The sequence below is a fragment of the Typha latifolia genome, chromosome 1 (genome assembly GCF_019914945.1).
Source record: "Typha latifolia isolate L0001 chromosome 1, TyphaL0001v2, whole genome shotgun sequence".
In the NCBI taxonomy this organism is placed as follows: domain Eukaryota; kingdom Viridiplantae; phylum Streptophyta; class Magnoliopsida; order Poales; family Typhaceae; genus Typha; species Typha latifolia.
In genome coordinates, this window is record NC_133086.1 from 7,414,735 (window position 1) to 7,482,897 (window position 68,163).

Genomic DNA, 68,163 nt, shown 5'->3' on the forward strand with positions numbered 1-68,163 from the left:
TGGCGGGGAAAAGCTCGAGAAAGAAAATACTGATCACAGTTGACAGAGCAAAAACTCCTCCCCTCCACCTAGCCTTAAAGCTAGGAGATGGGGGAGAGAGGCCGACAGGGAAGAAATTTGGCGAAGAAAAAAGAGGGGAGGATATCGCCAAACCTTAGCAGAGAACTATATCTAGCTGAATCTCGTACATCTTATATTTTTGTATAAGATAGGGTCAAGATGGGCATTAATCATCCGAGTTTGATCAAATAAAAACAAAAGCAAAATTAACAAGATTATGTGGTGCAAACACAGTATTATCATGTGAAAAGAAAACCCATGATAAACAATTTTATACAAGAAAATGATACAGTTCTGGGAGAGACTCTAATTTCCAACATTACAACACTCAAGAAATGATTTCAAGCAAACATAAGATGTAAGAAATCTACAGTGTATGACAATGAGATCTGCATTCTGGCATATGGCCGGAATGAAGAAAGAGTAGTCCTGGGATTACACACGAACAATTTCAGCTAAATAGAATGAAAGAATTAAAAATGAGCATGCATAGAAGATGCTGCAGATGAAGTCAGGCTATGGACAATGAAAGCAAGGAAAATCATTGGCTGTTGGGTAGGCCAGGTTAGAAGTTGCTGCTGCTTTCAGTGGCAGAGATCGATGGAATCTCTGACTTCACTGCGAAAGAACCTTTACTTATGTCCAACGCCTGTAGCCTCCCAATCTGATCATGATGTGCTGCCGTATCTGGAATGGTCATGGAATGAGGGAATTGGTTATTTGGCACATTTGGCTGAGACTGGTTGAATTGGGGTTGCATCTGAAAGCCTTGGTGCTGGACTGGCTGTTGCTGGGCAAGCATGAAGAACGAAGGATTATAGGGCATGTTTTGCAGCTCAGCATCACATGTCTCGCCAGGGTTTGTGATTTCCCCTGTTGCGATCTTGAGCCTCTCAACTTCCTGCTTTAGGGCCTCATTTAGTGCTGCAGACACATCACAAATTTACAATTGTTAGCAATCATTAAATGCCATCTCAAAGAATGAGCACCAATAATAACAAGTCTAATTAAATTATATACGAGACTGAATGCAATCAAAAGTAATAATGGTGCCGGATACTCTCGCATATGAAAAATACTTGGATCGTCTTATATGAAACAATACTCTTATTGAAAATGGAAGATATACTACATCCCTCAAGTTAAAAGTTCCATCTTGGCTTTTCAAGATCTTGCACGCAGCAAGATTTTTGACATTGATTATACAGAGACAATGGTAGCAGTGCCTTGTGGCAAGGCTCATTAAATTTTCTTAAAAACTCTCTCTACCTGCTTTTTCCTCACAGATCACAAGTTAATAGTTAACGAAGTTTTTTCTATATAAAAAAAGATCTTGGCCCTTTCATGTACGTTAAGACAAACAAGAAGAGCATGAGATGAATAGCTTGAACATAAAGCATTTTCAGCTAGTTGCAAATTTTCATTTAAATCCACGAAACATCCAAGTATAGCCAAAAAAATCAGGCTTTAAGTTAACCCACTTAGAAGGCAATTTCCTTGAACAAGACACATCACAAGTCACAACTCATATTTTTCTCTGGAAAAACTCAAAATTTTCCATGTGCAAAGTAAATAAGTGTTGGTGAATGTAAGTGCACCCTGTTTCTCGTCTTGGGAGTAGACAAGCTCCTTTTTACAATAGTAATGAGAAAAATGACTAACATAAGCTAGCTGCCTAGGCATCATGTCCAATCAGTAACATTTCACATAAAATAGCATGTAAATGGGAGCAATACTCCGAGGAGCATTAGAGTATTAACAGTTACAAACACAAATATGCTTACCATCACACAGTTGAGCTTGTTGTTCCATAGCTTGTAACCTTAGCTTAAGCTCAGCATTCTCTGCAGAAAGCCCAGTTGTATCCCTCTGAAAATAAAGCCAACGGTAAGAGGATGTTCATGAATATAACACCACACATTAAAGTCAAAATTCACAAGAAGAACATCTAAGAGCTGAAACGACTACTTGGAAATCTGACAGTCAATTTCAAGTCTTCAACTCTATTAGTCCCTCAAATATGCCAGCAGGTTTATCAAGGTATATGCAGTAGGCAAAAACTAGTGATAAGTTACCTACTAGACCTGTATTTACGCAAAACGTGAAGGGGGAAAAAAATAAAGAAATGAGAAGTAATTGTGATGGTATTGCTTAGACAGAAGTCACAGAACATTGTCAGGACCAAAGGAAGGAGCAATAAAACAGGCTAAAGCAGATCATGTACTGAAAATTTCATTTGATTAATGCTAGTGCGAAAGCAATTAATGGAGAATTTCTAGCGAGTTAGAATGAGATCATAATAAATCTGGTGAGATACAAATACATGAAATACCAGATTTTTTTATAGAAAACTAGATCAGCAAGGACCTGGAATAATGTTAGCTGAGCAGACAGGGTTGTAGCTTCAATTTGAAGGTTTTGAACTTTCCGCTCAAGTTCTGACATGTAACGGGCCTTTCTTTCTTTTGACCGAGCTGCAGACTGTCGATTTGCTAGAATTCTGTTTTATTTAAATCAGTTGGCAAAACTTCAAGGACAATAGAGCAATACAAAAAATGTCAACCTTGCCAATTAGATATCATCTATATGAGAGCATGCAGAATATTTGATACAAAACAAGAATGCTGACATAAAGAGGATCTTGAGAGTAAAAGCCACAAGGAAGTTTCTAATTTTCTTGTAGCTAGTGAGAAGAAATCCAGAATTCTGACAAACTTTTGCATGGTAATACTTGCATATAATAACTCATTAAAACTTGGATAAAACTTGAATCCCTTTGGTTACAATTATTCGAAATTTTCCATCAGCAAACAGCCTGAATGCATGATTGAGTCACACAACAGTGTTAAAATAGTTGGCCACATTATATAATGCTCAGAGACCAAGAGCTTCTACGTCAGCCAAGAGATGAAGTCTCCAAATGAATGGAATGATTCACCTTCACCTTTAACTAAAAATTAAAACCAACATACCTTGCTAATCTCGATCTTCATAAAGATCCTTAGTAAGTCAGTGCAAGGACCATAAAGTTGTCCTTGTTCATATGTTCAAAGTAGTACATTAATTTGATACTTGTCCATAGGGAACTTCTTCAAGTTCTATACAAACCTAGTTTCGGCATCAAAAGCATTTGCAGCTGTTTTATAACTTCTTATTCTGACAAGTTCCCCACACGAATTTTTACTAAAATATATGCAGCCTCAACATATTACCAGTCTAGGTGGCTTTACACCAAATAAGCTGATGTTGTTGAATATCAGACATCACTAAAAGAATCACTGAGCTTGACAGTGGCTGTATACAGTGTTGTAAACACTGAACAAGTCAGCGGTGGTGGGGACACCACTTTTCATCATGTTTATTCTCGTAAGTACAAAAGGGTTGTACCCGTGGCTCTTTGGCTTAACGAGGGTTATGACTAGTCACCTTTTAGGGCTATTTAGTTTTTTGTCTTTTACTTTATTTTGCCTATATAAAGGCTTATAATCATCTTTTATAGGTTAATGAATATTTTAAGAGCTTTTGCTTATTGAGTATTTGTTGGTGGATTCCAACGTCGATGGATTCCGACACCCCGATTGATGGATTCTACGGGTTTGATTATTTCTCCCTACTTTTTCTTCTCAACTCTACAATCAAAATGTTGTCCTGCATCAGCTTTGGTATCAGAGCAGATCGTTTCCTAGTTTATAGACGCTCCACCGCCTGGATTCTATGCAGCGCCTCATCTTTTCTTCGTCAGATCAATCGCTCCACGAAGCTCTTTGATTCCTAAATTCTCAGAAAAAACTAAATTCGAGACATGCTCGTTGGATCGAGTTCTTACAGGAGTACACTTTTGTACTCAAACATAGAGCTGGGGTTGGGAATAAGGCGGCTGATGCGTTTAGCCGAAAGATTAACCTTCGTTTTGCTGTTAGCATCAAAGTCACTGGGTTTGACAAAATGAAGGAAGATTATACAACTTGTCTGGACTTTGGCGTAATCGTTCTCACTTTGCTGACTGATCCGAACTTAGCTTTGGATAGTTATTCCCTCCAAGACGGTTACCTGTTTAAGGCTAACAAGTTTTGTGTTCCCCGTACGTTCGTGCGTGGCTTCCTTGTTTGGGTGATCCATGCCAGTGGCCTATCGGGTTATTTTGGACGTGATAAAACCATTGAAAAAGTGGAGCGCCAATTCTACTGACCAAGTCTTAAACGTGACGTCGCAAAATTAGTTGGTCAATGCACGACTTGTTAGTTAGCAAAGCACAGAAAACAAAATACTGGACTTTACACTCCGTTATATGTGCCTGATCACTCGTGGCAGGACATTAGTATGGATTTTGTCCTGGGATTGCCTCACACATTTAAAAAACATGATTCAATCCTCGTGGTTGTGGATCGCTTCTCTAAGATGGACCATTTTATTCCTTGTGCTAAGACCTCTGATGTGTCATAAATGACCAAATTGTACTTTGCTCATATCGTCAAATTATATGGTCTTCCAAAAACTATTATTTTCGACTGGAATGTTCGCTTTATGAGCTATTTTTGAAAAACCTTATGGCACATGGTTGACACAAAATTAAAATTTTCTATTGCCTATCATCCTCAAACCAATAGTTAAATCGAAGTCGTTAATCGTAGTCTTGGAAATCTTTTGCGTTGTCTCGTGGGTAATTATAACAAAAACTGGGATGCCATTCTTCCTATAACCCAATTTGTATATAATAACTCCATTAATAGGTCTATTGGCATGAGCCCATTTGAAGTTGTTCATGGTTTTAAAGCTCGCAAACCTCTAGATCTGTTGCCTATGTCATCTCATTCTAGAGTTTCGAGTCCTGTCGAAGCATTTGCATATCATATTCATTCTTTGCATCAAGAGATCACTAAGCGAATTGAGACGAGTAATCACCAGTATAAAATACATATCGACGTGCACAAACGTGCCAAGGAGTTCAATGTTGAAGATCATGTTATGATTCGTCTTAGACCCGAACGATTCCCTTTGGGAGCTATTCGGAAGTTGCATGCCCGTAGTGCAGAACCTTTCCAAGTTCTGAAACGTGTCGGTGCTAATGCTTATGTCATTAATATTTTCCCTGATTATGACATTAGTTGTACTTTTAATATTGAAGATCTAGCAGCCTACCATCCACTTATGCATATCCCTACCGAACCTTATGCTACATCTACTACCCTTCCAGACATCCCTGTTGTGCCATCTACCACTTCTCCTTTCCCATCCACATCACAAGAAAAGATAGACGCTATTTTAGATGATCAAATAACATCTACTGCAGAAGGAGGGGTTCACCGTTTTCTCGTTCGATGGCACAGGCGACCAGAGTCTGATTGTACGTGGATCACTCGCGAGGAGTTACAGCAGCTTGACCCTGACATTTTGAAGTACTATCAGAGCCACTCGACTGGGTCGAGTTTCTTCCACCCCGGGAGAGTTGGTGGGGACACCACTTTTCGTCACGCTTATTCTCGTAAGCACAAAAAGGCTACACCCGTGGCCCCTTGGCTTAATGAGGGTTATGACTAGTGACCTTTTAGGGCTATTTTTATTTTGTCTTTTATTTTATTTTGCCTATATAAAAGTTTGTAATCATCTTTTATGAGTTAATGAATATTTAGAGAGCTTTTGACTATTGATCGTTTGTTGGTGGATTCCAACGTCGGTAGATTCCGACACCCGGATTGGTAGATTCCACGGGTTTGATTATTTCTCTTTACTTTTTCTTCTCAACTCTACAATCAAGACGTTGTCCTGCATGAAGCAGTTTATTACAGCAGCAAATGGCTGAAATATTCAGCAATTTCTTTTCAATTCTAAGAAAGAGAGGTATCTGTTGCAGGGAGTAATTTACAGAAAACTGCTGAAACATTTCATTTGAATTTTCATGTGCTTTACTGCCTAGCTGTCGTAGAGGAATCTAGGAGGATTCATCAATTTATCAACAAGTTTTCAAGTGAAACCCAATATTTTTTGCAAAATTCTATCGTGCCTTTCCAATGTATAACAGCCCTTTCATTCTAATCCCAAAGAAGTAAAAAAGAAGCATGAAAATTAAGGAGGCACAATGCCATAAAAGCAGAAAGAGGCAACCAAACAAATTTTGAACTCCAAAAAGCATGAAAAGCCACCTTTTTGCTCGTTTCGGATCAATTGCAGCAAGCTCCTTAAGCTGCTCCGCCGTCATCGCCTTCTTCGCCTCCATCACCTCCCCAAACACTCCTTCCCCCTTTCCGCTCCGCGAAGACATTATTGAACACCAATCAACCGAGTTGCTATGCCGATGCTTGGGCTTCGACGCCGCAGCTGCTTCACCCTCCGCCATCCGATCCCGGCAAACACCGCCATCCGACCCCGATCCACTTCCCTCCGGTCTACTATCGAGCTTATCCATGTCCATGAAGGTGGAGAAGAGGTCGTCCTCCGATGCAATCTCGTCGGAGACGGGGTCGCCGGAACTCTGGTCGAGATCCTCCGGGATCCGGAACGCGAACTCGGATCTGGCCCTCCGGTGATGGCCCCCGCGGATTGAAGTTGGATGGCCAGTGTTGGGAGTCTGGAACATGAACGGAGCTCCGGCGGGCGGCACCGGCGCCGGCGCCGTCGAAGCATTGTGGGCAATGGGGTAGATAAGGTTGGAATTAGGGTTAAGGTTCGAGTTAGGGTTCGAGTTCGCGCTGAGGTTTGTAGCTTTGGGTGGATCTGGGGGTTTGGGTTGCATCGCAAGCCTTCTCCTCTTCCCTCGGAGCTTTCACGGGGTGAGCAAAGAGAGATATAGAGAGAGAGAGAGAGAGAGAGAGAGAGAGAGAGAGAGGGCCTTTTTACATAAGCACCGTTAAAAAGAAAGTTTCAAATATAGCACTTGCTCTTAAGTCCAACAAAATATCATATTTTCCTTTTTACACCCTCGGGCCTACCATTAACTGATGAGATGTACGTACTTCTCCGTAGTCCAAGATCTAGATCCGGATCCAAATGCGCCGAATCCGGATCCGCTACCGGGATTCCATTGCAGATGAGGAAGGTAAGTACACTGGCGGTGACGGGATCTCAGCACTACCTTCCCTCCCAGAGGCGCCCTTTGTTCCATTTAAATCTACCAAAATCTCCCACTTCCAGCTCCTATGGAATCCTCCAACGCGAAGCATCGATCGTGGCGGATCACCGTCAAAGCCAGATCCAAGGGCTTGGATCTCCGCTTCAGCGCCGCCAACGTCTTCCCGAGCTGGGGGAAGGGCGGCGAGAGGATCTCCGTCTTCCTCCTCCTCCGCCGCTTCTTCTTCCTCATCCTCTCCGTGGAGTGCGAGAACCGAGAAGCTGTGCCAGCCGCGAAGCCAAGAGCAAGGTTCTTTCGGTTCTTGGGGAAGTTATTTGGATCCCGTAAAGGCGTCAGTAGGAGATCGAAGAATGCTAGTCCCCCGCAGATTAGTGATGGTCGCCGTCATTGGCAGGTATATATCTCAAATAAGCGTAGTATCATAAGAAGGAAGCTTGGATAAGGGAAAAGAAAGTTTACTTAAATTTTTGGGAAAATAAAATATATATAGCACAATGTATTTTGTGATTATTATGTAATACATCCTACATTTTCAATCTGTCTACGTTGGGCACTATAATTTCAATTTATTTTATAAGAAAATGAACCTCCCATGTCTTAGCGTTACTTAATATTGCAGGTAACTACGTTAATATTCTTAAGGTGAACTTATATAAACCTATTTGCATGATTGTGTCACGTCAAATTGGGGTTATTTTAGGGATTCCATAATCTCACTTTTGATTGAATGTAGGAAAAGGATCCATAAAACTGGCTGTGTATAGTTGGTAAGTTGGAACTAAATCGTTGGTGATGGTGGAGGTGGTTGGTGTTGTCGTCGTTATTTCACTTTTGAACCTGATGGAGAATTCTTCCATCAAATTCTATCATCTTAGTTGTTCTCGAAGTGATCATAACGAAGGATGTTTGTTGGTAAATAAAATGACAATTTAGGCTCAAAGTGGACATGCTAATTACTTAATTATGTAGGATGTGAAACATAATAAATGAGAAAGTCACCAATTTAAGTAACGCTTTTCCTGTTTTTATTATTAAGTTTTGGTAAATGGATCAGTGGAAATGTATGAAATTTTGAGGCTTTTCCCTTTTATTCCACTAATTGGACATTGAATGGCTTGTGCAGTTGGTAGCACGGGATAAATGGTAATTATAGTATGCATATGTATATTATGATAATGCGGCATGTGGCCTATCCATGTCAATGTACACACCAGATTAAGCTTTGTTAAAGCCAAGGTCTAATAATCATATCTAGGATTTGATTAGAACCTCTAAGTTAATAAGACAGTCATGCTTACAGCTTGCTTTTCATTTGAAATAAACTAGCAATTTAATTATATCCAAGTAATACAAATTTTTGGTTAGAAGAAACATCAATATTAACATATCTTCAATGTGCAGGGTCCAGTGGCAGTAATAATGGGAAATCTTTATCTTCTATCTCATTCAGCAGCTGAGAAGGATAGCAGAGGAATTACAATTTATGCCTTGTCTTATATCTTTTACCTAATTTTACTATTTAGAACAAGGAAAACCCATTTTTCTTCAATTTTACTCACGAACTTGGTTTCCTTAATTGGTTTTTCTTTGAGTTATTTGAGTTACACAGATCTTGTCTCAAAAGCTGCTTGGTTGGTTTGGACCAAACTTGTATTTTTTGGATGCTCACTTGCGCTTTCTCAAGTCAGTAAATTCTCAAAACCTTTGCCTTTCTGTCAAGTAACTCTTGGCAATAGATGGAAGTGGTCATATGAATAGCCAATATTTGATGCTTGAACTTGTTCAAAGACTCAACTAAATCAATATATGTTCTGCATGCTTTTCTCCATATCTTGAAATCATATGGTAGTGTACTTCACACATAATAGCTATCTTACATTACAGAGTAAGCCTGCAAGCACATTCTTTTCATAACATTAGACACTGAAAGTTCGTTGAATATGGTACTTCTGTGATTGGACAATAAAGAAAAGGTAATTTGATGATTCATGTTCAGTAAGAAAATCCTTATGTTGACCAAAGTTCTTGGGGAAAGAGAAGAGCATGAATGGGCATTTTTCAAATAATAAGGTTCTCAGAGATGGAGTAGAGCTTAGTGGGATGTACATTAGGAGCTTCACAGAGGAAAATATGATGTCGAGCATCAAAAGATATGTCAAAGTTGTTTGCTACACAAATTACTCAATTTAACTTGGATTTCCATTTCTTAAGTGACTTCAACATTTTTCCGTGTAGATGATACATTAGAATCATGCTATCTTAACGGAGTTTGATATATTGCCACTAGTGATGGATGATTATCCTCTCACATTCCAGTTAGATAATATTCCTTAGCTTCCACATGATGATTTTGTTTGCAAGTTAGACTGAGCGTGTAATCCACAAATTTATATGCATCTCAGTTTTCTCCATCTAAGCAACTAGGACTCGAACTTCAGGTCTTGGAGCTCAATCCATAACTGACGGAAATAAAAAATACATTGCATATTATAGAAATATTATTTATAATTGATTAGCTCTCTGTATTGATCCAATGATGTGAACTTTGCCGTTAGATCGCTTGAAAAGTTTGCATTGTGATTTTCTGAGTAGTTACTATTGGGTTGGGCAGGGTATCAAGATTGCATCTAGAAAGTAGTGCTGAAAATAAGAGCCTCTCTTATATGTCTTGGTATTTAGTAATCCCTTCTGAGGAGCTTATAGTGTGATGGTGAAATCTGTAGCCAGCAATTTCTCGACACTTCCTGATAAATTTTCTTTGGCACATGGATTAGATCAAATGCCCTAAACTGAAACAGGGAGAACTTTTCTCCATCTCAGGAGCTATATCAATTTGTGTAGACACAATCAATATGACTTTGGTCTCACCAAGTTTTACTGGACAGAATACTATTGACTGATCGACTCATCTGGGATTCTGAATGCTTGTTTTGTATATGGATGCTATTTTCATAATAAAAATTTGATGTTATATTTTGCATGTTGGAATTCAGGTTGTATTGTCAAGGAACCATCTTGCTCTTGAGAGGGGATGGATAATGTTATTCATATTTTTTACTTCAATTCTCCTTATCCTATTCAAGGTAAGCAATTACTTGTAACTTATAATGCTCATTCTCTTACATTACCTAGATTGGACAAGAAAAGTTTGTCTTGGAATTCTTATTAGCTAATTGTAAATTGTCCAATGCGATACCAGTAATGTGGCCTGGGAGCATGAGCTGCTGTGCCTTATCCTTCCAATCACATTTAGCATAACCACAAAGTGGAATGCTCAGAAGAGAGGAAAACTAGGTATTTAGCATTTCGGGTGGTCCTGAGAGGAGCTGTAAATTTTGTTTGCGCTCAAATACTTTTTGGTATCAACTGACTGATTTTGTGCTGTTAAGACTTAAAAAGAATTTATTCTGAATATCAACAACATTATTAGTTGATTGGGCCTTTTGTGTCCTCTGCCGATTGGTTTACCGTTATCTTTACATTTTGGAGGCTGATGAAGTAGGCATGTCCTCCAAGCTCATCTCTTACAATTAGTTTGTTGTATCTTTTGTGTCACATGTATCAGGAGACAATTTGTGTAGTCCCAATTCATGCTCGTTTAATGTTGTATGTATTAGATGAATGCCTTTAATATTTGCAAAACGGGAATCAATTACCAATCTGATCAATTATGAGTTTCTGCATCCAATTAGTACATGTTAAATTGTTTCTTACATATCCTTTTTATACAGATGAATGGTGCTATTATTTTTCAAAGCATAGGAATTATGATATATGCTGCTACAGCATGGATACCGAACATCCTCTTCACCAGCCAAGTTTTCTCCTACATTGTAAGTTAATTTAACTTAATATAAATAGCTCTTTATTTGCTTTTTCAATAAGAAAACAAATTGAGGATTTGAATGTACCGGGGTGGATTTGATAGATAATAACTTATTATATATCATATCGTGAGTTATGACAATGTTTATCTGTTCCGTTCACTTGATCTAGTAAGATCTGAGCTTTGATCTAAAGTTTTACATAAACGGGAAATGTGGAGCATATTTTCTATCCTATTGAGCGTAAAGGAAACTAAATAAATCTTCTGATTTCCTAAATATGCTCCTACATGTCATCTTCTATTATTTTCTGTTAGGTATAATTGTATTATTGGATAGATCCTGATAACTATTACTCTCCACCTTTGTATTTGGCAGCTTGGTAAGCCAAAAGCAATGGATGCACTGGGTGTCTATGTATCATCCGCATACTTCTGGGGAAAGGAGATTAGCAAATATTTCATGCCTTTTCTACAAGAATGGATGCCAAAGATAAACTTATTGAAATTTTATAGCCATTAGCACTTTCTTGCAAGTTGTATTTCATGCCTTTTCTAATACCAAAGATAAATTTATTGAAATTTTGTAGCCATTATCACTTTTTTGCAACGTAAGCTACTTCGAAGTTTAAAAAGATTACTAGCTGGAAACATCTGATGAGACTAAAAGTTCAGCTACAGCTTAAAATGAATTATGAGCTAGAACAGAGAACACCATTTACGTTTCTCATACAGGTGGACACCATTTACGTTTCTCATACAGATTATTGTTACCTATTCTTGCACCGTCTGTCAGATAAATCACTTCGTTCATGCTAATATGATGTCTGCGTACAGAGACTAATTTCTTTCCTTCTGATGTACTGCTTAAATATGAGACATACAAGATAAGTTTTGGTCGTTTTAGTGAGGCTGATTTCCCTTTTATTTTTAGTAGTAACAAAGTATTGATTGAGAGGTGTTAAAGAACTGGGAGTATCTCTCCATCACATTTAGAATTGTCTACACACACATTGTCACATACATCCACACATGCACAGCATATCTGCAAATCGACTAACTTCTTAAGACAACTAATATATTCGTAATACGTATATGCATCTGACAAGAAGAAGCAAAGAACTGGTATTCCACATATATTCAGAAAGCAATGGCAGGCTCCAAACATGTATAGTTCTTTGTTTCATCCATTTGTCCACAAGAAAATTACTACTTAATATACCAGGGAAATGAGACAACCATTATGTTCATCAATGGCAAACCATAATATTTGGTGGTCATCGATGCCCTTTTTGTTATGCTTCTTTCTTACAATCATCTTTGTCTGTTGTTTCCATGAGTACTTTCTGGACACAGAGAAGTTGAAGAACATAGCTTTCAAGCATCACCTGATATTCTGCATCGCAGCTATTCTTTCCCATGCTTGCATTATTCATACTTTCAGATCCCAACTTTCCTTTCAAGGGGTCTTGAAATCACAAGGAAAATAAAATATTGTATAAGAGTTTAATTTGCAAGTTTGTTTGCACATTTCCGAATGATATATGAAGAACAAAATGGGATACAGAATAGATTAAAGAATCTTACTGCTAAGTTGAGATGGAAGTGGAGAAGTGCTGTCATTATGATCTCTCTTGCTTACTTGAGATTCAACTGGAGAAGTGCTAGGAAATTTTTTCCTGGTAATATTATGGGAGAAAAGTTAAGGTGCCTTGAATCCAATAGCTCATAGAACTTCCATGTGAGAAAAGAAACAGAGAAGAGTCCGGAAATCTAATTATAACACTCACAGTGCATCACTAATGCAGCCCTGAAGTTGTGAGGGAATTCCCTTCATACCAGTTGCAATTTCTTTACCTACTTCATGATGATTTCTTGTTTCTGACCCATCAGATAGGTTTTGCTCTTCCATTTTTACCTCCTCATGCTCACTGGACTTGTCCCTGTAATTTTTAGCAATTGTAGGTCCACAAGTTACAAAGTTTATAGAATTTGTTGCCAATGTCATCTTGTTCTCTGGTGTCTCATAAGTTTCATCCTTTACTTCATCATTCTTTCTAACATTCTTCTTTCCTGACAAATCATACACTTCAATATCTTTTGTAGAAGCTCCAGCACAAAATGAATATGGAATATAACTATCTGACATAGATGGATGAGTGACAGGCCTTTGTAAACGAATGCCAGATCCCGATCTTTGTCTCAATAAATCACCATTGCAATTGATATTGCTAGAAGGTTCATGATTCGCAGCAAGCTTCAGTTTTGATCTCTTGTTGGACAAATCTATAGTTGGATATATTTTCAGATCAGGAAATAGGTTGAACAGTTTGTTTTCAGAGATAATCTTGTAGTCTGAGGATATGGTATCTCTTCCATTAGATCCCTTGGAACAGGAACTGGGTGAGGCCTGAATTCCAGAATTTTCCTTCAACGAGGAGAGACACTCTGGTTCTAGAATTCCTGCAGGACCAGAAGCCTTTTGGCTGCAATAACCTGCTTTTGAATTCAACTGATTGGTCATGTTTCTACAGTTAAGTGCACCTGCAGGACCCCCACCTTGGAGTTTTTCATCTAGGTTAATCACTTCATCTGCAGCAATTTTATGCAAATTGTACTTCCTATCTATGCTCATTTGGAGGTCATCTATTTGGTTTATCTTGTTCTTTTCCATTTTTACAGACTGTGATCCTAAGTTGTAACTTCGTTCTTCTCTCACTGCAAAAGGAAGAGAAGTGACATAAAAGTCAAGAAGTGCTTCTTCAAACAATATAGTCTTGCAAAATCAGATTTTGTATTTAAAATCATTAAGGAACCTCCAGTGGATGAGCATGACTCTTCGCTGTAATATACACCAGAAGGTAGATAGTGAGGATGATAGTACTTTTAATTGTAAGGGAAAGGCAAAGGAGTGAAGCATTAACCTTAACAAACTCATGCCATCCTGTGGGTCTTCTGGTTCCATAAAAGACCAAGTAGATGGACTTAAAATGAAGTCCAGATTGGATCTCTTTTTGCTTGTAGGAGACCTGATCATAAGTTGTATGACAGTACTAAAACCAGCATTTGATATAAAGTAGTGTTAACTCAAGTTAGCTACCTTTCCCAGTCAAAAGTTGCAATGTGGGGCTTTCTTTCTGATGGTGAATGACTGAAACAAGGGGTAGATATTGCTGGTAACAGTGAGTAAAAAGGTAGGAGTTCCGGTGTTAGATATAAGCTTGGACAAATGGCCTAGCTATTAGTAATGAATACTTGTAGTAAAATCAGGTATTCCAATGTACAGAATTTTTTTTTTAATGTATGAGAATTCTTATACAAGAGTTCCAACATTAGAGCAATCCAGTATTCATTCTTCTAGCTGTTATAGAGGAACTAGAAAAAGAATTAAGAAGGAAATTGAGACTTAACCTATGAGCGTATGAAGCTTTAGTCCTTTAGTATAAACACTGTTTTTTGGTCTTACTATAAAAACATAATAACCTGCATTTCTAAAAGTTATGTAGCTCTTGGATATCATATACAGGAAAGGGTTAGACAAATAGCCTAAAGGAGCACTACAATTAGAATAATAAAATAATTTCAGATGGATATTGTATACATTTAAGTTAACTAATTTGACAGTCAAGATTGGAGTTCTTTTGAATTCCGTTTGGTGCTGTAGGCATTTCTCTTACATAACAATGAGAAGTCAGAACCCATGGTTAGGCATTTCTACCATGGTAAGACAACCCTTGATAAACATTAAGAATATGTGGAGTATGCAAGTTAAGTTGCAACTGATCAATATTTCGCTAATATGGTCACAGCAAGAATACTTTGCAACAATACTCATGACACCCAACCAACACATTAGGAAACAAATCAGTTAAAAAATTTAGACTATTCTCACTCAGAAAAATAAACTAGGATAAAGATTATATTGGAAACATCTTTTTCCTGTCAATATTGGACTACAATAAAGTTGCATCTATCACCATTGCCATAAATTGGATGCATTTAAATTCAGAAAAGTATAAAATATGAGACATGAATAAAGAACCTGAAATATCAAATCGTCTGTTAGCAACTTCTGCAGTCCTACAAGAGAAACATCTCATTATGGTCCTTTGCTCCCAATCTTCATAAACAGATATGCAGGATAGCAACCTTATTTTCAGAAAATCCTGATCTTTGAAGCTGAAGTCATGCATATTGGAATCTTCAGCATGTGAGGAAGTAGAAAAAAAGCCCTCCACAGGAAATGGTTTAGCCTTCCATAATCCATCACAATTCTTATCAAGTAAATTGCCATCTAAAGGGCTGCCCTTTGCTAGAAGTATATAGAAAGGGTAAGAATTTAATTTTCTCGCTTGCATACATTACATTAAGAAAAGGTAACAGTAGAAAGTTTAAAGGGCAAGGTCATAATGTCATATATAAGTTACTCCATGCAAAGGAGAAGATTCAAAAGTAAATATCTTTGTAGTATCTTGATGTCCTACACAAAATACTAGCTCTCTTGCAGGATTTATAGGCCATGTAATATGTTAGAATTCCACCAAGCTTAGGATAACTTATTCTCTTAAAGGTTTTATAGGTCTTAGTAATTGAGAGGTTTTCCAAATAACTTTAGTTTAGGAGATATGAAAGAAATCGTTGTATCAACTTTATTTATTTCCTCTAAATATCTCTCTTCTTTTGTGTTCAGAAGCCTCAATGTGATTTTGCCTGGGTCATAAATAGAGGCCCATTCTCAAGGGCAGTGATGGCTGTGCCAGTGGCACACATTTATAATATTTTTAATAAATTTTTTAGGATATTAAGAGATATTTTTTAGTCTTTGATATGTCAATATTTAATTTTTTATCTAAATATATGTATTAAAATTTAAAATCTACATTACAATATTTTATCTTTAGATTATTTTTATAAATAACCTATTTTATTAAAGATAAAACAACAGTTGAATATAAATATTATTCAACACATAATATGATTGAATACATTCATTAAAATTAATATTAATGATTAAACACTCCATAATATGATTGAATACTCCATAATATAATTGAACACATAATAACATTCAATACATCATTGATCATTCAACATATAATTGATAATAGTTCAATAATTAAAACTAATATCTAGTTGAACGTAGAATGGCGAGGAGGATCAAAGACTTCATTTGCTGGCACAAAAATAACACCGGAATGTTGCGTTAAATACTGTCGATATTATTCAAAATTTATCCACTGATAATATTACTCGTTATAACATCTTATATAGTCTTCATACAAATAAGAATTTTATAATTTTTCGATGATATGATATGAATATTGAATATGCACGGGAACGACCGGCACCGGCACAGGCACAAACACACAATAAGCATATACAGATTATGGATATGAAGTATAATAAGGGTGTTGCGGCTCTAGTAGATGTGATTGATATGATGGTAATGATGATGAAATCATATCATCCTATGGGCGCACCTCTCCTAATGTCCTACTATCTATAGACTCAAGTCCTTCCCTCATCTGACTGTAATTATATTGAGCTTGAGATCGTCCTTTTTTTTTCTTTTGTCTCTGATAAATTCGATTTTGTGGTTGTTTAGGTCTGGCAAATGAGTTGTCATTCCAATTTTAAAAAATGACAAATAAGTTGTCATTTCAAAAATGACAAATGACAAAAGTTAACTGATGGAAATAAGAAAAAGTTAAAAAAATAGGTTTCACCATGTCATATCATGGTTGTTAAGAAAATAAGTAAAGTTGATTTGATAAAAATTGATGGAAATAAAAAAATTTAAAAAAAAAAAAATCTCTACATTGGCACATCACCGGCACGAGGCCGTGCCGGACGGGCACGGCACACGTGCCGGTCGGCACGACTCGGCACAGCTCGGCACAGGGGTGTGCCACTGGCACACCTCGTGCCAAGTGCCGTGCCTTTACTGGCACGGCAAGTGCCGACTGGCACGGCCATCCTTGCTCAAGGGCATAACCCTGTTTTTTGAACAAGATCATCTTCTAAAGGGAAGTGTTTCTTTCCTTGTCTTGCCCCAAGTCAAGAGTTTCTCATTGTTTTAATCTTTTAGATATAGATGGCTCTTTCCTTTTCTAGGTCTTGTAAGATTAAAAAGTTCAGTTTGCTTTAATCTTATGCTCCTAAGGCAATAAATAACTCAAGCTAGCCAAGATAGGCAAAATCTGAGATGTAGATTATACAAGAGGGCACTTGATTATAGCTTTTGCTATATGTCCTCTTACTTCTTCAGCTTTTGAAAAATAAGCAAGTCCAAGGCAATTAAACTAATTCAGTAATTCTCGACGCCTTTATCCATTTGCTCTTTGGATTACCTTTAATCTCTTTCAAGGAATGAAATATGGCTCTCTAGAACATCTAGTATCCACTGTCTCCTATACCAGTTAACTTTTAGATGATGCTCCCTTCAGCCCTTGCACACTTAATTATCACACATGAATCACATCCACTTTTCATATTAACTGAAATCCTCCAGAACCTGAAATCTCCTTAAGCATTTTGAAGAAACAACTTAAATTGAAATTATACTTCTTTTGTCAAATTAAACTCTTTCATCCTATCAATTTCGCAAGATACAAGGTTAAACTGGTAAACCATCAAAGGTAGTTTGTCAATCTCTTCTTTTATTGTTCTATCAAAGAACCTCTAACATCAGTCGATGGCTTTCTAAAATCTGATATGAGACAGCTATAATTATACTACAAAATATAATTCTCTCAAAGCATGTTTGGAATAATAAACCACCTTGACAAACCATGGAAGAACTAATTTAGCACAGAGAGACTCAACTAGTTTTCCATATGATGACTTTTAGGTCTAGGTATTAACACAATGCTCATTTAAGTAACATACTATTTATTGACACAGGTAATATATTGCTCATCAACATAATATATAGAGCTTTATTTCATTATAGCAACTTATTCTCAGTCAAGTCTCAAAATCCTCTAAAGTGTAAATAAATAGAGCTTAAGAGCAAATCAGTTTCAGGAAAACAATGTTATGCAAAACTTACATTGCCACCTTCCTTCATATCTAAGTCCATTGTACTTGTCTTCATCCTCGTCATCAAAGTTATTGTTGCAACCCTCATATGAATCTGGAGAATATGATTCCATGAATGGTGATCTTTTTCTATAGTCTGATTCGTCTAAAATGCTTCTTAGATTGTCCATTCTTTCAACTGGTTTTCCATCTGAGATCATACTAATATCATGCATTACGGAGTTCTGAAAAGAAAATTCACAAATCATATTTATGTACAAGTCTCTTGGGCCAATAGCTGAAAGAAGCATTGTTATTTTCATATTAGTAATGTCCACACGGGCAAAAACTCATCATCATTCAGGTCTTTACCCAACAGTATGGGGAGGTTAAAGAAGTCCCGAGGATGGTCATGCCATTAGGCACGGCGTGGCACGGTATGTACCACGGCAGTAGTGCAAGAGAGAGAGAAAAAAAAGAGGGGGACTACTCACCTTCACCCTTTGGCCTCGCCATCGGTGGTGACGAGATCGTCAGTGATGGCGAGCGGATCGTTACTAGGAGGAGTGTCATGCAACACCCCTCAGCCACGAGTCGGTACACCGACGCATGGTAAGTGTCGACCGACATTACCATTGTTGAAAGAACAATTCAAAGTTGGAAAATTTTCACAAAAGAATCAATTTTCAATAGAAGCTACCACTACAGTTTTTCCCTTAATTCTCGACAAAAAGGAAATCTGATATGCTCTGATACCACTTTGTTAAGATCTGGACCCAAAGATAGGCTACGCAACGATTCCTTCAAGATCTGGATGTATTATAGGAATCAGTCCCCGCAACTGTGGGAAAATATTCGTCAGATATTCTCCGGTAGTCAGAAAATTACGAAACCAATTGGATTAGATTCGTAACTTCCTGATCTACAACTTTCGTATTTACGCCCTTCACAGATTCGAATTGTAGCAGGGACGAAAACACGGAATAACGTGGGTGATGGTGGTGGTGACGAGTGGAGTGGATGTTAGGGTTATGAATGAATATGGAGATGAAGGTGAATGGTGGATGTGATTAAGGGATATAGACGAAGGGAGCGAAGTGGTAAAGATCCCAAAGAAAAGGGGTGGCTCGACAGTCGAGCAAAATTAGAAGTTAGGAGAAACCTTACCAATGGTAGAGATAGAAGGATGGTGAAAAGGGAGGAGGGAGAAGTTTAGAGAGAAGATAGGAGGCAAGAAATCAATAATCTAATTCCAATATGAAGTTGGCTGCCATCTACATATATATAGAGACTAGCCAACAAGTCCTGAAATAATATGAAACCTTAAAACTAAAACTTTTTCGTCGATTGCGTTCGAACGCGCCCGATCGCGTTCGAACGCACCAAAAGACGTTTTCTGTATGTGCGAACGCGATGCAGGTGTTCAAACGTAGACGTTCGAACTCTCCCGACCGCATTCGAATGCACAATTTGCGTTCTCTGTATTTGCGAACCTGATACAGACGTTCACAAGGGCGTTCGAATGCGACCTACAAGAATTTTATTTTAATGAAAATAAACACTTAATGCAATAAGAAAATATCTTAACTAAGTGTATCAAAATCAAGCAAGAGAAAAAAATATTAGTGTACTAACAGTAATTATCTACTCATTAAAAAAAAGAATGGCCAACACAGGAAAGCAAGTTAGCAAACCACAAAATTTTAGGAAAAATATAATCAAACTTAGTTAATTTGAATGCCTTTTTGTTCTTATAGCAATTCAAACTTGAACAGTGTACAACTTATGCTAAAAGGACCAGCTGACTGTACAAACTATTCAATAGAATTAATTTTGCAAAATGCTTAGTAGGTACATGACAGCTGAGAGGGCTTATGCTGTTTAACCTTAAAGGGTGGTGATTGTCTGAGCCTAAAGCAGGCTACTAGAATACATTAAATATCTAAGAGTCATATTTGTGGAAATTCAATCACAAGCTAATAGGCATATATGATCTAGAACTTAACCAATGATAGTATGAAAAGAAGTTTGAAGAAAATTAGAGAAAAGCACAAGCAAAATCTTTATATATAGTTCAAGGAAGAACATTACCGTCAAAACATATGCATGGCATAACCCACCAATGATAAAGACCAAGAAACTGGCTAGATGACAGGTCTGACAACACAACTCTAGTCCACAAAAGTAGTTCTATAATGGACCTCAGCTCACTACGACACCTGTCACGAGCTTGGATGCCATTTAGGCAACCAGAGAACAGAAACCAGGCAGAAGAGCCTAAAACTAACATGGTAGTTGAAATAAGTCAAATGAACTCTTTTAGGTAAATAGTAAAACATAGATTAATCAACATGTTAAAACCCCAAAAGAAGTTAAATCAAGGAGACAAAGACAGGAAATATATTCAGTCCATACCCATTATCTAATAAAGACCATTATAAAATGTATACTTTTACTACTTTTGCCAGCTTGGTGCTGATAAAACATATCTTTAGCTGTCAAACTCTTTCCATTTCGTTCTTATGGCACTGCCATCTGTTAGGAGCAAAGTGTTTCACACATGTTGAGAGTTAGATTAATGCAATTATGTAATAAGCCAAGGGGCTATTTGAAAGATGTACACCACTATATAGACCCTGTTAAGCAATAGAGAAGAGGTCGAATTTCTGACCTAAATTATTCACAACACAACTGGAAAGACTTGAATTAACTTTCATCACATTAGTTCTTTTATTTCCACAAAACATGTGAAGGCATGACAAAGCATCCATAGCAGAAAGAAGTGCACAAGGATTTGCAAACAGTATATCTATGCTTTTACCCAGGAAATTGAGTAACAAACTTAATTTATGATCCATCATAACTTGTTCAATCAAACTGAATTTAATTGCACGAAATGAGAGTGAATGAGAAAGGCTTTTTATATTGGTTATTCTCACTTTTATAAAGAAGTAAGTTTGCTTACTAGTTGGAGTTTGCTTGAGCAATTATTAGACTATCTGAGTTGAAGTGTTAGTGAGGCAAAGAAAAGTGTCTATACATTCATTGAGTACCATATCACTGGTATTAGAGGTTCAGTTATCTCACTCTAAAGCAAGATAATAATGAAATCTCATGGACTGGGACATTATAAGCTGCTTGTTCTCAATAGGGATAGCAAAAAATTGAACTCGTGAAGCAATACATCCTCAAAGATCAGAATAATTTGAAGCATCTAATTTAGTTGAAGGATAAAATATATATTGGAGTTAACTGACAAATTCAGGGATAAGGTGGTTTTCGTTGAATTGGCAGTTGGCACTACAGCACTCAATACATCACAGCAAATGATTAGTCAAACTCGGAGAATATCAAGTAATTGCACTATACCTATAACCATTCTTCAACCGTCAAGTGTTGTAATATAACTAACACATTTATGACTCGCACTAATTACTAGGACATTTTTATTTGGTGGTCTACATTTTCGATGGCATGTGATGATGCTTATGTCTCATAAACTCGTATTTTTGCGAAACAATTCAATACCCTGTAGTATTGTACATGACCATCATGTATGACCATATGTTCAATGTGCATTGCTCAATTTTTTCATCGATAAAAGTCTCTTAATAATTAAAATGATCAAAAGGCTCAAAACCTTGTGCTAAGGGATAATCGTGGAACTTATTAAGCCAATGAATGTCCTGCTGCAACCATTAAAAGATTGAGCAAGAAACTTTGATATTTCCTCCATATCATATCCAATTTTCTAGGATTATTTTATCACCAGATCCATGTTACTAGACATTCATGTCCCCTATTAAACACATCATGCATTGATGGCAAACTAAGAAGATTGATGGAATGGGAAAGTACTAGATGCCTAACCAGTTCCATTGCAACATCAAATGCCACAGATCTGCTTATGTCAGTTTGAAAACACCTTGAGGCCTTTGGAGGTGAAAGAAAAATCCTGCAACAGAAAATTACTGGCGAATTTCAGGTGGAAAACTGCCAATTTAGGTGCCTATGGGAAAATGCACACAAGTTTCCATTATTTGGATTTCAGCTAAAATTATACCTCCTTAATTCAGAAAATCACATTTCATTGCAGGAAACATAAAGCACTAAAGAAGACGGAACATACAAAGCTATGGAGGATACTTTAATATATAGTACAAAAAATAGACAAGTAATCAAAACATAGAGAATCCTGATAACGAAATTACCCTGAAGTAGAAATATGTCTAGGAACTCGAGAAATATTTTGCAGAACAGACTTTGTAAGAAATAGAGAAATAATGAGCTATATCAAGCTTGGACATCTTAGAGCACCATATCTACAATTATTATCATGTAAGAATTGCCAATCAATTATAATTCACTTTCTTAGCAAAGGAGTAGGGAAAAATGATTTAGCTCGATCTTCTCAGACACAATTCAATAATTCATCCTAGGTCGCCAATTACTTTATAAAAAGTAATTTAATCTTTATTTGCATAGTCAAGAAGATTAACTTGTTCTTTGTTGCAAAAATCTCGTACGTCTTTTTAGACTTTCACAGACAAGAACTCTTCATAAGATTCATACATCTTTCAGAAGAAGATGACAAACTAATTCTTTGTCAAATCGCTCATTTGATTTATAGGATACATGTTAAGACTTAAGAGTTAGAAAGATCAAGATATTTAAACCAATCAGCTCAATGTTCGCATATATCAAACTCAAGAAGTGAGTTTTGGCAAGTTCCAAAGAAGATCAAAACCCAAGAACATTTTGAAATTAATTACCTATCAACAACAACAACAACAACAGTCCCAACTATTTGGATCAGCTATCTGGATTCTTCTTCTCCATTCTTCGATGACTACAGGGTAGATCTAGGGTTCAACATGAGCCAATCCCCCTAGTTCGAGCTGTGGGTTAGATTCAAGTCAGATGGGTCCGATGAGGTCCAAGCCGAATCCAATTTGTTGTCTTATGGGCTAACAACCTAGTTCACCCTTTTGGGTATTGGGCTAAGGGCTGGCCACAGCCCAACCCACAAATGGATAGGGTTTTGGGCTATGAGCCCATCCCATAATTTTGGTTTGGGTTGGGTCTTGGCCCAACAAATTGTTTAATGTTGTGGGTTGTGAGCTAGCCCAAGTATTAGGTTTTTATGTTAGCTCAACTAAAGGGATTTAAGTTATTTTAAATTTTGAAAATACTATTAAAGTGTGGAATTATTTAAGAATAAATATGGAGATTTATACTTGTACCTAAACTAAGGATTTGAGCTATCCCATGTGGAGTTCGAGTGAATTCGCTCACATAATTATCGTCTCGTATTTTATATTTTGATTCCTTAGTATTATTATTCGTGCAGTATTATACTCCATACATTATCATCTTTTTATGCTATATCGTATTTCGTGTCATACTTTACTTTGTGTAATACTTTAGTTCATGAAATGTTGATCTTCGTGAATTACTATTCTTCGTGCAAATAGTAAAATTATTAGATACGGATAGGTGGGGCTTTGAGAACAGACAAATACTAGACATTCATCATACAATTTTCTATAGTGATTCAAGTCTACTTTAAAGGCTAGGGGACAAACCTATTCCTGATCAGCTTATGATCTATTTAGATGACTCTAATGAGATTAGTCTTAGACTAGACTAAAAATTTCACTGAGGTAATCCTAATTTCTCTCTAGCTAGTAGAAAAAACAGGTTGCGTTTATCATATAGTGACACATCCTAGTGACCCTAAACGGATTAACTGCGAGAAAAATATTTGAGCACCATCTCAAAGTAATTTTTAGTTGTTGTAGATTCACAAACACAGTCCCAAGCTGAGACAGTTGACATGATTGATATTGAGAAGGTTTGCATAATAAAATATAGCATGATATTAGCTTGTTAATTGCATATTGTGGCTTATAATTAATATTATGAGCTTATTAGCTATTATTATTAATTATTGATAGATAATATCTTATATTAGAAAAAGAATTATTCTCTAGCTTTTGGATGGATTCCCTCATTAAGCTAAAGTTATTAGCTCATTAATTTTTTTTATATTTCAAATGCTAGTCAGTGTGGCAAATGAATGGAAGTGTCGGACTCTACCTCAACTTAGGATTTTGGCCTTTATACTTCAAATATAATAGTAGTTTTTTTAGTTTCAAATTGAAAAGCCAAATGTTGCCTTAGTGATATTTTGAAGATATCGATTGTATAATTTAGGTATTTTATGTCTTTGAAGGTTTTTATATTGGAGTTATTAAATAAATATTTTGAGTTTCATTATATTATAGAGTTAGACAATTAGTTAAGACTTTGTGCATCTCAAGCCTATTGGGATACATGGCTGACCATGATTCTTATTTCGGATCGTGACACTTTTGTAATGAAATCATACTGACAAATAATTGATTTTGTTCTTCAGAATCTTATCAACATGCAACTACAAGATAATATTAGAAGGCTATAAGAACTTAAGCATAAATGCCATGGTGGAACCTTTGGTATTGTCTTGGTGAATGTGTTGGTGTTTCCATCCCCACTTTACCAAGACCTGCAAAAAGAAAAAAAAGGGATGCATAGAAGTCATGCAAATAAATGTACCATTCTAAAAACTATGTCAATTGATACTCTGAGCCAGATAGCTCAAACCTTTTGAAAGAAGTATATATAGAACATTGCTTTTCACTTATAACACATGCTCTCCTCTTTTTCTGAAATGTTCTACTTTCCACTTCAATAAGATACTTTGCAAAATGGTGTTTCGATAAGATCTTAATGCCAAAATGTGTCTAATCAACCAGAGTAGCAAAGATGATAGTTTACAGGAATAACAACTAAAAATTCTCTTGAACCTTTATCAGTGTATGTAGTTTGCCTACAAATAGCTCATTCTTCTGATAAACTCACTTTATTGGTGTAGCAATGCAAGGAAGATAATTCTAGCATAGATTATTGTATATCAACATTACAGGAGAACAATCAGAAAAACAAATAAGGTGAAAAACATACTGAATATTTTGATTTAGGCTCATACCTTTCACTGAAAAAGCAACATGAGCTTCAGGGAGCGACCTTCCACTAGAGATGCATTTTGACTCATCATCACTTAGCAAATCCAGAAGTGAAACCTCTGAAAATAAGATTTAAAGCCAAAAAAAAAATAGTGGTACAAAATTTGACCACATAAAAAATAAAACTCTATTTGAAAAGGAAAAAATAATGGAATTAGCCCTCAAGCCTAAAACCCAAATACTCAATACAAATCAATCTCACTCTAATAATTGTAAGAACCAGAAAAAAAAATGGGTTGAGAGAGGAGGGTGCACGTGCTCTGCACGTGCAACCCCCTTCCCTCTCCCTCTCCGGCACGCGACGAGGGGCAAAGAAAATCTCATCTAATCCGAATCAGATTAGATTTGATTTTTTTAATCTATAAATTAAACCCTAATTCTCTCTTTGATGTGGGCATCATCTTCAATTTGACCAAAATAGAATTACTCGAGTCCAATTTTGGTCTAATTGTTGATTTTTATTTCAAATAATCAATTGGATTAGTCAATTGACAGATATGGTAGCCTATATACGGAGGATATCCGTATTGAGTTATTACCTAAATTGGGTTAGTCAAGTTAGGTAAAGCTTAATCAATTAGGATCCTATTAGAAAATGAATTCCTATTAGAATCTCAATTGATAATTATGGTAAACTTATATGTGGGGGATATCCACATTGATTTATTACCTAAATTGGGTCAATCAGTTTAGGTAATATGATCAATTAGAGTCCTATTAGGAAATAAGTTTCTATTAGAATCAGTTAGAATTAAAGTTGTTAACCTATTTAAGGGTTATTTGAGATCTCTCACTTTCTCTCCTGTGGTCTTCTTCTTCTTCTCTCTCTCTCTTTCTTTCTTTCTCTCCTTTCTCCTACTCTTGTCTTAAGATTCTTCTCTAATCTCTTCTACTTCCTCTCTAAACCTCTCTTCTTCTTCAATCTCTACTTTTTTTTTGTTGGTTACTGCTGCTATCCAGAAGATTCCAGTAGTGAAAGAGAATCTTTGGGTGCCCGAACGTGAAGAGAAGGACATGGTTTCAAAGTAAAAGTACTACTATTCCATTTATTGGTAAACCTAAACTCAATTCTTTCCTTACACCATATTTTAGGCTTTTCTACTATCAACGTACCTATTTGAGAGTTGAGGAAGCTACTCCCTTACCTGAGTGGTTTTCTCTTCTTTCATCTAGTAGTGATCCTTTTTAATCAATTAGCTTCTTATCAGTTATTGCTTACTATATTTTACTTTAGTTACTTGTTTGGGTCGATTGTTCTCCAAAACATTGCATTCATACTAGATTTGCATCACTCTCTCTCTGCTTAACCACCTCAGCCCCCTTCTCTCTTCTTCCTCCCCTCTTTCGCTTTCTTCTTTCTCACCATCGGAGTCACGCCGTGGAATCGGCCTGCTGGAGTGCCGTCAAAGCCATCGAAGACTACCACGTGACTCTTTGGTAAGCCCTCTCCTACCCCTCAAATTTAATTAAAGTTTAATAAGGTAAATTAGAAATACCTAAATTTGGGTTTCTCGGCTTCATCGGCAAATCAGGCCGGCCAGCGGCTTCGGATCGCAACCGCTTCATCACCGGAAGCTTTGTGCTCTAAGCCCGGTGTCGATGATATCTTCTAGGAGGCCCTCGTGGCTCGGGTTGTGGTTGGCCATGGGTCGGTAAGTCTTCCACTGTTGGTCGCCGTGTTCGACCTTCCCTCCAGTGCAGGTCGTCGAGGTCGCTAGGGAAGCTTCGACGAGGTCGATAGGCTGCCGGTGACAACGATCGTCGGCGATGCTCTCTCTCCCCTTTCCCTTTTCTCCTCTCTTCTTTCTCCCTCACCGATCTCTTTGGGGAAGAAAAAGGTTGGGCTCGGGTTCAACTCGAGCCAACCTTTTTCCTTCTCTCGGGTTCGGGTTTGGGTTGCGGATCCGACCTGACCTCTAGCCTTAAGTCATGGGCTGCAGGCCGACCTGGAGCCCAGTTCCTTGTTGGCTTTGGGTTGGGCCTTGGCCCAGCCCAACTAGCATGAGGTGGAAGGGTGGGTTGCGGGCCAGTTGCAGCCCAATCCAATCCATTATCTTGCCGATTAGTTCCATTTTTGGAATGGGTCGGGCCAGCAGCAGCCCAGCCCAATCCAATGGGTAACTAAACTCATTTTAGTTCTTTTTAGTTTTTTTTTTAATTTTAAAAATATTGATATTATTCAAATTAAAAATTTTACTATTATTTCTAATTAAAGGTGGTGATTTTTAGTACGTGAGCTAGAGATTTGAGATTTCAGTTGTCTTGCTTAGACTCAGGTGAGTGGGTTCACTCACATATTTATTTTTATTATATTTCATACCTTTGTCAGACTATGTAAATTTTCTGTGTGCAAATTTATTTATTTCATCCTTACGTGAAAAATTTTAATTGTTATATTTTCTGTGTGCATTTAATCATTATATTTAGTGCATCACCATACTTTGTACAAATATTAAATTTAGTGAAAAAAAAATGAGACTAGTATTAGTACGACTTAGAGAACGTCCCAAGTATAAATCACTTGCGATTTTCCGTGGTGACTCAAGTATATCTGGAAGTCCAGCAGAAAGCCCTAAATCAGATCAACTTTCTTAGGTGACTCTGGCAGGGTTAGGGAATAGTCCTATGATGAATAAGAAATTTCCTAGGTGACTCTAACTTTTCTCAACGGTTAGAGGAAAAGACAGAGTGTGTTGATCATATAGTGATACCATCTGATGACTCTAACCGGTTCAACTATAAAAAAAAGTTCTGAGCGTCATCTCGAGGTTAGAAGTTAAATTTGTTTCGTTCAGATACTCAAAAACAATGACATTGTTTCATAATTATTACAATTGGTTTAAATTTAATAAAGCAGATCTTCTTTATTTATTTTATTTTTTTTGTCATCGTACACGTAAAAAGTATTAATAAGGCTTCGTGTATCTCAAGCATATTGAGATGCATGGCCGGTCATGATTCCTATTTCGGGTCGTGACAATAATAACGAGTAGTTTCCAAAATAGTAAACTAAATCTTTTCAGATGAAGTATTTGATCAAATTAGGCCTCTTCACAAAGTTATTTGCCCAAACAATCCACATTCCAAACTTATTACCTAAAGGGAAATATTTTGGATACGTCATCTACTAGCATATAAGTTTGCTAGAAAACTGATAAACTTATCAACTTTTTATGTAAGATGTAAAATACTAATCTCATTGGCGGTTTACATAAGATATAAAACATCGATCTCATCAATGCTTTATATTGGACTTACGTACAAATATAAGAATATACTAGAAGAGCGAGAAGATTTTATTTGATTTGTACTTATCTTCTCAAAATCTCAATTCAATATTTTTCTCTAATTTATCCAATTGTGACATGACAACCTCTCTAGTTTATCCAATTAACGGGCAAATACAAATCAAGGAATAATTTTCTCATTCTCTACGCGTATAAAGCGCTGATGATATCAGTATTTTATGTTTAGAATAAAACTGTGAACTCTTTAGCAATTTATAATTTACATAAAAAGCTAATAAGTTCAGTATTTTTTTGCTGGGAGGCGGACCACTATACAGAAATTAGTAAGACTTAGTAGTGTGGGTGCATGATTACAGCATTCAGTAAGTAATGGTACCTGAATGACAGTTAGAGAAGTTGCCACCTTGAACTTCTTCCTTTTGTTCCTTCTTCTTAAAATCAATATTACTGGAAATAGATGCGCTTGAAGAAGCTGACATCCTAGAATCAGCTAATTTGTTACGGGCATTACAAGCAGCTGTTTCATCTTGATAATCGATGGCTACAGAAATCCTGTCAAGAAGTATGCAAGTATGCAACTTTGCCTTTTTCATGGAGAGGTAAGGTAAGTATTTACACAAAAATCATTAGAATTTTATCAAAACTTACTCAGGTGATGAAATCCCTGGTTCAGAACCTGTAATATAACATAAGACCAACATAATGCCACATCTTGGCATCCAGTACTACAAGAGATGCTTGATGTATTAGAGTTGCTCAGTTACAATTACTGATGCATCTCTGTACATTATTTAGAATATATTACTTCCTGTCTTGTATGCACATATTTATACATGTAAATATTAATTTAATATATATTTCTGCATTTAGAGGGAATCACTTGGTGTGACACATAACTGAATAAGATTTGCCTCACACTCTGCTGGTGGGTTTCAAGATATGGTAACAGCCTCCCTAGTGAAGAGGATAACTTGCTAACTTGATACCTTGCCCTTCCCAACCCTCAGAGTAGTAGGAGCATTATCCACTTCTACACCCATTATAGTTATGTATGACGACAGTGAGAAATATGTGCCTTAATGCCTTACATTTTTCATTGAGATCGTTAGTATATCCCGTGGTGATTTTCCTCAACACTGCTGCAGGGGAAAGCTTTGAGACATCAGGATCCGCTTCTGAATATTTATCCTCTGAATATGCAGAAACTGGTTATTAAATGAAACAAAAAAAGACAGATGAGTTTGAAACAAAAATAAAATGAATAGGGCACAAGATAGAGTGTCCTTTCTGAGTTTTTCCTGCATATAACTCCATTTATGCCATTACACAGTTATGAATATGTTCTGATCTTAATTAATGATGTCAATCAGGTATATGAGCAACCTTTATATATTCTCGCAGGAACTAGGAACGAGGAAACAGAAAATGAGAAAACGAATTTGGTTCCACTTATCACCACTTTTTCTTTGTAACAACTATAAGAGATCAGCCTTATGCCTCTCAGATGATTCATCAGCTTGATTTCAGATAACAAATAGATACTCCACACTACAGAAAGCCTCAGTGCCCAATGCCTTTTGAATATTGATATTGTAGTTCCACCATACATGCCATCTGAAATTGTATACTCTGGATTCCTCCCACTTGTAGTGCTCAAATCTATTTGGCTATTTGAACTAATTATATGGTCAAGAAAATAATATAATTAGTTTCATTGCATTCCAAGACTTTTAGTATGTCATCATTTATATTATACCCAGTTAGTCAGATTGCAGCTCAATTCAATCCAGAGAGAAGTACCCCTAAGTTTTCAAACTAAACAACCCATAATACTACACGTCTTTAAGCTATGATCATGAAAAAAAAACTGCCCTTTACTAGTCTGAGCCTTCTAAAATCTATATAAATCTCTATTCCGTACCTCTCGAGATGCTCCAAGGTAAACGATGAATACTAAAACCTGACTAGAAAGTAGAAACTACTTAGCTAATAAGAAATTCATGTGAAGATTGATCATGCCACAGTATCTTAGTCCATTTATGAACATGTACTCAGCTAAAGGGGTCTAATCTAATCTATCCCTTAATAATACATCATACATGCAGGTTTCATGGTGTGCCATCGATTTGCTCAGTTATTGGTTCATGATGCTTAAGATCTCAAAATAGGAGTTACAACCTATTGGCAGGAGCAACAGTTATCAATTCAATAACAAAAAATCTAGTGAGATTGCACATGCATGTCTAAGGAAGATATAAGAGACATGTTAAAAGAGGACAATTTAGAGTGAAAAAGAAAAGATATAGACTAAATGAATCATAGATACAAGAAGGTTATAGTTAATACACTCATCGAGTATGTATACTATAAGTTTGACTGGGGCCAGAATAAATACCAAGCAAAATGCTTAGTGTCATTAAGGTTTTTCTAATGGAAGACCTACTGACAGGTAAAGGAAGGACCACAGACAAAATAAAGCATGGTTACAGATGTCTATTGCAAGACTTTCCAAGATTGATACATGATAATGATTATATACTCCTATAAAAAAGGTATGGCAGTAAATCAAGCCGACCTGACTATCTGGGTGACGTGAAAAGATAAATTAAGGTTGTCAAGTTTCTCTAGAAGGTACCAAATTAACCTCATCTGTTGGTACTCAAAGGAACAAAGACTTTACATCTAGTTGTCCTTTTGTTAATGCAGAGAAAAAATTAATAACTCCCTAAGATAGACAGAGAAAGGACAGACATAGAACATGGGACAAGAGAAATGAATTTCAAGTTCAAAAGAAAAGAGAAACTTACCGTTGGTAAAATTACAATAACCATGCTGAGCAATTGTTGCCAAGTTTGTCAGGCTTACAATATCAAGTGATCGAGGCTCCTCATGGTAATGAACCCGCTTGTTTCTGATGTCAATTTGACTTTCTAATCCTGGTGCCTGCTGTTGACGTTTCCTTTGCTCAAAGTACTGCTTTTGCCTGCAGCAACATATAGACTGAAGTAGATTAGAATGGATTGTCTTTTCACTTCACTTAAACAAATACTACCATCGATACTGTGGAATTACATCAAAAGGACATGATCTGTAAGCTACCTTTTATGTGCTGATTTCCTGGACTGTCATTTCCTCATTCCATCAATATTCAGGAGTCAGGACATACCATATAGACAGAATATATTAGAATACACAAAGGACATACCATATAGACAGAATATATTACCCAAAACTATACAAAATATTCATGTATTCAAAATATGCAGACGCTATCGAGCACATAGTGAATCCAGAATCCTCCAATACAGAGGTAACATAATGTAGGCACCTCACTAGAAATGTGAGAAGAAATACCAAGTCAAGTGAAAGATTTAAAATCAAAACAACACTCTTCTAAATATCAAAATCTTCAAATATGAAGGTAAGAGACATGAATTTAAGCTAAAAAAGTTTGACAAGGTCTTATGTTAGCAAGTTATTAACAATACGAAAAATTGCACCAATTTACAGGAAAAGCAAGATTGAAAATATTATCCTGGAGAACCAGAAGCAAAATGACTGCTTAAACCATTGATGCTAGACATAAAACAGAAGATCTTTGGGATGTCAAAGGATATGAATAATAAATGGTTAGCAAAATTGTCACTGCAGAAAATAGTAAAGGAAACTTGTTTCATGGGGGGGCACAAAATACAGTATACACCTAATCTCTGATCTCAAAAGAAGTAAAGGGCTACTATAATAAGATATAATGGACAACCACTAGATTTTTTTTTATTCCGGTAGTGCTTTGCTGGATTTCTAAGCTGGCATCGAAGTGACAAAATTAGATGTTTAAATATTGATTGATAATGCATGGTTGATTAAAAGAAATTTCAACAAAATTTGTTCCATATCTTCAAAATATCACCTACAAATAGTGAGGTAATGCACTACATTTCTAGTGAGTAGCGTACTTACAGCAATCACCTTCCTCCTGGAACCCCCCATCCATTGCAACATTATGGACGATGAAATCTATCCAGATATCTATTAGTTAATGCAGGGTAGTGGGTACCCTCTGGCTTCTGCCACAAGAAAAGCTCCAGTTTTAGAACTAATATATGTCCACATGTCATCACAAATGAAATGCTTCATGAAGGACAGAATAAAACCATAAATTGTTAGTAGAGGAAAAAAGACACATAAGCTAATCTCATGTAGTTAAAAGAGGGGAACGAAGAACCTTTTGAATGCAATATAAATCATGTAGGATTTGCTGAATAGAAATTGCAAAATTGATGTCAAACCAAAAATTCTTATAAAGTAAAGATAAATGTCCAGTACAACCGCTTTGCATGATAAATGACCGTGAACATGTAAAAACAAATTCAAGTTTAAATCTGTAAAGATGACACCTAGAGGACAAGAATTTAGAATTGCTAGAAATAAACACTAGAAAGGCTAATACATCCATCTCAGTCCTCAGGTATAATACAAGATGGACTATCACAGTTATGCATCAAAATCTAAAACCAGAATACCATTTCTCTACAGATAGAAACACTCATAGGAAGCTGAATCAAGAAAATCTACTTCAACAAAGTAAATTTCTTTAAAAAAAACAGCTGCAAATAAGTGAAAATCTCGGAAAAAAGCCCTAATATACCTATTTTAAAGTCCAAATATAGCAAAAGGCTTTCAAATCTAAAACTTCTTTCATCTTTCAAGCAGCAGAGACAGATCAAGAAGCTCCAGTCATCTATGCCTTAGTTTTTCTTCTACACGACCTGGATATATCTCAAACTTCGAATTAACTCTATCAAGATATATCCAAGTTATCAGAAAGATCCGATCGAAACAGTCGAAAACCTCGATTGACCTAAGAGATGAGTGAGGACAAATGAAAGGAAGAGAAATCGCACCTTGAAAGATTGACGCGGTCGTAGATTTCTAGAGAAGGGACTCGATTTCGAATATAAGAGAGGGAGTGATGGAGGGAAATGGTTCTCAGACGGTTGCTATGACGAGGCTTTTATAGGCGACGAGAACGATGCTATTTTTTGGAGAAAAAAACCGAGAAGTTTGAAAACTATGAGAATTTGCTCTAAATTTTTTTATTTATTCTTATAACGTAAAGTTTTCTTTGAAGGGTCTAGAAATAGTGGTGGCATTCGGGTCAAGGTCAAAATAGTACCAACAAGAACACGATTTCTTTATTAAACGGGTCAATTTTTTTAAACATGAATACGATCTATATATTAAATGGGTAACACGACATGACTCGCTTTACCCATTTAATAAACAGATTGTATTTTTTATACAACACATTTAACCAATTTATATGACACACGATACGATTAATATGTTTACACACACAATATTTACATACATAATTAACCACCGATTTACGCAGCACGAATCACCCATTAACACCAAGATCACTAACCAAACTAATAAAAAAAATATCACACAATTACACAAATTCAAATCCAGAAGATTTACAATATTACAACAATATTAGTAAAAAAAAATTTAACTGGCTTGGCATCTGGGAATAAAATCATCATCAAATTGGCGAAGCAAAAGAGGAGCTCAAAGTATCAATAATGGTGAGGCTCCAACAGCATACCTCCATGGAGTCCCAACTCTGACTCCTGTAACGACAAGCTTCAAATCTACCGAGGAAGATGAGACAAGCGAGACAGTCGGTGCAGCCAGAGATGGATAAGTGGGGAAGGCATGGATGACGTCGGAGAGGAGGTTGCTCCTCCGGTGTCCCCTTGAATTTGCCAAGGAAGACAAGGCTGGAGAGATAGGGACGGACCTAGTTGGTGAAAGGTAGCGGATGGAGGAGGGGACGACGGGGATGTTGCCAAAGAGGAGGTTTTTGGAGAAGGGAAGGCATGGATGTCATCGAAGATAAGCTTTTTCTCTTATGAACTGCTGGAGAGGAGAGTAAGAGGTAGCGAAGGGGAGGGAGAAGTGAGAGGTAGCGAAGGGGAAGGAGGAGGAGAGTGTGAGGTAGCTAAGGGAGGAAGGGAGAAAGGGGATGTCACCGGAGAGAAGGGCCAAAGAGGAGAGTGAGAGGAAGCGTTAGGAAATGCAGTTGGCGGCTGTGGAGAGTGAGAGGTAGACAATGGAGGGGAGAGGATGATGGTGGACTGTGATTTGGTGGAGGCTGTTATGTGAGATGGTGAGAGTGTGAGATAGAGTAGGTTAGGTTAGAAGTTTTGTCTCTATATATTAACGGATTATGAGTTGGTGGGTTGACTCAACTCGTATACTTAAACGAGTCAAATAGGTTAAAACAGTCATTGGTATAAACCCGAACACGATCCAATTATTAATCGGGTTAGGCAAATTGTCCGGTTTACCACCCGAACTCAATTAGACTAAACCCAAACCCGAAGTTGGGTTATCGAGATGGGTCGGGTCGGGTCAATGTTCGTCACCCCTATCTAGAGACCAAATTCATTGAATAATAGGGGTTTATTCTAAACTTAAAAGATGGATCAGTCCAATCTATATAGACACACTCTCAAATGGCTAGACTAGCTAAAGAGTGGGTATTAGTGTTATTTATTACACATATCCTAAAACCTATCTAATGAAGGGGTAAGAGGCAATCTGCCTATTAGATTCTTAGACTATTAGTCAAATAGTCCAGTTAATACATACTTGTAATTATTCATCATTTTAACTATCTTTTGTGAGTCTGAATAGATCCAACAGTTCTCCGTCACAAATGCCTGCAAAAAGAGCACTCTCACAAACATCCAAAAAGACTATTGTGCCCATGATCCAGTGATCGGGAAAGGAATTGACAAATATCCCAATATCACCCTTATGACCTCCATGCCAAGCAACATTTAACCAGCATACAACGTCACCCGATTTTGGACTGCACGTTGGTATCTCCACCTACATTCACTCAAGAAGTTCATAGGAAAGATGGTCCAATTGATGGGATCACTACTTTAGAACCTCCACTCTTATGCTAACCTCTTTAGGGTTAGGCTTAATATCCCTAAAGATGACATCTTTTCTTATTTTCCAATAATGCCCAAGAGGAAGCAAATAAAGCATACTTGAGATGTTCATCGGTGAGTTGGGCCTTTAGTGAGAGTATCCAAGCATCAAGTTTTTGCTCGAAGCTTCCTCCAGCTTCAGCCTAAGTTTTGAATGAAACCAGACTGCCCTAACAAGTGATCCACTGTTTTCACTTTTGAAAAAGCAAAATGTGCAATTGGGATCTAACTCTGGGATACATTTGTGAATTGCTGCTTTGACAGGAAGAGTGCGAATTAAAGCCCTCCATAAAAAGGTTTCCACGTGAGGGAGCGGATCATTAGAGTTCCAAGCCAATTTCTATATGCACTTATGATCAAGCGAGGAAGAACCGAGCCAACTTTCTCTAGATAGCGAGCAGTACGCCGATATATCCTTTTTACTATCACAACTATTTATCCTTATTGTATTCTATCCATCATGAGTAGATAGAGAATTCGTTGAAATAGAAAATTTTCCAATAAATTAGGAATAATAACTAACTTAAATTGAATAGGTTTAGCGAATATGAGATAGTGTGCTACTTAATGGATGGGTGAATTAGTTAGTATATTATCTCTTAACAAATGAGATTCTCTAATGGATACGTAGATTAATTAGTATGTTATCTCCCAACAAATAAGATTTTCTCGACTAATAGAATGTTGTGTACAAGTTCAATCCCACTTGACATGGACTCGACGTCAAATATGAAAATTGACGTCCAACATTATCCCAGTTTGCCTATGATTACATGTTATTTAGAATTTCAAAAACATATATATATATATATATATATATATATATGGTCCTTTTAACTTAACTTAGAGAATTCAATGATAAGAACTATAGTTATTCAATAAAACTAAGATCGCTGTTAATAAACGGGCACATCTGACAAGGAAATTGACTGAGGATAAGAGTACTCTTCGTTGCAATTAGATCAACAAAGTAAGCTCTCAGCATGCCAAGCTTATTTTATCCGGCATAACTTGAGAGAGAGAGGGAGAGAAAGAGAGATGAGCAATTAAAAGCTCAACAGTGAGCTTGTGAATGAACCATCCTGGAATCAACAACTTACCAACCATTTGATGCTCCTTTGGTTGGTACACCTAAAGTCTGGTGTTCTCCCCCACATTGGGACCATATATCATAAAGAAATTTAGACAGCATTGGGCCCAAATTGTTCTCCACTATTCACGGTGCTTCTTTCCCTGCTTCTCCCTAACTTACGCCACCTAATTTTTTTTTAAACGTAAAGGTGGCATTTGGTGCGCACATTAAAAATATTTATTCAACTCTTTTAAATATATTTTATAATTAAGCATTCACTCATGTATATTTTGATCAAACCTTGTATAAGATAAGTCACGTGATAAATTATGCATAAAATCTTATCATAAATAAAATGTGTGATAAAAATATATACGTTTTTTAAGCAAGATTTTTAATAAAATTAGCATACATATTCATAGTTAGTAATCAAATATAAATTATTGCATAAACTTATTCGAGATAATGATTACATTTTATAATCAAATAATAAAATATGAGTAAAATTATAAATGTATCTAATTTATATTTAAGAGATGTGTATAAAGTTATCTTTAAAAATCTTTATGCACAGAATAAATGAGGCTAAAAACTCAACACCGTTCAAATTCTCCTTTTATTTTTTATTTTTTCATAATACATGATAGTTATAGTGGTTGATTCAAATTTATAATTATAGTTAATTATATTTTAACTTTTATTTTCTTAAGAGAAGAAAGGTAGACACATACACATCTCAATTATCTAATTATATCCCTAAGTCCCCTTTGTTAAAAAATTTGTTAGAAAAAATATTACAAAATTAACTAACTAACTAGATTGGTAAAAGTACTCTTATTTATTCTTTTCCTCTCTTTTTAGAATAGATTTTAAAGAAATTAGAGAAAATAGATTTATAGTTTAATATTTGCAGAAGTTACCGCAAAGGCCACTAAAAAAGAATATTAATAAAAAAATTTGAATTATTTTTATCAGAATTTTAATAAAATAGTAATGAAGGGGGCTTGACACATTTAAATAATTTAGGGAGTATACCTCTAATTTATTTTTTCGGACGGTAAAAATAATACTAAGCAATAATTGAGATAATCAAACTATAATTAACTCTTATAATTATTAAAATTGTTGATCAATATTTTTATACTACTTAATTAAGAGGAGAAAATTGAGGGGATAATTACCTCTAGACTCTTGAATTATGGCTCATTTTCACATATAGATTCCTCATTCATATTTAGTGACATATTGACCCTCTCTTAACATAGATAGAACAACAAAATATGAAACTCTCAATTTAAATAGGCCGGAGTGGTAGGCCAGAGATTTTATATCTTCACGTGATTAGCACATGAGATTTAATTGATAGAAAACCTAACAAGCAACTAACAATAGAGACATTCCAGAGATTATACGTAGTTAAAGGGTCAATAATAATGAAATAAATTCTGGGTCTAAGTGAAATTGGGCAATAGGCATATTTATCCAAAATAATAAATGCCAAAAAATATTTCATACTTTTTGGTTGTTGTGAAATTATTAATAAATATTTAAACCTATATCATGGTGTGAATTTTAATTACACCAAAACACTATTTTTAAATCTCAACTCTCTCTCTCTCTCTCTCTCTCTCTCTCTCTCTCTCTCTCTCTCTCTCTCTCTCTCTCTCTCTCTCTCTACACACCACCCATAAAATTTAAGCACGTTTATTTAACCTTATGCAGCAACCCAACGGAAACTTAGAGTGAAATATTAGGAGCAAATATTTATTTATTGCAAAAGAAGACACCCGGAATGCCAAAGAATCAAAGTGGTGGGGGCTCCTTTAGTCCTTCTTTACAATAATTTATTTAAAAATAACATTTCAATTGACTTGGGTGCTAAAATAAAAAATTACAAGGACAAAACAACCAAGTAATTATATATTTATTAGAAAATCTTATAAAGAACACATTTTAACGAAATTATAATTTAAATACTATATATTTATTATTTATAAATTGAGCTATATAATTTCGCAAGTACGTGTATAAAATACTCTAATTAAAATTAAACTAACATAGTAAAAATATTTTACTTTTAGAAGAACTAAAATACTCTTAGTATAAATTAAGAGTATTTTTGTAATTTTCTTAGTATAGTTAATTTAATTAATAGATTTACAGTATTGTGTTTTCTGTAAATATTTACTAAATTATAAACTAGATTTGTAAATAGTGGCGTAAATCACAATTTTATTAAAATACATGATATTATATGCAAATTTGCCTATTTATTATCAGAGAGAGAGAGAGAGAGAGAGAGAGAGAGAGAGAGAGAGAGAGAGAGAGCATATAATGAAGTCATCTTCTTTCTCTCGAAGAAGAAATAGAAGGCTTTAAGTAGTCTTCTCGCTTCTTCTCCTCCTCTGCCTACCTTTGTTCAGATCTAAAGCGAAGAAATGAAAAGTTGAATTGTCCCTCGATTCGTCTTGCTCGGGCTACGAATCCTCCTCCAATCTCGATCTCTTTGGAGCTGAGGTAGGTTTCATTCCGTCGGCTTTATTTGTTATTTTTCTCCTTTTCTTTAGGTGCTTTAGGTGTTCAGATCGAAATGATGAGCGCCAATTGATTAGCTTTAGATCACGGTGGTGAAAGCGGAATCGAATCGGGCGGTGAAGATGGGCGAAGGCGAGCGATTCCAATTGGGCACAGTTGGCGCGCTGAGCTTGTCGGTGGTGTCGTCCGTGTCGATCGTCATTTGCAACAAGGCGCTTATCAGTTCGTTGGGATTTACATTCGGTGAGAGTTCTGATTGATTTATTTTGTTGGGTTTTGATCCTTTCTTGCTGCTGCTATCTGAAATTTAATGACTTGCTTGGATATTTGTTGCTTTAAGGTGAGATGTTACTGGCTATTGGATCCGTTTGTCCTGTAGCATATAAACAATGGGGGAGATCTGTTGGTAGCTGTATTTTGTTTGTTTTGTTTCAATTGTCGTTTGGGTTCTAATCTTCGGTACTATTGTAGATTGGACTTTAGGGAACACTCAACGGATGGATCTAATGGAGGTTATTGATACTTCTAGAGATGGTCATGAAATGTTTAGAATGGTTTGGTATGTAAAGAGAATGAATTCTTCTCATTTGCACATCCGTTAAAGCTGATAGGTTATCAGTATCTTTTTTTTTTGACAAACAGGCCGCAGCCCCTGTTTCTATTGAAACTTAATTAGTGACATGTGGTTATCAAGTCCTCCAAAACCAGGTTATCAGTATCTAAATAAGGATTAGTGAAGGAGATATCAAAGGATCAGCATCTCTCAACTCAGCTATTTGGTGGCACTATTTGAACATAGATTTTTTTTCTTCTTTATCTTCAAGTTTCTCCATCGTTTCATTATGATCTGGCATAACGACAACTCCTCAATCCCATGAAGACTAGTATGATTATTGTGTATACACTATAAATAAAAATTCTATCTTGGGTGGCGGCAACTGGGCGCAGGGTTGCTGTATGTAGACAACTGATATATGAGCAGACTTCCGGAGAAAAAGCTGCTGGGTGCTCATAACTTCCACCCTTGAAATTCTGACTTCTAACAGAGATATGAATGCACAGTATGAATGACACAATTAAGATTAGCAGTTATGCATCATTTAATTAATAACCAGCAAAAGATGGAAAGATATGATTCTTGTTTAGTTGAGGTTGCCATAATAGCTTTTCATATGGTCCCATAGTGCTTCTCGCATTGGCCTTTTAACAATTTGAATAGATGACCCGGAGAGTTACCTTACCTTCTCTTGGTAATTATAAAATTCAGAAAATCTTGTATCCATAAATTTGATGCATATGTTAAAAGATAATGGTGAAGGAAGTTTGAAGTCTAGGCAGAAAGATTAACTTGGGGTTAGTAGTACACAACAGTCACGACAAGCCATTGTTGATGATACCAATGGAAGTTGCTAGATTTTGGAACATATCATCTTCGTTCTTAACTATATTTTTGTGAACTTCCTAAAATTTGTGTTACAGACCAGATCTGGACCGATCTGAATGTAAGAAAATTGTGATATTTTATGTAGTGGTAGCCTCGTGAGTTAATGTTTCAATGGTTCTAATTTCATGAAAATCCAACGTCGGGATGAAAAGTTATAAATGAAACAGTAGAGGAAGGTCGAAACAGGCAGAACGGTAAATAACCGACGTTGCGGCGGCCGTTGGAGGATGGCAATGGCGAAGGGTGGTGGAGAACAGTCATAAGGTAGGGTGGCTGTTAATGGAGGAAGATGGCTAGGATTTGAAAGATCGGGATACTTCTACGGATATGATTTACTCCTAGAAAGATAAAGACGATTTAACGGCTACGGTAAAAGATAAAGACGAAAATAAAGATTTGGCTAAACTTAGATTCATTCAATGATTGATTCCCCATAATCAATACATGTCTAGTCCTATTTATAGAAGTAAAAATTCTAGTGGATCGGATCCACATATGGATTATCCGATTTATTTAAAATTCAAAACAATAAGTAAAGCTAATTAACTAACTCAAGTTGACTCGACTCGACTCAACCGACTCGACTAATCTAACACACGTGATTGGATCATATCTCATAACAATTTGCACTAGTGCTTGAAAGAAATATACCTTTTTATGCCAAGACCTCTCTTTTATTTCCTTTGATAAATTAGTACAATGGTTATTTGGTCTTATCCACACACACATGCACACACAAACACACATAAGGAGGAGAGGAAAAACTTGCATGGATTGATATTCTGTTGGCAAGCATATTCTATCTTGAACTTATAGTGATATAGTTTAGCTCTAGATTATGGGGTTCAGTCATCAAGGGTTGTAACATGTGCCTAGATGATGTCAACATGTTATATCTTAAGGAATATTAAGTTCTCAGACCCTGATGGTTGGATTCCCAATTCAGCTTCTCAATTGCCATGGGTAGTCATGATTTATGTTCTAATAAGGTCGACTTTATTGTAATTCTTGCCTCATAAGGTGTTAAATTTTGTCATCCATAAGACTGATACAATAAGATGGCTCCATGTGTTCCATATGTTTGTAATTTAAGATATATCATTTCTCTGCATGTGTCAGACAATGATATGCAATCATAGCCCCAACGCATGGGGAGAAGATCATATTAACAATTTTACATTGTTTGGTTTATCTAATAGATGCCAAAGTTGTGATTACTTTCCTATTTGGTATTTTGCAGCCACTACTTTGACAAGTTGGCATCTCCTGGTTACATTCTGTTCTCTTCATGTGGCATTATGGATGAAATTATTTGAACACAAGCCTTTTGATGCAAGGACAGTTATGGGATTTGGAATACTTAATGGAATCTCTATTGGGCTATTGAACTTGAGCCTTGGGTTCAATTCTGTTGGGTTTTATCAGGTCTGCGTCATTTATGGTTCCTCTTTTTTACTGCATTACTTGTAAGTTGTAGTAGGAAAATTCGTTGCTCAATTTGTACTGTTCATTTTTTTCTTTATTTTGTAGTGGTGATATTAAATTATTAATTAGACTTAGTGAATGCTGAATCAGATCATATATCACCAATCTCAACGAGAACCAGTTATCTATCCAACTTTTATTTCTGCTTGTCTGTTATGGTTGGAGTTCCAATATTTGGACATGGTGTCCTTCATCTTGTTTCATCCCTTTTGTCTATGTTAATAAGCCAATCATATTGGAGAACAATATTCCTGTTCTTTATTGGAATGTAACCTTTTGTTATATGTGAGGAACAAAATTATTTGTGTATCTTTATTATATTAACACTCTGGTGATCATGAATTTTTTTTACTATTGATCCTTTAAATGGTTGTTCATAAGTTGCATAAGCATGAGTTGCTAATAGTTGATAAAATAGCTTGCCAACTAACAAGACTTGTAGCTTCCATGGGAAGCCCTATCGTGTTTCTTTTTTTCCCTATTTTTTACTAGGAAATTCTACAAATTTGATGTCAGGGCAGCAGACATTTGTAACATTTATAATAGGCTTCTCAACATGAGTTATGATCTCTTTGGTGAAAAAGGAGTTTGATGATAACGATGAGCTATTTTGTGCTACTGTAGTATAAATGTTACCACTTTGCAGTATAAAGTTTCTGAAATTGGACTTCATCCTACTACTAGGATGCAATTCTAATATACCATTTTCTTACAGATGACGAAACTGGCTATTATTCCTTGCACTGTGCTGTTGGAGACCCTTTTCTTCTTGAAGAAGTTCAGGTTAGTCTATTCATCTTGACATTTCTCTTGAAGTTCACATCATAACTGATAGAAAGTAATGGTTCTTTCTTATTGCCATAACCTCATAAAGCTTCTTAAATTTAGTTTATTACACCACATTGTTTCCTTCTGTTAAGTATAATGATACATTAAGACCTTCGAAAAATGGAGAGTTCATATCTGTTATGCCATGCGAAGACTAAAGAGAATGTGAACAAAAGTCTGAAAGTCCCTATCTGCATGATAGAGCACTTAAGCTTGTTATAAATAAATAAATATGGATATATACATAGTCTGTGGAGTTGAAAGTTGAAAGAACATATAAGAAGAGAGTTCCTAGAGAATAAATATTATCATTTTCTAAAAGAAAGTCGTGTTCTGTATATGTGTATTTCTTTAGCATATATAATTATGTGTGTATTTGCAATGAAGGAGATGCATGATATAGTTGACTAGTTGAGAACTACTAGAGGCAAATGTTGCGTACAATGGTAGGTTGAGCAATTTATATACCTACGACGATAAGTTTTAGACTGAGGGTCTGCATACATCCGCACTTGTATATGTTGTTATTGGTTAACTAACTAAGCTAAAGCTGTAACATGCTGCACGTTATTTTCCAATGAAATAGTTCTAACTGGCTAGATAAGAGTGTCAATATCTCCATAGTCAAATTTTAGAGAACACTTAAATATAAAGATTTAATTAGTAGGTTAGCTTTGAGCATATTGAATTGCAACTTAAGTAAATTTAGAATAAGTAAACAAAAGTTTGTATTTGGTGATCCTGAGATATTAAGAGGTGATTGCTTCATCATCTCAGATGGGCTGTACAATACAAAAGAGAGATTTAACTGGATACCACACAGATAAGCAAAGCAAATGACTAAAGTTCCTCTGCTTTGTCATTCTGTTTACATCATAATTTAAGAGGAAAGCATAGTTTGGCCTGCAACAAACATGACTTGGTTTATTGTTCAGAATGTGGATTACAAGTTTACAACTTAATTTGAATGAGGTTCTCTTGTTATCATTAATATAGATCAGAAGATGGTTTAATGCACCAATCCTTCTATGGATTTCGAGGAAGAACTCATCTATCAGATCTTTTAGATTTCTTTTGCTCATATCTTCATGGACCATAATTCCTTTGTTAAGCACATTGTATTTCAATGAATCAACAGTGGTATCCATGAATTATTTAGATGGCATCAAATATAATCATTAGAGATGTAGCCTCTGTTATTATGATGTGCACAGTCTGAATGTATTATAAGTATTCATTTTGTCAGGAATACATGAGTTTGACGGTCAGACATAATGAATTAAAGCATTTAGAAGAGATAAATAGAACTTTGTTTTCTTTCCTGTGTCACTAGCATAATCAGCTTTTTAATCTTGAATAGCATAATCTATATCGTCACTATATGTTTTAATCTATCAATATGTTACTATGAGGTCTTCATCAGAATGAGTAGAGGAGCAATGCTTCTAGAAGATCTAACTGGATATTTGTTATTATGGGATGTTTATGATAGTAGGCAAAGGTGTTTCAAATATTTAGGAAATTCTTAGATCTTATTTTATCACAGTAATACTAACATTGCATTGTTGGCCACTGCTTGGATATTAGAAGATATTTTTATCATTTTATAATTTTACGTACTTTCAAAGAGGGAAAAGAAAAGAGAGGTGAAGAAAATAATGGTATTTTGCTTTAAGTACTTGCCCTTTCTCAGGCACATCCACCTTTGCTCTTTACTGCTTCTTTATGCGCACTAAGCACTCTGTGCTTGCATATAATATATACATTTTGTTAGCTAGTGCAGCTATTTTCTGAAACATGATAATAATCCTCTGATATTTTGTCATGCTTGAACCAGATTTAAAACTATTAATTTGTGCATCATTTAGTGAGTGTTTTTTTATGCACCTTGATTTGAGTTCTACCACTTCGTCTGATGTGTTCTCTTTCACCTGTCACTGCAGTAGGACTATTCAGCTCTCACTTACTGTCCTCCTTCTAGGTGTTGGCATAGCAACCGTAACAGATCTGCAACTCAATGTTCTGGGATCTGTATTATCTCTCCTTGCAGTTGTTACAACTTGCATTGCTCAGATTGTATCCTTGAATATGACTTCATTTCACCTATGCAACGGGGTTAACTTGAGCAAAATAATAAAGTATTCACGGTACACCAATTCTTCTTAATTATGCACTCAATATAAGATGCGCATCGGTAAAGGTGCATGAAATTTAATTCCAACTCAAATCTTGCATCAATCTGCTCTTGGAGCATTTTGTTTTGTATCTGAGAACATTCTTCATTTAATATATAGGAATATTGTTGCTGGTTCTAAATATTATATTAAGTGCTTTGCATGATGATACTATCATTAACCCTAAGGATAATCTCATCCGAATGGATCAAATGGCAACATAGCTGAGTGTGGTACGCCGAAATGAGGAGCTTTCAATCTATTTATTCAGCCAACTTGATAATGAATACCTCTCACAGTTGGTAACTGGATTTCCATAACTAATGCTTTTCCACATACTGATTTTAAAAGAAAGCCTGAAGAAGCACTGGAAAGGATAAGGTTTGCTTATTTACAAGTTTGCAGATTCAAGACAGAGTGAAGTATTGAATCTAGCATATGCTCATGCAGGTTTGTTAGGGGTTATCAGCCAAACTTTTCTCTTTTTGTTTTTCGTGTTCAGATGGCATGTCTATCTGATCTAATAACTTGGATTGAAGGTCTAGAGGTGTGATCTATTTTTTGGTCCTTAATCAGTTTCTAGATGACAAATACTATTCAGAAGAAATTTAAGGTATCTTCAACTCAGCTACTCTACCAGTCAAGCCCTTATCAAGCATTAACCCTGTTTGTCAGTGGGCCATTTCTTGATGCTTTTTTGACAAACCAAAATGTCTTCGCTTTCCAGTACACACCTCAAGTTCTGGTGAGCAACAAAGCAATGTTTTGTAGTTTCCTTTCCTTTTTCCCTGTATCTGATTTTAATTATATTTCCCTCTTTTCTTCTGCAGTTTTTCATTGTGCTTTCATGCTTAATAGCAGTTTCTGTCAACTTCAGCACATTTCTTGTGATTGGGAAGACGTCTCCTGTCACTTATCAAGTTTTAGGTCATCTTAAAACATGCCTGGTCCTGGCCTTTGGCTATGTTTTGCTTCATGATCCATTTAGCTGGAGAAATATACTTGGAATTCTAATTGCAATGTTTGGGATGATCTCGTACTCATATTTCTGCACAATTGAGAGCCAGCAAAAAGCTAATGAAGCATCTGCTCAAATATCACAGGTTTCATTCAGTTATCATTAATTTCTGTACTTTTAAGATATATTCCTATAGTTTAACTTTTGATGGATCTTTTTTATAGTTAAATCTCCTTTCCATGTTTTGATATTTCCTGCAAAACTAATCTTTAAAAGTTCATGATTATCATACTTCATTTACTTTCACTTTGAATGCTATAATAAGAGTACAGCAAGATGGATTCTGATAATTGAGAGTTTTGACTATATAACAGTGTGCGCCAATCAGTAATTGTGATAGCATATAAAAGCAGGTGTATCTAGTTTTGTATTGCACATAAGCATGACTAGCAGTGAGATCATATAAGTCTGAATGTGAATTGCATATCCAGCATTCAGATTTCTTTGTTTTGGTGTAGCTTCTAGCTAAGCAATTTTGTCTTGTAGCTTGGAGGTTATCATCTTCCGAGGTCCAACAAGTCTCCAATGGATAAGAGACTATTATTCTATAAATGTGCTTTTCTTACCATATTAAGGCATCTCAATCTGTTAAGTGTTTTTTTATCTGTCCTATAACAACTGCTTTCTTTTGCCAACTTATTCATGATTTTGAATAGCTCTGATCAGCAACTGAGATAAGTTTGTTGGTCATAGCTGTTATTATATTTATACACAATCAACAATGAAGAAGTAGATGCTTGATGTGAGGTTCCTCAAATATGTTTTATGGCTATTTCCAAATGAAATAGCTGAATGGTTGTTACCTATTAGAAATTATTTAAGTTGACAATCATGCAAATTGCAAAGATGATCTGAGCTAACAATGCATTTAGCTACAATACTCTGTTTTCCTGCTAAATATTTTTCTCTTATTCTTTTTGCACTTATGTCACAGGTAAAGGAAAGCGAGTCAGACCCTTTGATCACCGTAGAAAATGGATCTGGTTTAGTTGCCGATGGTGCTGCTGCAAAAGCGCCTGTATGGAGCTCAAACAAAGATTTGCATGCGTGAAATTTGCCGTGGTCAACACTATAATACTCATAGCAGAAGTTTGTAGGCATCAGTATAGGGGTTGGAAGAGAACCCTGTTTGCTTTACGCAATCAGATTAGTTATCAAGCACATTATAACGAGCTCCAATGAACTGCATCATTTGCCTTCTGCATTTTTGGCTGTTCTTTTACAAGTTAATAGTAAAGTAATTAATTCTTATTCAGGGAACGTGGCTCTATATTCTGTATAATTACTTTCTTCCCTCATTTGCAACTTTGTTGCATCCTTGCCCTTCTTTTTGTAATTTTCTTCATTTATTTTCTCTCTACCTATCTTCAAAGGTAAACTATGTACCATTTAAAATATTTGGCAAAGTACTTTCAATATTCTCCTGATTTTTTTCTTTTATCTTTTTTTTTTGGTCAGAGATTTCTCAGTTAGCATTATTCACTGTATTGGCTGTCAAATTTTCGGCATCCCCAAGTGAACTTGTATCTTGATCATTGCATATTAGCATTACCCTGCTTCGACCTCTCTTGAGAAACATTATTACTGCATATCTTCTTCCATATTTTATTGCAGGAACTTTTCTAAAGTCATATACATAGTACTGCTTTTGCTATTATTTCTAGCAGTTACTACTATGCCATTAGTAAAATTATCCCAGCAGGCTAGCTTCCAAGTCATTCTTTTCTCCATCTCCAGCCCTCGTCAGCTCCTCTGCCCTCCCAGCCTGAGCCTCCCAGTCCATGTGCCCCACTATATACATCATTAGGCATGCACATGAGGCCTGGGCCGCCACGAGGCCCATCCATAGCCCGATGAACCCGTACCCAAGTTTGAACCCCGCCACGGCAGCCACCGGAAGCCCGACCAGATAAAACGAGCTGAAGTTAATGTTAGCTCCAATTGTGGGCCTTGCACTCCCTCTGAGCACACCACAGCCTGCCGTCTGGGGGCAGTTACCAAGCTCACAGAAGCCAACGATCGGGAGCACCGCCGCGGTCAGTTCCAAGATTTGCGGTTCATCGCTGAACATCCTCCCCCATGCATCCTTCACTCCCAAGGTGAAAAGAAACGCCAGTAGCCCACAGGTCATGGCGACAGCAAGTCCGACCGTCGACGCAAGATGGGCCCTAGCGGGCCGACAGGCCCCCAACTCATGGCCCACCCGAGTAGAGAGGCCCATACTGAGAGACGACGGCAATACGTAAATGAGGCCGGTGGTTTGTATGAGAATGCCCATGGCAGCCACACTGGGCCGTGGATCAGCTAGTAGGCCACAGAGGATCAGCATCACTTCATACCACCACCACTCCAGGCAGACCGACACGGCGTTCGGCAAGGAGAGCCCGATGAGACGGCCCCAGCCCTTTAGACCCGCCAACGACGATCTGGCCCATGGCTTCAAAGCACTGTTAGATTGGAGTAGAAAGCCCACCAGTCCCAAATTGATATTGATCGTATTCCAAGCTGAGGCCAGAGCCACTCCTCTAACTCCAAACCCCAAGTACGACACAAGAAAGAAGTTGATAGGAATATGGAGCATGAGAGCAAAGGCGGCACAGAAGGTGATGGACCTGGTGAGGTTTTGGGTCCTGAGAAATATCGTCAATGGGTGGAGAAAGGCTTGGGCCAAGAGGTCAGGCAGAGAGAAGAGGATGTAGTCTTGGGCCACACCAGTGATACCTGAATCCTGACCCAAGAACAAGAGGATGGGCTTCAGATTGATCCAGAGGAGGGAGATGGGGATTATGAAGAGGAGTAGGAGGATTAGGGTCATTTGAAAGGTGTGGCTAAGGACGGCCCATCTCTTGGCACCATAGGCCTGGCAACAAATGGGCTCCATGCCCATGGTGAGGCCCTTGAGGAGCGAGTAGCCGGTGATGTTTGCAAAGGCGATGGCGAGGGATCCGCCGGCAAGCGCGGTGTCGCCGAGGTGGCCGAGGAAGAGCATGGAGATGACTGACTTGGAGTAAAGGAGAAAGCTGGTGATCATTATGGGCAACACTATTCGGCCCAGTAGATGTAGCTCCTCAACCACCTGCATAGTATCAATTCATTGGGAAACATCTATGTAAAATAATAAATAGAGGAGGGGGGAGAAAACATCAACGCGAATGTTGCCATAATCCATAATAAATGATGATATTAACGTATAGCAAAAGATACGAACAATGTTACAATGGCCCACCCCACAGGCCATAGCCCATAAAAGTGTAACTATTTCTATGTCGCAAACCTACGTGCATGTTACATGCACGAGAATAACATTGTCCTATCATAACAAAGTTGGTGTACTGACCTAAAGGTACTGGTGTTATAACAAAGGAGGTGAATAAGAGTTGCACAATCATATTTATTAACTATAATCCTTCAATGTGGAGGTTGTTTCTCAATAATTAAGAAGTGTTTTGATGCAAATACTTAGTAGGATGCACTTCGATCTATTCATTACCTACATCTTCTCAGTACTAGCTACTAAAGGAAATACAATAATTATGTCAAAGAATAGACTAAAGTTGACCTAGCGATTTGCAAGTTCAAATGTGTCTATTGTCTAAGTAAACCTTCAAACTTAAAGAAATATGTATCAACGAATATGTCTGAGAACATTCTCAAACTTGAGAAACATGTCAAGGAATATGTCTAACAACACTCTCAAACTCAAGAAAGCATGTCAAAGGCTATATATCTATATCTATATTATTATGCCCCATAAGAAAGGAAATTATTTCACTTCATTTATATTACTATATCTAAAATTGGATATTAATCCTATGAATGGAAACAAACAAGTATAACTAATGAAACTTGCGTTTTTTATATGCACGATTTCAGGTAAGAATCCAACAAATTTTTTGTCTCTCTCTCTCTGCCTCTGCCTCTCGCAGATATGCAGTTACACGTGGTAGTGGCTGGTATAGTTGTAACGCCAACTTTCTAGGCATATCATGAGTGTCTGTGAAAGCACGGCCGCGTGTCGTGTAACGCACACGATGCACGTGTACTGGCTAAAAATAATGAATCAATAAAAGCCCACATGTTTCTAAAATAACACAAAATATAAATGCCATCAACCAAGCCCTTGACCTATCAAAGGCAATATGAAATTAGCAAGATGGGCCCAAAGCTCACTTGCCAATTAGGCCCAATTCCATGGTGGTCAGGTACATGCATGCACCCAGAGCTTCACAAATCTGTGTGTGCGTGTGTGTGTGTTATAAACCTCCTATGACCGTGCTGACGAGGCTGCCACGTATGCAAGATCGTGGGTGCAGCTTCGGGTGTATCGCTAGTCGATGCTTCTAGCACTGGTGGGGGTGCAAAGGAGCACCATCAGAGAAACGAGAGTTGCAACACAAGAGAAGACAAGAGCCAAAAATCCTACGTGAGGAGGCTTCTCTTGGCAGTTGTCACCCCTTGTTATGACTGCCACTTTACCTCTCTCTCTCTCTCTCTCTCTCTCTCTCTCTCTCTCTCTCTCTCTCTCTCTCTCTCTCTCTCTCTCTATCTCCATGCTAAACAACTGGAACTGCAAACTAAAACATGCCATAAAAGTCTAGAAAAAAGATGATAAGAAAAGGCTGGTGAGGGAGTAAGATGGAGAGAAAAAGGAGAAGAGATAACAAATAGAAGAGAAAGACGAGATGAGCATTGGGTTACCTCGTTCACCACCATCTCCTCTTCTCCTGCCTCACTCTTTTCCCGCTCATCCCTTGCTCTCTCAACCAAGGACTCGTCGCATGGGGCTCTTTCGGGCTTCTTGCTGTATATATGGCCCATGGTGATCTCTAGGAAGAAGTGTAGGTGGTTTTTCTCTCCTTTTTGGGGAAGGGAAGAAGAGAACGGGGGAGGGGGAGAGAGAGAGGGATCGAGAGAACAATAAAAGCAAGTGAGAGAAAGGGCTCAGCGTTGGTTTTATAGACTTTGAATAAAGGAGGGGATAGAAGAAGAGATAAAGGAAAGTGGTGGTTTTTAATGTGAGGGATGGTGAGACTTTCCTTTGTAACAAAACTTTAGAGTGAGAGAGGCTCTCTAGGAAATTGTTGAGAGGGGAACAAAAAACTACAGGGGAAAGTTATAAAGGCATGAGAGAGAGAGGGAAGTAAGTACCGTCGCCTTTGGTTCGTGCATAAAAAATATTTATTTAAAAATTATATCTCTTTAAATATATTTTATAACTAAACACTCATTTATGTGTATTTTAGTCAAATATTATAGAGTTAATATTTTCATTGCTGTCAACATACTTATTCACAGTTTAGTAATCAAATACAAATTCTTACATAAACTTATTTGAGTTAATTATTATGTTTTAGATGTTTTAAAACTAAATAATACAATGTAAGTAACGTTTATAGATGTACCTAATTTATATTAAAGAGACGTATAAATGTTATTCTCAAAAACCTTAATGCATGAATCAGGAATTTAGTACTTTTGTTTGAGAGATGAGGGAGTGAGGTGGAGAAGACAAAAAAAAAACTTGTGAGGATAATCCAAGGGCAAAGCTATACATTATTGGGATATCTAAATGGAAGCATGATTGAGCTCGAGTTGCACCAAAGTATTATGGCATATAAAGATTCGAACCCCAAAATACTCATGCAACATGCCTCTTATAACCATTTGAGTATAATTTCGTTGGCAGTAATAGAATATTTCTTTCTTATTCTTTTTCGATTAGATGAGCTTATTGGATAGGTTACAGGCCCCACTAAGTATGCTACATTTCGTGAGAGCTTCATGCTTGGAATATTTTAGAAGAAAAAGGTCAATAAAAGCTTAATTCAGTTCCTGAGAGTTGCATTCCCTTTTGTCAATCCTTATTTGTAAATTTCTTAATATTAATATTTTTAATGACATGTGTGTGTGTATATATATAAACTGCTTAAGCTATGAATCTATTAATTATTTAATATGGTGTTTGAACAAGCTTTTCTATAGTAATACAATGTGAGGTAAGTCGTACATTATGTTATTTATCATCTGCCAACATACCATATTAAGAAGTGTGTTAAAAGTATAATATACATTATTGTTCCATAAAGCTGGTTATTTAACAAATATATCTAGAAAGTTTTTTTTTCCTGTTTTAGGTAATAATTTATATCTCATATTATTCTTCCTATTTTGTTCTATTTTCTTTTTGTTTACTATAAGTTAGAGTATAAAAATAAAGACCACCATTCCTTAAGCTTCAGCCATTAGATTAATTGGTGAGTTAATATTAGAATATAAGTCTTGGATTTGGATCCCGAAAGACTCAGAAAAAGTCCTGGGTTGGAATCCCGGAAGGCCTACTTGTTAAATAATTACATATCCTTACTGATATATATATATATCCAAAGTCTATATGAGAGGTTGGGAGTTAAATATCCCAATATCCCATGGTGGAATTTCCTTGTAAACTTTTCTAAGTTTTGTTATTTGGGTTATTGGACCACAACATCATCATAGGCTTATATATTTAGTAAATGTTTGCATATATTATTTAAACATGACTCTCAAGGTGAACTAATTAAAATGATTACTTAACCAAAACCATCAACAATAGAAAATTTTGGATAATGACAACCGTAGGAGGGCACTGATCGGTGTGCGCGAAAACGGGAAGAAAGAAAAAAGAGAGTGAGAGAGGGAAGAAGAAAATGAAATAAAAGTACGTAATTGGAACTCTTAAGTTAGTTAAACAGCATCAGTGTATAAAATTTGTAGCTAGGTAGACATGCAAAGTACACACATAAGCAAAGGTGAGGGACCTTATTGTAGATATCAAAAGAAAGAGGGCGAATCCTTCATTGGCTCTGGGATCTAAGTCGAATCGTGTTGTTTATACCTTGGAGATTCCGACAGAGTATCTAGTGGTTCACGTTGAATCTGAGATGGGAAAGTACGTGAGATATATTAGGTCAGTTAGGTTGCGATACGTGGAAAAGCAGCAGCCCTCCCTAGAGGTGCTAATTTAGGAGCCACTTGGTCACGATGAGAGGTTATCTTAAGAGGAAGGCTATGTATCTTTGTGCAGAATCCTTAATTTGCTCTAAGGACCACATCAATAATGAACTAGATTTGAGGCCTGTCGTGTTTTAATCTACCAAGTTGTTTCATTATCCCGTGTAGGATGATGAGACTAATTCTTCTGGGGAGGGAGGACCTGACAGTAGGGGTGGGTGGTATGGTATCCGAGGCTGTGAAGACGTGAGGAAATATTGCAGCTTGGAAGCAGTCATTCGTCCGATTCCTTCTTATAATTAGTGTGCTAAAGAGTACTATATATATATATATATTAAAATTGCAAAAGAGGCATATAATGTAAAGAATTATGTGACAAAAATGGGTACTAATGCATCGAAGTATAGGCCTAATGGTATGGCCCAATGGGGCTTTGCATCATGCATGGCCATTATTACAAGAGGCTATAATAAATAACTTGGGATTCGTAGCAGTATGAACTAGCATCGTTGTCATCCTCTGAATTTTTGAGTTTTTAAAAAGAGAACATCTCTCGTATGTCCAGCAGTTAAAGGTACACGAAGAACATACGTTAGATAGATCCCGGAGGAAGCTTTAAACAGCAGTGTAAAACCGAGTAAGAACTTGGCAAAGGCTAAGACCAATCAACTCTAGTAGAGTTGAGAGTTGATAGATATATTCTCTATGACCAAAAAGGTTATGAATTTAACTTTAATTTTAAATAATATTATAAAAAAATTATTTGATAGTTTGACAGTATAATTTAACGACTCAACTTAATTAATAGCTCGACAGTGCGATTAACTTAAAATAACATCACAACAGTACAACAGCTTAAAACAAATCTCGACAGTATTTAATTCAGAGCAATTGTTCGATGACGCATATAGCTTAAAACTTAGACTATACAACTTATAATATTAGCTAAAAACTTAATAAGAGTCTAAGTGTCTATTTCTAGAGAGGGTTAGCCCTTTGTTCAATCTATATCTAGCCATCGAGCTCATAAATGATAAAAAAAACTTTGGCACGGCTAGGAGAACAACAAATTATTTTCTTTTTTAAAAAAAAGCTAGGACTCACTACTCTAGGATTCCTGTCATACTACTGCAGGTACTGCAGTTCTAAACCAAGTAAAAATTCTAAGGGTCCGCGCAAACAGATTTATTTTCAGAGGAATTGACACTTATGGATCAGACAAGTGGAGAGGTTCTTGGCAATGCGTTCTAAATGGTTGCCTCTGTTAGCACATTTCACTTTACTAGTATTACAATGTCTTTTTCTAGGTTATAGATCCTTTGCTAAATGAAAGGTTGATACTCGGGGAAGAACCGACGGAGAGAAACATTCAAGCTGCTATTCGGTAACAGCTATGCTGCTTAGAGTAGTCGGCGAAGCTCAGAATTGGAGATGAAACAGATCTTTTTCTCATTCTTCCCATGTGCCAAAAATTGGAAGTCTTCTCTGCTAACTCCAGGGAAAGATCACTCAACCTTCGCAACTCCTCCCTCTGGCATACTGCTTTCTGCAACAGTTTCCCTGACAAACCTGCAAATATTATGACTCGAAATCAACACTTCTGGGCAAAGACAACCTTGTGCTTGCTGAGGTCAGAGAATTTTTCTTTAGTGCTTTTATGTTCTTCAATTCTTGAAAATTTGGAGAACCATATTGTTGATTCCAACAGCCAAAATGTAATAAATGGAGGAACGAATACCTTGCTAACTTGTCTTGAGATGATTGCAAGACGTAAATTGCCAGAATAAAAGACAAAACAAGCCCTGCATCCAAAGTACAAAAAAGAAAAGACAAATATTTATTACAAAAATAAAGCAAATAAAAGGTGTCAACTCATTATTGGCAGTCACATTTGATCAATTGAAGGAATGCACAACCATGCTAGAAGCCTAGAACATAGAACTACAAGATAACTTAGCATTATTGATAACTGACCTTGTTAAATAGGCTCAACCGCTAGTACAAATGGTTACAATTCAACCTTACTATGACAGCGGTCACGAATTCAAATTCTACCTAGGCATAAGGGGTGATCTATAGTATAAATTCTACATAGGGGCTATGTGCGTATGGTTTAGGTTCATTGTGGCATCTTTAAAGTTGGCTCAATTAACTAACCTACAGGCTCATAATCTATTTAATAGAAAAAAAAATAACCGTGTTAAATTGGTAGGTTTAGAAATGCTATAAGAAGAATCCAATAGAATTTAGTTGCCATGGGAAAGGAAACTATAAGAGTCCTATCTTGAAATGGGTAAAACTATTTAATTCCATGATTAATGTACAGTATACACTATGAATATATAATTTCTTTATATATAACATGGAAAATGTGTTTATACTGTGAATATATAAAACTGGTAGCACAATATTAAATCTAAATTGCATATCAACACCATACAGCTATCCTAGAACATTTAATTTTGTTTGCAATAAATGGGGACTAACTTTTTTGCTTGAAATAAGAGACAGTACATTTGCCTGAACAGTGATGCAAAATAAAACTTTTTTGCCAACAAATGTGAATCTATGTCAAATCCATGATAGTAAAGCTAAGAAATAACATAGCAAAGGAGAGTTGGGCCAAATGATAAGGGCAAACAAAAATTATATAGATAGAGAATATACCTGATCCAAATATCACGTAAAATCCCCCTGCAACATCTATTTCTGACTGCTCCTCCCTGTCATAAAATATATTTCTTAGTATCAACAAACATCCAGACAAGATATGAATACTGTGCATTTACTATGCTCTGAAGATACAATAATTTAAAAGAAAGTAGACGACAATTTAGAGGGAGATGCATTTGGAATACCAAGGGTAACCAGAGAAGACATTTCCATCTATTTGTACTCATGTAACATATCTCTTTTTCCTGCTTATAAAATTCCACTAAAGAGTGGCACCAATGTAACCGCACCAGGATTCAGGAAAAGGTAAAAACTGGAGCCTCTTTATTTTTTTGCTCCACACAAATTCCCACTAAAGGGTGGCATCAATGTAACCGCACAGGATATTTCACATACAATCACACAAATTAGCCACTAAATGCACAATACCTGGCTCTTTACTAAAGTTAAATCATAGACAAAAGATTAAGAATGTAACTACAAAAAATACGAGAATATTCTCAGAAGAATAGAACATAAAAGCAGTATGTGGGCATTCGCAGGAATAAATATTAGGCTGAGAAATCTAGATAATTAGGATATCATAATACTATTGCTTCTATTATTTTTCATAGAATTTTAAGCTGAACAAATATAATCAAAAGGACAGAGACCAATTAATCATTCAAAGATGCCATGTATTTCCTCATATAAGGAAGGAATATCAAGTCAAACATTATAATTTATGGCTATTTATAGTAGGATATCTTAATACACTAAACATAACACAGTATACAAACTTTAGTGACAACTGCTGACAAAATGATTGAAATTTGAGAACATTTTTTAGAAGAAAGAAGATAACCGCACTCACCATGTGTATCTAACAAGTACATACTTCGGCCAATGCTGGGGATTCCAGAAGTTCTTGCGGATGTCTGGATGAACCTCAATATCTGCTCACAACAACAAATGGAAAAGCAAGCAACCAGATCTTACCATCAATGCAGCATAGAATTAATCAGTTTTAACATGGTTTAGCTGGAAAAAAGAAACTGCAAAAGAATTACATCAAGTGTCACAAAAAGATCCTTAATTTTGAAGAAAAAAATGTGTTTCAGTTCCTTGAGCTAGAATATGAAGACAACATTAATTAAGATATCAATGTTCAAAAGATTTGGTCTGAGTTTATCAACTACAAGAAATAATGAATTATCCAGTAAAATTGCATTCCAGTCTTTCATAGAAGAGTTGCAGACTTAAGAAAAGATATATAAAAAGCATGGTCCTGCCAAGCTGCTCTTGAGTAATAATGCAATATCATTTTAAATCTTGAACATCAATTATCAGAACCTTCAGATTGCACAACTCCCAAGACTCCAAAAACTCTCTAGTAAAGGCATTAACAACATATGTTAAAAGCATGGTCCTGCCAAGCTGCTTCAGACCAATAGTTTATTTGAATATCTGTTACCAGAACCTTAACATCTTCCTCACAAAATCCATCACAATTGTCTACCTCAAAGCAATTCCGATATCTCAAAACTCTTTATAGTTATGTCACTGCAATGGATTCTCTGATGCTAACAAAAGGAAGCATCTCGATCTACTTGAAGAGGGAAGTAAACAATCAGCATCAAAATTAATATGAAAAGAGAAGTTAGAAAGCAAATACACTTTTTTTGTCTTAAGAGTTTGTAATGCATGCCTAAGAGTATGCCAAATTTACTGTTCTGAAACCAGAAGCATCCATTAATATATGGCGCCAACACCAATCAACTAGCCTGTTGCCACCTGTCATTTGGTTCGACATATTTATCGACCCTATCTTTGTCGTTATATGCTTTTCTGTAATTGCAAAAAAGCACATCTTCCATCTTATGATTATATCCAATTTCTAATGGTGTATTACAATTTCTACTCCTACTAGTGTAATGGTTCAAGGTTTAAGTGTTGCCATGAAAGCACCAAGCCAGCATGAGCTATGGCTAGCGGTGGCAATCAAGTCGGATTAATCGAGTTCGGATCGGTCAGATTTGAGTCAGATCATGTTTATTAAACGGATAACACAACATGACTCGTTTAACCCGTTTAATAAATGGGATGTATTCTTTATACAACATGGTCAATTCATTTAATAAATGGGTTGTATTCTTTATACAACATGGTCAACTCGTTTACATGACACGATTAACCCGTTTACAGTACTACACTAACCCAATTTATCAATTTACAAGATTAATACAATATTTTTTGACCCAACTAACAAAAAGAATATAGCACACACAAATCTACCAAAATTAGGCAATATTTAGTAACACTAGTTTCCTGTGGTCGAGGTGTCGTCAAAGTTGGCAAAGTGGTGATAGAGATCAAGGTACCGACAACAAGGCTCTGGGAGTGGACCTCCATGGAGGCAAGGTGAGAACATGTCAAGACTAAGCTTTGTCGGGTACTCGACGCCAGATAAGTTGTAGTACACGTGAGGGTTGCTTCTGCCGACGAGCACACGGCCATTGTGGAGCAACACCCCCGAAGAGTGGTAAAACCGGGAAGTCGCCGCTACGCTTCGCACGTCAAAGCGCTCTCCTGCACAATTTCTAACGCGGTAGACTACCGGCGCGAGGGAGAGATTCTTACCAAGCTCCCACCCAGCTGTCCCCATTGTCGCGTCGTTGATGATTAGCAATTCCTCATCGTTAGGGAGCAAGATCATGTTGTCTATCACTCTCGGCGCCAACATTGTCTCCAGCGTCCTTGAGATCTCCGGATCTGAATGAGGCAAGAGGGTAGGGATGTCGTTGGATAGGAGGTTGCTCCTCTAGCATCCCCCAGATCTTCAAATCTGGTGGCAGCAAGTGGCCGAAGAGGCAATTCGTGCTGAGGCTAGAAGAACCGGGTTAGCGCCGCCCGAGAGTTGGTTGGAGGAGAGTGAGAGGTAGCGGAGGGAGGAGGGGAGGGCGGAGGAAGGGGCAAGGGCGCGGCTAGAGAGTCGATTGCCGATTGTGGCCTATGGGAGAGAATGAGCGTGGAGATAGTGATTTGGGAGAGGGATTTTGGAAAGAACCAAAGAGCGACTGGTAGAGAAGTGAGAGAGTGAGGTAGGGTAGGTTATGTTAAAAATTTAGTTTATACATACTAACAGGTTGGCCAATTGACCAGACCAGACCCGACCCATATATTTAAATGGATTAAATGAGTTAAAGCATGCCATTGGTATAAATCCGAATACAACCCGATCATTAACCAAATTAGGCGGGTTGACTCGTTTATGACCCGAACTCAATTAGACTAAACAGAAAACCGGTTAAGAGTCGGGTTATCTTGTCAAATTATCAGATCGGGTCAATATTTGCCACTCCTAGCTATGGCCAGGCACAACATGAGAGTAGACATGATCATTAGGCCCGACTCGCCCAAACCAGCCCGGTTTTAATCAGGCTAAGCTCAGCCTGAGCCCGATTTAGGCTTGGCCTGACTTGAGCCCGAGATGGTAGTGGGCAGCATGGGCTAAGCTTTTGCCTGCTTGGCCCGGCCCGAAAACTCAATCTACTACTCTCATCTATGACCTGACGCATAATGCATGCATATTCCTATAATATCTTTAGTCCCACATTAAATATTTAATAAACTATATATCAATATATAAGTATGTTATTATGAAAGATAACTAAAATTTCTTTATATACGCTCATTAAACTCGGCCCAATAAGATATAATATTTTTTTATATTTAATCCACTATGTTAGACCCATTATATCCAACCTAAGCTCAATATTTAATGGGCTAGTGAGAGATAACGGGCTAAAATATTCTAGCCCGGCCCGGCCCGAGTGATTGGTGGGGGTAGGGCTGTGAATAATTATTTAAATCCGGTTGGCCCAAAAAGCCTGGCCTGAATCTGGCCCAGCCCACCCTATGATCACGTCTACATGAGAGAGAGAGGTGGCAATTAGTAGAATGGCGTGACAGAGGGATTTGTGAGGAAGAAAATGCTTACGAGTCGATTTTAGGCTAGGGGCAACTAAGAATCTGAACAGAGCCCGCTAGCTATGAAAACCTAAGTAAAAAGGTTTTAGGTATGATATGATCCTGAACAAAGCTCCACAACCCCCAAATTAGCCATGACATCATCTCACTCTCAATTTCTCTCCCTCTACCTCCTGCCTATGATTTGGAACAAAGCTCTACAACCCCCAAACCAGCCGTGACGTCATCTAACTCTCAATCTCTCTAAATGCAGGGACCAAGCAGCAAAGACAAACTTAAATCAATTTAAAAAGCATATATTTTGCAATAGTAAGATGGAGAAGAAAGGAAATTTTTAAATTGAGTGGGACAAGAGAGGTGAATATTCTAGCAACTAGTGGCTAGCGAAGTATGTCCATTACAAAAGATACCAGTTGTTCAAAGTGACCTTTCATTCTAGCAGCATATATTTGTATGTAAACAAAGGTCACACAAAGGAACTCATGGACAATCTAACAAATAAGACCTGACATTACTACATGCTGATCACTTTAGTTTAAAAGAAATACAAAAAAAGGAACAAATGCTCCATATTGATTACCTGATAGCTAATTATTGGAATAAAACTCATAGAACCAACTGTCTTAAGTGAAAAGTACTAAAAGAAAAATAAGAGAAGCTGATGATATTGCATACAATGATGAGGCATGTCCACAACTTTAGCTGTGACGCCATGTAAATCGCTTCCAGTGTACCTCTGCAGGAAATATCAAATTGCAGAATTATTTCCTCCACCCAAACAATCTATTTATAATGATTTCCCCTTCTTAGTTTTGTACACTAAAGAAAACACAATTAAATCAGACATTTGGAATGGCTATAAAATAGTGGATAGAAAACTAAGGCATCCTTACCAAATGAAAATCTATCATTGGAACTTCAGAGCTTTTGCGGTTTATTACAAAAAGCCAAGGAACATGAAACTTTTCATGGCCAACTTGAAAAGATCTGCACATTAATGATCAAATAGAACATCTATATTAATGCTTCTTGAGAATGCCAACTTAATGAGCACAAAATAGAGGGACAGAACAAATAATTAATCCCATTAAGTTAATAAATAAGTTTCAGGACATAATTGCATCAAGTCATTCAACATTTGTTTCTATCTGATGATCAAAAACAGAAAATGAAATTTGTTTTGTTGCCATCTTTTAACAGCTTTGTTTATGTTGATGATATTGGACTAGTTAGCACATGTTTCATCTTCTAAACAGATCACTGTCCTATAATGTCTGAGGCCACAACTAGTATTGGATGACTATCAGTCAAACATGGCAAATTACAAGGCCCTCACCAAACAGAGAGTTAGCAAAGATTATTCCTCTATTTATTTACCTCTATGAGTCTGTTATGTTGTCTTATTGTACTAAGCTCCCTACTAAGCAACCAAATCATTCAGGTGTGCGCTCACAGCTCAACCTAAATTGGAAAATCGTGTCTTAGCTGGTCATGTCATTCAAAAGCTAACTAAGAAGCGGATAACTTGTCAGGCTTATTCCTGCATTTTGAAGAATTTTGGATTCTACCCTCCATATAACTAAATGAAATAAGCCTTTATCTTTATTGGTGTAAGAAAAGAAAATTCATGTGCATGAGGTTCTAGCAAATAGAGCGTAGGCAAGACGCGCACACAGCCTTAAGGTAGTAATATTGCAGTCACAGAACAAGAAATAAAGTTATCTCAATTTCCAACTTCTATCTTTGCAACTTTTCTAATTGGATAAAGGAAAATTTTAAGCAAGTAAGGAATAAGATCAAAGGTTAATCAAAGTAGAGTAGAGGTCACTAAGTTCAAAGGATCAAAACAACATGCCAGTGTAAGCGCCATTGCATGTCGTTTTGCATCATCTTGACAAATGAGAGCAGAAATCCAAAAACAAAATCACATGAAGCTTACATCTTATACGGATCCGCACCAGTATAACCCGTAGGTTTGGGTATCGGAATCAACACCTGCACAGAATTCACCAAAAAGAGAAGCAAAAGAATCAAATAAAGAGCACAAGATTTAACAAGATCGAAAGAATTTATGCAAGTTCCACCTCCCGATTGACCGCAAAGACGGGGCAGTGCTTGCCGACGACGTCAAACCACATGGTTCTCGACTGCAATTTGCGCCAAAATAAATCAAATCGGACCAAATCAAATGTCATTGAGGGGGAGATAGGGAGAGGAAAACTAGGGTTTTGGTTGCGGGGTTCTTACTCCGTGGTATTGGCCTGCTTTGCTCATCGAGACGATGTCTCCAGGTCTATACGCGAGAGTAATCGAAGACAGGGATGAGATCAAGACGACGAATGATACGAAGAAGCGAACGATTGCTCTTGCCATGGTTGAGAGAGCGAGACGAAACGAGGAGATCGAAACGGATGGAGTCGGGTATAGATCAATAGATCATTGGCAATGGCAGGTTGTGGTCACCGCCGGTGAAGACTAATCGTACTTCGTATTAATTAATTAATCCATTTCGATGACAAATAACATTGAGAGTTTTTTACCATTTTTTTACGCATTTAATAGATTTTAAAACTCAAATATGAATTAGGTATATATTCTACAACATCAGCTAAACTGTTGACGATATATTTTTTTTAATTATAAATTACTTTTCGGTTTTTAAACATTCAAACTTTAAATTAATTTTCTTAGTAATTTTTAAATTTATATATCAGTCCCTGACTCCAAAGATAGTTTATATATTAGCCTATTTGGTTATAATTCTTCTAGTGAGAAAAAAATTGCAAGTTGATAAACTAACGTAGAGCCACGCCATTTTTCTTTTAGGCCTTTGAAGGCCCGATTTCTACATGGCTGATGGCCATACTGGAGGCCCAATAAAGTGGGCCCTACTGGAGGCCCAATTCAGTGGGCCCTACTGGAGGCCCAATGAAGTTCGTTGGCTCCCTTTTCCATGTGTGTGTGTGTTATGACTTATGCCCCCTTGTACTTATGCCCATTGTATTTCAAAAGGTCTCAAATTAGCCCTTATATTTCCGTTAAACTTGATTAAATAATATCAAAATGACTAAAATACCCCTATCATATTTGTTAGAGAAACATACAGATTTTAATATAATGCAACAAAATTATTAAAATAGTTATGGTTAACAGAATAATTAACCGTCTCACTTTAGTTATAACTATAGGGACTGACTTGAGACTTTTTGAAGTACAAAGGGATAAAATAATTTTGGATATAAATACAAGAGGATAAAATATATTTAACCATTTATATATATATTCATTTCTATGATCTTAATTTCTATTATGTGCATTTGGTATAATTGAGTGAGAGTGCATTGCTAAATGGGCTTCAATCTAAGTGTATCCAGTTTACTCCAATGCACTCCAATTATCTAAACCATAAAAATAAACAAAGATTATGAATTGTGTGTGTAGCCAAATGCATACATTGCAGGCATTATGTTAAACTATGCCTAATATTAGAGACTGAGGACCATCAAAATTAAAGCAAAAAAATGCACAGGATCATAAAATACGAATGTAATCCGAGGTTGAATAAAGAGTTTTTGATCAAACTAGCCCTATCCCTATTCTTATCCCTATCCCTATCCCACACTTCTTATCCGGAATGGACTAGGCTCTATTTGCACTAAAGTTACAAGTAAAATGTTAATTTTAACTACAAACAATATTTGTATATGTAAATTAACGAAATAAAATACTAAAATTATCGACAATTCTTTATAGATATTTTAAATATAACATAGATACAAGTTTTGATGTTAAATATAATCTTTTTAGTATTAAATTTAAATAATAATGTATTTATATAAAATTAAAACTAAGTTTAGTAAAATAAAATTTAAAAAAAATAAATCTTATCCGGGCCGAATCCATATCCCCAGAGGGACGATCAAACATATTCCTAGTTATCTTTCTATTTCTATTTTTTAATGTCCAACTTATTTCTTGTACGTAATTCATAACTATTAATGCATTGCAGAGATATCATTCATGGAGCAAACCTTCCCCAGTAGAGATATCATTAAGGTGATCTTTGTGACATCTGGGATCCTTTACTTCATGCATGCCACCAACTTTCTAAGCATATCCACAGTGTTAGTTGGTCAGATAACAATATACATATGAAGATAATCTAAAGTAGTATACAAACTAATATTAAAATGTCAAAAGGATGTTCTTCTACCTATTCTTAGACCTCCACTTTATATCTTCTCTAGAGGTGTCATTAAAACTTTATGATTTATAGAGTCATGGGATATAAAGAAAAAAGGATCCTTTTTCTCCATTGTTACATTTAATGAATAGATTATAAGACACCACCTTTGTTGCTGGCAATTGGGGGGTTTATTTTACCTTTATGTAGTGCGCTCATTTTATGCGTGATGTGTATATTTTAAGAGCAATGCAATTTTTTTAGTTGTATAATGGATTATTACATGGATCTTATTTCTCAAATTTTATTTTAAGAGTCGCGTCTCAGAAAATATTATATATTTGAATATAAATATTTTATTAAATTTTATTTATTTAAATTTATGAAGAGAAGTGAATAAAAATTAATTTTAAAGTGAATATCATGACAATGAAAAATAAAGAAAAGTGAGTTTAGTATTATATTAAATATTTGAGAAATATTAGTATGATATATATAAGTATCAAACTTCTTATAAAATTTGGGCATTAAAAGGAGTACATATTTTGTGGATAAAGATACGATGAAAATTAACTCACATACATTAGCACCGCCGGCTTAGCTGGCGCGCGTAGATCAAATCCAAAATTATTATTATTGTTATTATTATTGCTCGAATAATAGCTTCAAACGATCCTTTCTTACAAAGGTGTTATTTTCATATACTTTTGGCTTAAAATTTTAGCGGCACTTGCTTAACTAGATAATTTTTTTTCTTTTGGGCCATTGAAAAGAAGTTTGGTGATCTTATCTTCATAATCCATAAGGAACCATATCCTCAAAATGAGGGAATAAAATCTTCAAATAAATGCATAGTGCAAGAGGACCGAGTTCCTCACAATAAGGGAATCAAATCTTCTAATAAATGTGTGATTCCAAACAAAGTCCTAGGGGTTTTATTTATTAGTTCATTTGGGTTATTTGAACAAGGACTAAGTGCATAATTGAATAATCTATATGAGGCTTGACGCAATCCAATCACCACCAAGAAGTCAGCGAATCTCATGATTGGCTCTTGGAGGAGATTCTTGTGAACTCAAGTGAGATCCATAATGAAGTCATTGACTAATGTTAATTTTTTAGGCTAATCCTAATCTAAAGGATGTCATTGACTAATGTTAATTTTTTAGGCTAATCCTAATCTAGGAGCCTACTACGAATACTCAAGAATATATATATATATAATTAGAAGTATAAAACTAAGCAAACATGATAAGCACCATAAGATTTTACATGAAAATTTTAGCTAAACTCACGGAGTTACTATAGATCATCGATTGTTTGATTTATATATGTGTAGAAAAAAAGACTCAAAATCTACTTTTAGTTGGACGGGGACTCAGCCATCCCATCTTAGACATTTGAACGCCTGAGTGTCTATCCGAACAATTGAGTATCTATTTCAACGCCCGAATATCCATTCAAATGTCTGGTTATTTAAACACAAAATAGTCGTTGCAACATAAAACGATTTTTTTTTTCTTTTCATACTGCTCCAAACATTTTTAAGCCGTTCAAACCCTTAAAAGACAACCTTCGTACTACCTAAAACATTATAAAGGTATTTAAATGCACTTCCAGTGATTCTAATCTTATTAATGTGAGATACATAAAAAAATTCAAATCTTCTAAGTTATACTCTTATAAAGTATTCTAATACGCCCATACAAAATTTTTGTACATGAATTGCTAATACAAAACTCTAACAAGTAATATTCTTAATTCTAATAACTAGTTGGAAGTAGAAAGCTTGATGCATTGATAATTATTACTAAGACTTCTTAAACTATTAGGCCTCTTTTGGTTATTCCAGTACTGAGAGGTTTATATGAAATACTAATTAAACAATTTGGTGTGGACCATAGGATATTTAAGTGCATTAATTTAAAGTACATATGAGCAAATTGAAATCAAGTCAAACACCCTAAGGATAAGCAAATTGAAATCAAGTCAAAAAAAAATTAGGTGACGATAATCTAGAAAACTAACATCAAGGCCGAATGATAATATGTCATTTTCTGTTGTTAATATGTCATTATCAATATGTTTGGTAATTAAGGAGACTTTTGAGAAGGAGAAGCTTAGCCTTTCTAAAATGTCACACCTTGAAGATAATTCCTTCATCCAAATGGTTGTTGTTATACATCAAAAGAGTGGTATATGATTATCCAAGCTACTAGCTAGTGCTCACAAAAGAGCACTATGGCATGGAAAGCTATACTTAGATAAAGCAATTAGTTTATCATAGATAAAGTAAAGTATCTAGATCACCTCTATACTTTATGGCTCATGTTCAAAGATGAAGTTATAATAATCTATTAGTGGAAAGAGATATCACCATCTATGTCATTTTCCATGTCATCATCACAAGGGTGAATTTGTTTCTTAGGAGAAGAGAAGGGTTTTTATAATTTAATTAATTGGTAAGATTGGAGTTTTTAAAACTAAGTGCATATATATATATATATTTTATAATCGATGCATATTTTACTATAACGAAGAAAGATGCAATTAAATTGCAAATGGATGGAGGAGGAGATAAAATAATTATTATTTGTTAAATTACTTAACTTTTTAGAATAGCTAAAGAATTAATTAATATAACATCATAGTAGGATTCTCGGAGTCAAATTCTAGCTTTTTCTCTAACCCGTTTACTATAGGAATATTAACTTTTTTTTCTTATTCTAAAATACAACATCTTATTTCAAAAAAATATTATAATTATTCTATTCTAGAACATAAATATTATTCATCAAAATTATATCTTATACTATATACTAACTCAATTACTAATTTATTCTTAATATCTATCATATCAATCTACTTTCGTAAAAAAACAAACTGCATTTTTTTACATCTTTTCTTTCACTTTATATTACATCAAAGATAATTATGATTTATTTATTTCAGAATACAAACAAACATTAAATTAATTATTTTTAAAATAAAAATCTTTATTTTAAAAATAATAAATAAAAATATTTATTCTAAAATTATCCAAATTCATAAAATGAACCAGACCAGAAGAATAATATGGTACTATGCTTAATTGCTTATGCATGGAGAATTCCTTTTGAGGTCCACCAAAATTGAGAGGTAGGTAGGAAGATATAATCATATAAGCGGTGGTAGAGGCTCTACCACTGCTTATTATCACATGCCTCCATTATTAATCACAATTATTAATTACTAACCATCTCAATTATTAATCACATACCCCCACACATAACCACAAATCATGGAGGAAAAGATTGCCACCCACATTTGTCTCATTTGGACAATGCAAATGATACCAAAAACTTAATACATGAAAGAGTATCTACATACAGAGAAATACTTCAATAACTACCGAGGATATAATATATATATATATATATATATATTGTTTGTTTTGAGTTTAAGTACCTTTCTGAATTAGTTCAGATACCACTAAATTGATTCAGTAACTAAATATCTTTTTATCTTTTTTATATTTAATCAAGTTTACTGTTAAAAGAATAAAGACTAAAATATAAGACTAACTAATTGAGTTCGGAGCTTAGTCTCAAATTAAATAAGCCCTAAGAAAAAATTGTCGGTAGTTATTAAAGTATTGATCTATATGGAGAGAGTCTTTCATGTATCTCAAATCAAACAAGGCTTTAAGAACTAGAAAGTTATTAAGATGTATAGTTACGTAAGTTTAAGCACTTAATTTTCAAAACACTTCTACTTTCTCTATTTGAATTTAAAAGATTATTATCTAATAAGATATTAGAGTCAAATATATCATTTGTTTTTAAATGATGAGTCTACTTCAAATCTCTCTTTTGTCCTGTGATAGACTTAAAACCTAATTCAAAATCTTTTCTTGACAGATAGGATTAAAATCTAATATAAAATTAATAGATTTTAATTTAAATATGTTCGCTTCTCTCAGTATTTAAAAAGGAATCTTTCTTTAATCACTCTCTCTAACCGATTTATGAGGTAATTAATAAAAAATCTCATTTATACCCAAAGGTTTATCAACGGTTGGATTTATATTTCATACTAAACAACCACATAAAAAAGCTCACATATATATAATTCTCAACTGATACCCTATGGATTTTGTAACCCACTCATTTATTTTCCCTATAAATATAATTCTCAACTGATTAAATTACTAAAATATCGTTAATTTTTTTTTAATCTAGATCCACACTCGCCAAACCCTTTCTAATTAAACCATACTCCACCTTAAACACCAAATTAAAAACCTTTTTTAGATTTAATCACCTTACCACCAACATGTTAGCTATATATTTTAGAAATCATTGATTCTATTTTAATAGAATCTTTTTTGTTGATATCGCCCTGTTTGAAAATGGTTAGATTAAGCACATTATATGAAAATTATATAGAAAAAATTAGGAGTCAGATTAGAAGATGGTGTATTAATTAGAATTTTTTTTATAATATAGGATGTTATTTA

At 35.9% G+C, this 68,163-nt stretch overlaps 6 protein-coding genes across 13 annotated transcripts; 2 read left to right on the forward strand and 4 right to left on the reverse strand.

The window, feature by feature from the left end:
* Window positions 1-302: 302 nt before the first annotated feature.
* LOC140780760 (transcription factor RF2b-like) lies at window positions 303-6,906 on the reverse strand. The gene is made up of 4 exons (XM_073126511.1): window positions 6,201-6,906; window positions 2,428-2,560; window positions 1,845-1,929; window positions 303-984 (listed from the first exon to the last, which is right to left on the reverse strand). Exons 1-4 carry the CDS (start codon window positions 6,788-6,790, stop codon window positions 626-628), a joined length of 1,167 nt encoding a protein of 388 aa, XP_072982612.1. The 5' UTR covers window positions 6,791-6,906; the 3' UTR covers window positions 303-625.
* A 259-nt stretch (window positions 6,907-7,165) lies between these two features.
* On the forward strand, window positions 7,166-11,531 carry LOC140798749 (uncharacterized). The gene is made up of 5 exons (XM_073152779.1): window positions 7,166-7,520; window positions 8,528-8,809; window positions 10,120-10,209; window positions 10,858-10,959; window positions 11,329-11,531. Exons 1-5 carry the CDS (start codon window positions 7,194-7,196, stop codon window positions 11,470-11,472), a joined length of 945 nt encoding a protein of 314 aa, XP_073008880.1. The 5' UTR covers window positions 7,166-7,193; the 3' UTR covers window positions 11,473-11,531.
* A 520-nt stretch (window positions 11,532-12,051) lies between these two features.
* Window positions 12,052-33,361, reverse strand: LOC140786340 (uncharacterized). Of its 7 annotated transcripts, none has more exons than XR_012108605.1 (19): window positions 33,189-33,361; window positions 32,245-32,351; window positions 31,384-31,406; window positions 31,092-31,267; window positions 29,373-29,474; window positions 28,933-28,960; window positions 28,661-28,836; window positions 25,000-25,095; window positions 24,462-24,516; window positions 21,840-21,924; window positions 18,001-18,214; window positions 14,992-15,261; window positions 14,050-14,122; window positions 13,874-13,978; window positions 13,766-13,791; window positions 13,118-13,667; window positions 12,740-13,022; window positions 12,537-12,628; window positions 12,052-12,417 (listed from the first exon to the last, which is right to left on the reverse strand). XR_012108605.1 is itself a non-coding variant. In XM_073134690.1 (19 exons), exons 2-19 carry the CDS (start codon window positions 32,284-32,286, stop codon window positions 12,245-12,247), a joined length of 2,595 nt encoding a protein of 864 aa, XP_072990791.1. In that variant the 5' UTR covers window positions 32,287-32,351; window positions 33,189-33,356; the 3' UTR covers window positions 12,052-12,244. The 7 variants fall into 7 exon arrangements, 6 of the variants coding, with proteins under 6 accessions (XP_072990791.1, XP_072990782.1, XP_072990799.1 ...); XM_073134690.1 differs by having other exon boundaries at window positions 12,740-13,667; window positions 14,992-15,029; window positions 15,099-15,261; window positions 33,189-33,356; XM_073134681.1 differs by having other exon boundaries at window positions 12,740-13,667; window positions 33,189-33,356.
* Window positions 33,362-38,657: 5,296 nt separating this feature from the next.
* On the forward strand, window positions 38,658-47,277 carry LOC140788367 (UDP-xylose transporter 3). Of its 2 annotated transcripts, none has more exons than XM_073137593.1 (8): window positions 38,658-38,883; window positions 38,979-39,144; window positions 41,586-41,770; window positions 42,546-42,613; window positions 44,602-44,734; window positions 45,416-45,577; window positions 45,663-45,935; window positions 46,785-47,277. In XM_073137593.1, exons 2-8 carry the CDS (start codon window positions 39,024-39,026, stop codon window positions 46,899-46,901), a joined length of 1,059 nt encoding a protein of 352 aa, XP_072993694.1. In that variant the 5' UTR covers window positions 38,658-38,883; window positions 38,979-39,023; the 3' UTR covers window positions 46,902-47,277. The 2 variants fall into 2 exon arrangements, with proteins under 2 accessions (XP_072993694.1, XP_072993704.1); XM_073137603.1 differs by having other exon boundaries at window positions 38,660-38,883; window positions 38,985-39,144.
* Window positions 47,278-47,283: 6 nt separating this feature from the next.
* Window positions 47,284-48,932, reverse strand: LOC140788359 (protein DETOXIFICATION 49-like). Its single transcript, XM_073137581.1, has one exon. The coding sequence runs from the start codon at window positions 48,930-48,932 to the stop codon at window positions 47,541-47,543; it is 1,392 nt and encodes a 463-aa protein (XP_072993682.1). The 3' UTR covers window positions 47,284-47,540.
* Window positions 48,933-53,998: 5,066 nt separating this feature from the next.
* LOC140797564 (uncharacterized) lies at window positions 53,999-61,929 on the reverse strand. Its single transcript, XM_073151122.1, has 9 exons — window positions 61,730-61,929; window positions 61,567-61,629; window positions 61,422-61,477; window positions 60,376-60,469; window positions 60,158-60,218; window positions 56,367-56,448; window positions 55,508-55,563; window positions 54,579-54,642; window positions 53,999-54,409 (listed from the first exon to the last, which is right to left on the reverse strand). Exons 1-9 carry the CDS (start codon window positions 61,853-61,855, stop codon window positions 54,346-54,348), a joined length of 666 nt encoding a protein of 221 aa, XP_073007223.1. The 5' UTR covers window positions 61,856-61,929; the 3' UTR covers window positions 53,999-54,345.
* Between the last annotated feature and the right edge of the window lie 6,234 nt (window positions 61,930-68,163).

Excerpts from the sequence above, each read along its gene's own strand:
- LOC140780760 (XM_073126511.1), bottom strand. The coding sequence starts at position 6,790 with ATGCAACCCAAACCCCCAGATCCACCCAAAGCTACAAACCTCAGCGCG. Across the intron at positions 2,561-6,200 it reads GATCCGAAACGAGCAAAAAG|AATTCTAGCAAATCGACAGT; the intron begins GTGGCTTTTCAT and ends TAAATAAAACAG. Across the intron at positions 1,930-2,427 it reads CTCAGCTAACATTATTCCAG|AGGGATACAACTGGGCTTTC; the intron begins GTCCTTGCTGAT and ends CTTTATTTTCAG.
- LOC140798749 (XM_073152779.1), top strand. The coding sequence starts at position 7,194 with ATGGAATCCTCCAACGCGAAGCATCGATCGTGGCGGATCACCGTCAAA. Across the intron at positions 7,521-8,527 it reads ATGGTCGCCGTCATTGGCAG|GGTCCAGTGGCAGTAATAAT; the intron begins GTATATATCTCA and ends TTCAATGTGCAG. Across the intron at positions 10,960-11,328 it reads GCCAAGTTTTCTCCTACATT|CTTGGTAAGCCAAAAGCAAT; the intron begins GTAAGTTAATTT and ends TGTATTTGGCAG.
- LOC140786340 (XM_073134681.1), bottom strand. The coding sequence starts at position 32,286 with ATGTTGCAATGGATGGGGGGTTCCAGGAGGAAGGTGATTGCT. Across the intron at positions 24,517-24,999 it reads TGTTGCTTTTTCAGTGAAAG|GTCTTGGTAAAGTGGGGATG; the intron begins GTATGAGCCTAA and ends TTCTTTTTGCAG. Across the intron at positions 13,792-13,873 it reads GATGGCATGAGTTTGTTAAG|CGAAGAGTCATGCTCATCCA; the intron begins GTTAATGCTTCA and ends TGTATATTACAG.
- LOC140788367 (XM_073137593.1), top strand. The coding sequence starts at position 39,024 with ATGGGCGAAGGCGAGCGATTCCAATTGGGCACAGTTGGCGCGCTGAGC. Across the intron at positions 42,614-44,601 it reads TTCTTCTTGAAGAAGTTCAG|TAGGACTATTCAGCTCTCAC; the intron begins GTTAGTCTATTC and ends CTGTCACTGCAG. Across the intron at positions 44,735-45,415 it reads CAACTTGCATTGCTCAGATT|ATGACAAATACTATTCAGAA; the intron begins GTATCCTTGAAT and ends ATCAGTTTCTAG.
- LOC140788359 (XM_073137581.1), bottom strand. The coding sequence starts at position 48,932 with ATGCAGGTGGTTGAGGAGCTACATCTACTGGGCCGAATAGTGTTGCCC.
- LOC140797564 (XM_073151122.1), bottom strand. The coding sequence starts at position 61,855 with ATGGCAAGAGCAATCGTTCGCTTCTTCGTATCATTCGTCGTCTTGATC. Across the intron at positions 61,478-61,566 it reads TCTTTGCGGTCAATCGGGAG|GTGTTGATTCCGATACCCAA; the intron begins GTGGAACTTGCA and ends AATTCTGTGCAG. Across the intron at positions 60,219-60,375 it reads CAATGATAGATTTTCATTTG|AGGTACACTGGAAGCGATTT; the intron begins GTAAGGATGCCT and ends TATTTCCTGCAG.